This window comes from Eptatretus burgeri, chromosome 1 (genome assembly GCF_056783735.1).
Source record: "Eptatretus burgeri isolate ZD-2024b chromosome 1, Ebu_testis_v1, whole genome shotgun sequence".
Classification (NCBI taxonomy): domain Eukaryota; kingdom Metazoa; phylum Chordata; class Myxini; order Myxiniformes; family Myxinidae; genus Eptatretus; species Eptatretus burgeri.
Window position 1 is genome coordinate 136657902 of NC_140961.1, and position 71419 is coordinate 136729320.

Here is a 71419-nt window from a genome sequence, read left to right on the forward strand (position 1 = left end):
GAACTCCTTCAATGACAATGTGAAATTCATTCTATATTTCAATCCATTGACAGACACAAAACAAAATGATGTTATTGAAAAAAGTTTTGCATTGATTGGGAATTGAACCCAGGTCTCCCACATGGCAAGCGAGAATTCTCCCACTGAACTACCAATGCCATGAAACTCACACCAATGGAAACATGACCAGTCTGGGAATTGCACAACTTCACATCAAAGGGAAATTTCTTCATCCTGATGACTTTTCGAATTCCATTTGTTCATGGCATCTTGAAAAATATTGTTTGTAATGCTGTGCAGAGATTTCACTTCCTCTTTCACTCCATCATCTATTCCAGTGTCATGTGGAAGGAAATCACCCTCCCGTTGCCTTCTCACACTCCTGATGCAGGGACGTGGCAATTTGCTGTTCCTCTTCTCAATGTCACCAGTTTTCCCAATGACGAGAACACCTTCAAACAAGAAATCCTTGAAAGAACCTGAACAAGAACTCTTTCAAACAGGAAATCTTTCAAAGAGCATGGACAAGAACTCCTTAAAACAAGAAATTTGACAACGCGCCTGGACAAGAACTCCATCAACCAAGAAATCCTTGAAAGAGCCTGGACACGAACTCCATCAAACAAGAAATCCTTGAAAGAACTGGGACAAGAACTCCTTCAAACAAGAAATCCTTGAATGAGCCTGAACAGGAACTCCTTCAAACAAAAAATCTTTCAAAGAGCCTGGACAAGAACTCCATCAAACAAGAAATCTGACAAAGAGCCAGGACAGGAACTGCTTCCAGCAAGATATCCTTGAAAGAGCCGGGATAGGAACTCCTTCAAACAAGAAATCTGACAAAGAGCCTGGACAAGAACTCCTCCAGACAAGAAATCCTTGAAAAAGCACAGACATGATCTCCTTCAAACAACAAATCTGTCCAAGAGCCTGGACAGGAACTCCTTCAATGACAATGTGAATTTCAGTCTATATTTCAATCCATTGCCAGACACAAAACAAAATGATGTCATTCAAAAAAGTGTTGCATTGATTGGGAATTGAACCCAGCTCTCCCACATGGCAAGCGAGAATTCTACCACTGAACTACCAATGCCATGAAACTCACACCAATGGAAACATGACCAGTCTGGGAATTGCACAACTTCACATCAAAAGGAAATGTCTTCATCCTGATGACTTTTCGAATTCCATTTGTTCATGGCATCATGAAAAATATTGTTTGCAATGCTGTGCAGAGATTTCACTTCCTCTTTCACTCCATCATCTATTCCAGTGTCATGTGGAAGGAAATCACCCTCCCGTTGCCTTCTCACACTCCTGATGCATGGACGTGGCAATTGGCTCTTCCTCTTATCAACGTTTCCACTATTCCCAATGAAGACAACTCCTTCAAACAAGAAATCTTTGAAAGAAGCTCCAAAGTAACTACTTCAAATAAGAAAGCTATTTAAGATCCTGAAAACGAACTCCTTCAAACTTGAAATGTTTCACCGAGCCTGGACAAGAACTCCTTCAAACAAGAAATCCTTCAAAGAGCCTGGACAAGAACTCCTTCAAACAAGAAATCTTAAAACGAGCCTGGACAAGAACTCCTTCATGCAAGAAATCCTTGAAAGAACTGGGACAGGAACTCCTTCAAGCAAAAAATCCTTGAAAGAACTGGGACAAGAACTCCATCAAACAAGAAATCATTGAAAGAGCCAGGACAGGAACTCCTCCAAACGAGAAATCTGACAAAGAGCCGGGACAGGAACTGCTTCAATGACAATGTGAAATTCATTCTATATTTCAATCCATTGACAGACACAAAACAAAATGATGTTATTGAAAAAAGTTTTGCATTGACTGGGAATTGAACCCAGGTCTCCCACATTGCAAGCGAGAATTCTCCCACTGAACTTCCAATGCCATGAAACTCACACCAATGGAAACATGACCAGTCTGGGAATTGCACAACTTCACATCAAAGGGAAATTTCTTCATCCTGATGACTTTTCGAATTCCATTTGTTCATGGCATCTTGAAAAATATTGTTTGTAATGCTGTGCAGAGATTTCACTTCCTCTTTCACTCCATCATCTATTCCAGTGTCATGTGGAAGGAAATCACCCTCCCGTTGCCTTCTCACACTCCTGATGCAGGGACGTGACAATTTGCTGTTCCTCTTCTCAATGTCACCACTTTTCCCAATGACGAGAACACCTTCAAACAAGAAATCCTTGAAAGAGCCTGAACAAGGACTCTTTCAAACAGGAAATCATTCAAAGAGCATGGACAAGAACTCCTTAAAACAAGAAATCTGACAACGAGCCTGGACAGGAACTCATTCAAACAAGAAATCTGACAATGAGCCTGGACAAGAACTCCATCAAACAAGAAATCCTTGAAAGAACTGGGACAAGGACTCCTTCAAACAAGAAATCCTTGAATGAGCCTGAACAGGAACTCCTTCCAACAAAAAATCTTTCAAAGAGCCAGGACAGGAACTCCTTCAAACAAGAAATCCTTGAATGAGCCTGAACAGGAACTCCTTCAAACAAGAAATCTGACAACGAGCCTGGACAAGAACTGCATCAAACAAGAAATCCTTGAAAGAGCCAGGACAGGAACTGCTTCCAGCAAGATATCCTTGAAAGAGCCGGGATAGGAACTCCTTCAAACAAGAAATCTGACAAAGAGCCTGGATAAGAACTCCTCCAGACAAGAAATTCTTGAAAAAGCACAGACATGATCTCCTTCAAACAACAAATCCATCCAAGAGCCTGGACAAGAACTCCTTCAATGACAATGTGAAATTCATTCTATATTTCAATCCATTGCCAGACACAAAACAAAATGATGTTATTGAAAAAAGTGTTGCATTGACTGGGAATTGAACCCAGGTCTCCCACATGGCAAGCGAGAATTCTACCACTGAACTACCAATGCCATGAAACTCACACCAATGGAAGCATGACCAGTCTGGGAATTGCACAACTTCACATCAAAGGGAAATGTCTTCATCCTGATGACTTTTCGATTTCCATTTGTTCATGGCATCATGAAAAATATCTTTCGATCCTCTTGGAGGATCTCTCAGTCTTACTCACGTTGTTGTTCTTCATCTTCTTCTTGTGGACTTTTTTGTTTCACAGCCTCCAGTTTTCATCAAAACTTCCTGAAACTGGGCAAATATATGTCGAAATTCCCTGCGCAGACAGTCACCATCTCCGATTTTGAAAATTCCTCCGAGAAAAAAAGTTATGACGTCAAAATATCTCCGCAAATGGAAATCGCCTGAAACATTTTCTACGAAACGAGACAAGCTTTTTTAATTCTGTTTGCGGGAATCAAACAGGGCATAACAGAGATGAACTACCGCGTATATGATACATCACGATGACGTCATATCAATTTTTATGACCTCGTTCCTATTTTTTGACATTTTTAGTTTCACAACCCAGAGTTTTCATCGGATCTTCGTGAAACTTGCCATGTATATGCAGAAAGCCCACGCGCAGACAGTAACCATCTCCGATTTTGGAAATTCTTCCGAGAAAAAAAGTTGACGTCATAATATCACAGCTGATGGATTTCGCATGTACCATTATCTCCGAAATTGGGCAAGCTGTTTGAATTTTGTTTGCGGGAATCAAGCCGGGCATTAGCACAGATAATTTATCGCAAACCTGACACATTACAATAACGTCATATTCGTTTTTATGACGTCATCATTTAGAGGAGGAGGATCTTCGCTCATTTGAGCTTGTTTGCAATGCTGTGCAGAGATTTCACTTCCTCTTTCACTCCATCATCTGTTCCAAAGTCATGTGCAAGGCAATCACTCTCCCCTTGCTTTCTCACACTCCTTATGCAGGGACGTGGCAATTGGCTCTTCCTCTTCTCAACGTCACCACTTTTCCAAATGACAGCAACTCCTTCAAACAAGAAATCTTTGAAAGAACCTCCAAAGGAACCACTGAAAATGAAAAAATCTATTTAATAGCCTGGACAATAACTCCTTCAAACAAAGAAATCATTGAAAGAACCAGGACAGGAACTCCTTCAAACAAAAAATCCTTGAAAGGACCAGGACAGGAACTCTTTCAAACAAGAAATCCTTGAATGAGCCTGAACAGGGTCTCCATCAAACAGGAAATCTTTCATAGAGCATGGACAAGAACTCCTAAAAACAAGAAATCTGACAACGAGCCTGGACAAGAACTCCTTCAAAAAAGAAATCTGACAACGAGCCTGGACAAGAACTCCATCAAACAAGAAATCCTTGAAAGAGCCAGGACAGGAACTGCTTCCAGCAAGACATCCTTGAAAAAGCACAGACATGATCTCCTTCAAACAACAAATCTATCCAAGAGCCTGGACAGGAACTCCTTCTATGACAATGTGAAATTCATTCTATATTTCAATCCATTGCCAGACACAAAACAAAATGATGTTATTGAAAAAAAGTGTTGCATTGACTGGGAATTGAACCCAGTTCTCCCACATGGCAAGCGAGAATTCTACCACTGAACCTGCAATGCCATGAAACTCACACCAATGGAAACATGACCAGTCTGGGAATTGCACAACTTCACATCAAAGGGAAATATCTTCATCCTGATGACTTTTCGATTTCCATTTGTTCATGGCATCATGAAAAATATCTTTCGATCCTCTTGGAGGATCTCTCAGTCTTACTCACGTTGTTGTTCTTCATCTTCTTCTTGTGGACTTTTTTGTTTCACAGCCTCCAGTTTTCATCGAAACTTCCTGAAACTGGGCAAATATATGTCGAAATTCCCTGCGCAGACAGTCACCATCTCCGATTTTGAAAATTCCTCCGAGAAAAAAAGTTATGACGTCAAAATATCTCCGCAAATGGAAATCGCCTGAAACATTTTCTACGAAACGAGACAAGCTTTTTAAATTCTGTTTGCGGGAATCAAACAGGGCATAACAGAGATGAACTACCGCGTATATGATACATCACGATGACGTCATATCAATTTTTATGACCTCGTTCCTATTTTTTGACATTTTTAGTTTCACAACCCAGAGTTTTCATCGGATCTTCGTGAAACTTGCCATGTATATGCAGAAAGCCCACGCACTGGCAGTAACCATCTCCGATTTTGGAAATTCTTCCTAGAAAAAAAGTTGACGTCATAATATCACAGCTGATGGATTTCGCCTATACCATTATCTCCGAAACTTGGCAAGCTGTTTGAATTTTGTTTGCGGGAATCAAGCCGGGCATTAGCACAGATAATTTATCGCAAACCTGACACATTACAATAACGTCATATTCGTTTTTATGACGTCATCATTTAGAGGAGGAGGATCTTCGCTCATTTGAGCTTGTTTGCAATGCTGTGCAGAGATTTCACTTCCTCTTTCATTCCATCATCTGTTCCAAAGTCATGTGGAAGACCATCACTCTCCCCTTGCTTTCTCACACTCCTTATGCAGGGACGTGGCAATTGGCTCTTCCTCTTCTCAACGTCACCACTTTTCCAAATGACAGCAACTCCATCAAACAAGAAATCTTTGAAAGAACCTCCAAAGGAACCACTGAAAATGAAAAAATCTATTTAATAGCCTGGACAATAACTCCTTCAAACAAAGAAATCATTGAAAGAACCAGGACAGGAACTCCTTCAAACAAAAAATCCTTGAAAGGACCAGGACAGGAACTCTTTCAAACAAGAAATCCTTGAATGAGCCTGAACAGGGACTCCATCAAACAGGAAATCTTTCATAGAGCATGGACAAGAACTCCTAAAAACAAGAAATCTGACAATGAGCCTGGACAAGAACTCCTTCAAAAAAGAAATCTGACAACGAGCCTGGACAAGAACTCCATCAAACAAGAAATCCTTGAAAGAGCCAGGACAGGAACTGCTTCCAGCAAGACATCCTTGAAAAAGCACAGACATGATCTCCTTCAAACAACAAATCTATCCAAGAGCCTGGACAGGAACTCCTTCTATGACAATGTGAAATTCATTCTATATTTCAATCCATTGCCAGACACAAAACAAAATGATGTTATTGAAAAAAAGTGTTGCATTGACTGGGAATTGAACCCAGTTCTCCCACATGGCAAGCGAGAATTCTACCACTGAACCTGCAATGCCATGAAACTCACACCAATGGAAACATGACCAGTCTGGGAATTGCACAACTTCACATCAAAGGGAAATATCTTCATCCTGATGACTTTTCGATTTCCATTTGTTCATGGCATCATGAAAAATATCTTTCGATCCTCTTGGAGGATCTCTCAGTCTGACTCACGTTGTTGTTCTTCATCTTCTTCTTGTGGACTTTTTTGTTTCACAGCCTTCAGTTTTCATCGAAACTTCCTGAAACTGGGCAAATATATGTCGAAATTCCCTGCGCAGACAGTCACCATCTCCGATTTTGAAAATTCCTCCGAGAAAAAAAGTTATGACGTCAAAATATCTCCGCAAATGGAAATCGCCTAAAACATTTTCTACGAAACGAGACAAGCTTTTTAAATTCTGTTTGCGGGAATCAAACAGGGCATAACAGAGATGAACGACCGCGCATACGATACATCACGATGACGTCATATCAATTTTTATGACCTCGTTCCTATTTTTTGACATTTTTTGTTTCACAACCCAGAGTTTTTATCGGATCTTCGTGAAACTTGCCATGTATATGCAGAAAGCCCACCCGCTGGCAGTAACCATCTCCGATTTTGGAAATTCTTCCTCGAAAAAAAGTTGACGTCATAATATCACAGCTGATGGATTTCGCCTATGCCATTATCTCCGAAACTGGGCAAGCTGTTTGAATTTTGTTTGCGGGAATCAAGCCGGGCATCAGCACAGATAATTTATCGCAAACCTGACACATTACAATAACGTCGTATTCGTTTTTATGACGTCATCATTTAGAGGAGGAGGATCTTTGCTCATTTGAGCTTGTTTGCAATGCTGTGCAGAGATTTCACTTCCTCTTTCACTCCATCATCTGTTCCAAAGTCATGTGGAAGACCATCACTCTCCCCTTGCTTTCTCACACTCCTTATGCAGGGACGTAGCAATTGGCTCTTCCTCTTCTCAACGTCACCACTTTTCCAAATGACAGCAACTCCTTCAAACAAGAAATCTTTGAAAGAACCTCCAAAGGAACCACTGAAAATGAAAAAATCTATTTAATAGCCTGGACAATAACTCCTTCAAACAAAGAAATCATTGAAAGAACCAGGACAGGAACTCCTTCAAACAAAAAATCCTTGAAAGGACCAGGACAGGAACTCTTTCAAACAAGAAATCCTTGAATGAGCCTGAACAGGGACTCCATCAAACAGGAAATCTTTCAGAGAGCATGGACAAGAACTCCTAAAAACAAGAAATCTGACAACGAGCCTGGACAAGAACTCCTTCAAAAAAGAAATCTGACAACGAGCCTGGACAAGAACTCCATCAAACAAGAAATCCTTGAAAGAGCCAGGACAGGAACTGCTTCCAGCAAGACATCCTTGAAAAAGCACAGACATGATCTCCTTCAAACAACAAATCTATCCAAGAGCCTGGACAGGAACTCCTTCAATGACAATGTGAAATTCATTCTATATTTCAATCCATTGCCAGACACAAAACAAAATGATGTTATTGAAAAAAGTGTTGCATTGACTGGGAATTGAACCCAGGTCTCCCACATGGCAAGCGAGAATTCTACCACTGAACTACCAATGCCATGAAACTCACACCAATGGAAACATGACCAGTCTGGGAATTGCACAACTTCACATCAAAGGTAAATGTCTTCATCCTGATGACTTTTCGAATTCCATTTGTTCATGGCATCATAAAAAATATTGTTTGCAATGCTGTGCAGAGATTTCACTTCCTCTTTCACTCCATCATCTATTCCAGTGTTATGTGGAAGGAAATCACCCTCCCGTTGCCTTCTCACACTCCTGATGCAGGGACGTGGCAATTGGCTCTTCCTCTTATCAACGTTTCCACGATTCCCAATGAAGAGAACTCCTTCAAACAAGAAATCTTTGAAAGAAGCTCCCAAGTAACCACTTCAAATAAGAAAGCTATTTAAGATCCTGAAAACGAACTCCTTCAAACATGAAATGTTTCACCGAGCCTGGACAAGAACTCCTTCAAACAAGAAATCCTTCAAAGAGCCTGGACAAGAACTCCTTCAAACAAGAAATCTTAAAACGAGCCTGGACAAGAGCTCCTTCATGCAAGAAATCCTTGAAAGAACTGGGACAAGAACTCCTTCAAGCAAGAGATCCTTGAAAGAGCCGGGACAAGAACTCCATCAAACAAGAAATCCTTGAAAGAGCCAGGACAGGAACTCCTCCAAACGAGAAATCTGACAAAGAGCCGGGACAGGAACTGCTTCAATGACAATGTGAAATTCATTCGATATTTCAATCCATTGACAGTCACAAAACAAAATGATGTTATTGAAAAAGTTTTGCATTGACTGGGAATTGAACCCAGGTCTCCCACATGGCAAGCGAGAATTCTACCACTGAACTACCAATGCCATGAAACTCACACCAATGGAAACATGACCAGTCTGGGAATTGCACAACTTCACATCAAAGGGAAATATCTTCATCCTGATGACTTTTCGATTTCCATTTGTTCATGGCATCATGAAAAATATCTTTCGATCCTCTTGGAGGATCTCTCAGTCTTACTCACGTTGTTGTTCTTCATCTTCTTCTTGTGGACTTTTTTGTTTCACAGCCTCCAGTTTTCATCGAAACTTCCTGAAACTGGGCAAATATATGTCGAAATTCCCTGCGCAGACAGTCACCATCTTCGATTTTGAAAATTCCTCCGAGAAAAAAAGTTATGACGTCAAAATATCTCCGCAAATGGAAATCGCCTGAAACATTTTCTACGAAACGAGACAAGCTTTTTAAATTCTGTTTGCGGGAATCAAACAGGGCATAACAGAGATGAACTACCGCGCATATGATACATCACTATGACGTCACATCAATTTTTATGACCTCGTTCCTATTTTTTGACATTTTTAGTTTCACAACCCAGAGTTTTCATCGGATCTTCGTGAAACTTACCATGTATATGCAGAAAGCCCACGCACTGGCAGTAACCATCTCCGATTTTGGAAATTCTTCCTAGAAAAAAAGTTGACATCATAATATCACAGCTGATGGATTTCGCCGATACCATTATCTCTGAAACTGGGCAAGCTGTTTGAATTTTGTTTGCGGGAATCAAGCCGGGCATTAGCACAGATAATTTATCGCAAACCTGACACATTACAATAATGTCATATTCGTTTTTATGACGTCATCATTTAGAGGAGGAGGATCTTCGCTCATTTGAGCTTGTTTGCAATGCTGTGCAGAGATTTCACTTCCTCTTTCACTCCATCATCTATTCCAGTGTCATGTGGAAGGAAATCACCCTCCCGTTGCCTTCTCACACTCCTGATGCAGGGATGTGGCAATTGGCTCTTCCTCTTATCAACGTTTCCACTGTTCCCAATGAAGAGAACTCCTTCAAACAAGAAATCTTTGAAAGAAGCTCCAAAGTAACTACTTCAAATAAGAAAGCTATTTAAGATCCTGAAAACGAACTCCTTCAAACATGAAATGTTTCACCGAGCCTGGACAAGAACTCCTTCAAACAAGAAATCCTTCAAAGAGCCTGGACAAGAACTCCTTCAAACAAGAAATCTTAAAACGAGCCTGGACAAGAACTCCTTCATGCAAGAAATCCTTGAAAGAACTGAGACAAGAACTCCTTCAAGCAAGAGATCCTTGAAAGAGCCGGGACAAGAAGTCCATCAAACAAGAAGCGAGTTAGCAGAGGTTAGCGAGTTAGCGAGAGTTAGCGAAAGGTTAGCAAGTTAGTTAACATGAGTTCGCGAGAGGTCTCCTTCGGGGCTCCCTGCTGACGTTCTCAAAGCTAAGTTTCCGGTTGTTATTTGTCCCGTTTTAACTGTTTAATTTTCTCACCTACATGTTACTGTGTGTTGCTAGTTCGGTTTTGTTTCAAAAATCGTGCTATTTTGTGAGTATTTTTGTCGACGTTCTTACCTGGTGCTTGAGGCCTAGGCCTAGGCTTGAGGCCTACCGGTTCCACTCGGTGTTCGATCGTTTTTTGTTTCTTTGTTTTTTCTCCCCATGACCTTCAATTTCTATCCTCCCCATTACCTTCAATTTTGATCCTCCCCACTTTCCAAACATCCCCCATTCTCCCAACTAATCTCTTTCTTATCTCAAAAAAAAAAAATAAATAAATAAAAAAATAAAAAATACCCTACAACAACAACAACACGCTCACCTTCTCCCGATTCTTATTCTTCCTATTAACTTCCTCCTCGTCTTCTTCCTCGATTTTTTTTTTATGTTTTATTTTTTTACACTTCCATGACCTAATCTGTTGAACTCTCTCATACATTATTTTTAACAACAAAAACGATCTTATAATGCTTCATCTTCCTCTCTCACACATGTGGTACTCTTTACTGTTTCACAATGCACTACTCTTCTGCTATTTTAACAGACTGCTCTCATTTCGACCTCTCCTTCATTCCTTGCCTAAAAAATCCAACTATTACAGCACTTCTTCTCTCCATGCTCTGAATTCGCCTTCATTGCATCCATCAAGAATTGTGTTAAATCGCATCTCTGACCTAAAACTTTTAAAAACCACAGTTTGCCATGGATGTTCGCTTTCCATCAACCATTCTATTTTTCCAACTTCAGAGCCAACTCACCCCCTCACCCCTCACTCTCACTCTCAAAGCAACCATCCCACTCTTCTTCCTCCAAGCCTCCCTCTCACCTCTCTCAAAAATTCCCCCTCACCTTTCTCCCACCTTTCATCCCCCTCACTCTTCCTTCTCAAAGTTTCCCCCCTCTCATCCACCAACCTGCCTCCCTCCACTGCCCTCTCATCTCCATCTCTTCACTCCACCTCCTCAAATCCTCAACTGCCTTCTTCCTTGTCTCTTGTCCCCCCTCTCTCCCAGCACCACAGAGCCTTTTCTCCTCCTCATTCGGCCCCCTCCCCTCGCTATTCTGCAATACCCCACACTTCTTCAGCAACCCTCCTTACCTGCCCCCCTCGTCCCTTGTCCTACCCTCCCCCTCCCCCTCCACCTCCAGCACCCAAAGCCTCCTCCCCTTCCTCTTCATTAAAAGTGTGGACCTCAAATATCCGGGGCCTTCGCTCAAACCTTTCAGATCTTTCCATACAGGTTGCCACTGAAAAACCAGACATTATCTGCCTAACAGAAACTTTCCTCTCCCAAGACGTATTTGACTCCCAAGTATCTCTCCCTGGTTACTCCCTCTTACGGTATGACAGACCTGAGCCTCGTCCTGGTGGAGGTGTTGCTCTCTTCAAAGACTCTATTCCTCACTCTCCATGCACTGCTCTCACTCCCCCACACCCCCAGGAATACCTCTGGCTTCGGCTTCCCCTCCACTCCCACCTCATGTTTATATGTGTACTGTACCGTCCACCGAACAGTGATGACTCCATCTACACCTCACTATCCGAAAACATGGACCATCTTCTATCTTCTCATCCAAACTCTCTCTTCCTCTTATGTGGTGACTTCAATTGTCATCACGCCAGTTGGCTTGGTGTGGGTACCTCTCTCACCTGCCATGGCACCTCAGCAAAAGCTTTCTGCGACTCATTGGGACTGACTCAATCGGTCAACTTCCCGACCCGGATCTCAACCAATGGTACTCCATCTCTTCTGGATCTGATTTTGACAAATTTCCCTGACAATATCTGCTGCTCTTCCTTCGCTCCAATTGGTTCTTCTGACCACGTCCTTGTCAAAGTGGACATCTCTCTGGCTGTTATCAGAGAACCACCTCACCGCTGTCGAGTCTGGCATTTCACTCAAGCCGACTGGCAGGTTCTCCGAGCAGCCATCAAACTTACAGACTGGTCTCCTATCACTACTTTCTCAAACATCAACTAATCCTGGGAATTCTTTCAAAGAAACTTGCTCTCCCTCATGCACAGATTTATCCCCTCTCGTGTTCAGTTGTCCTACCCTTCCTCCCGCCCTTGGTTTACTGAAGCTTGTGGCGAGGCAGGTGTCCTGAAACAACTTGCCTTTGCCTCATGGAAAGCAAACCCAACTGAGGGCAATCTCAGTTCTTTCCACAAAGCTCGGAACAAGTGTGTATCTACACTCAGGAGAGCCAGAAAACAACATCTTTCTCATCTCAAGTCTGAACTCTCAAACCTCTCTCCCTCCTCAAAATCCTGGTGGCGTTTAATCAAATCTGTTTCTGGTGTATGTTCCCCCTCCATCCCCTCCCTTACCTCAAATGGCCGCACTACTGATTCCACACGTGATAAAGCTGAATGTCTAAACTCGGTGTTTGCAGCTAAATCTTGTGTCCTAAACCCATCACTATCTCTACCCACTTTACCCAGTCGCACCCAACTGTCCCTGGACTCTGTATCCTTTTCTCCTGACAAGGTGGAGAGCTTGCTTTCAAACCTCGAGTCAGATTCTGCAACCGGTCCAGACGGCATCAGCCCACGTGTCCTCAAAGCCTGCTCTTCTGCTCTTGCTCACCCTCTCTCTGTTCTATTCACCCTCTCATTTGCCCAAGGTCATCTGCCATCTGCTTGGAAATCTGCTAACATCACTGCCCTGCATAAAAAAGGTGCAAAAACAGATCCCTGTAACTACAGACCAATCAGCCTTCTCCAAATCATCAGCAAGGTTATGGAATCCATCATCGCTTCAGACATGAAATCCTTCCTCTTCTCCAATGGCTTGATTTCCAATCATCAATTTGGTTTCAGACAAGGTCACTCTACCCTGGATATGCTGCTTCTGCTCTCCCATCAATGGATGGAGGTCCTCAATGCCAGACAGGAAATCCGAGCCGTATCCCTGGACATATCACGTGCTTTTGACACAGTCTGGCACCCTACCCTACTCACCAAACTCTCTTCCCATGGTATTCAAGGCCATCTCCACTCATGGCTCGCAGACTTCCTCTCCTGTCGCAGTCAACGTGTGGCCCTAAATGGAGTTCTTTCATCCCCTCTTCCTGTGCAGGCTGGAGTTCCTCAAGGTAGCGTTCTGGGCCCTGTTCTTTTTCTGGTTTTCATCAATGATCTCTCGGACTCTCTGGAAAATCCTCTATTTCTCTTTGCCGACGACTCCACCCTCTGCCGTACCATCTGTCATCCCTCAGACCGGCAAGCAGCAGCTTCTTCGCTCACTGCAGATCTGGATAAAATCACAAACTGGTCCAACATGTGGAACATGTCTTTCAATCCAGACAAATCTCACACTCTCACTATGTCTCTTCGAAAGGACCGTTTACAAAACCCCCCCATCCACTTTCTCAACAATCCTCTGAAAGAAGTCTTTTCTTTCAAGCTTCTAGGTCTCACTATCTGCCATGACCTTTCCTGGGAAAGTCACATTTCCAACCTCGCCTCAAAAGCCAGTCGCCGACTGGGAATCCTTCGTCGTGCTAAGTCCTTCCTCGGCCCTCTTGAGCTCCTGACCACTTACAAAGCTTTTGTCCGTAGCCTGATGGAGTACTGCTCTCCCCTCTGGGCTGGTGCTCCTGCCTCCCACCTTTCTCGGCTTCATGCTGTCGAAACCAGGGCATTTAAGATCATCGGCATCTCCCGCAATGAAGCTGAGTCTTTGGGCCTCTCACTCAATCACCGCAGGTTGGTCGGTGGTCTTTCTGTCTTCTACCGACTCCTCTCCAGCCTTGCCCCCCTTGCTCTCTCTGCGATTTGTCCCCACCATATTTCCACAGGGCGCTCAAGGTCCGCCAACAACCCCCTTCTGGTAAAACTACCAAAATCACGAATCACTGCTCATCTTCACTCTTTCATTCCTCTTTTTTTTCCCGCCTTTGGAATAAACTTCCTCACTCTATTCTTTCCCATTCTTCCCTCCAGGCTTTCAAAACAGCTGTTCACCACCACCTCTTATCTTCCCCCATCCAAATCCTCGATCTTTTCTACCCCCGATAATCCACCCAAGCCCATTTCCTTCATTTCTCCTGCTTTCCTTCCTGAAAGTCCCCGAAATGTCCATCTTCTCTTCGCCATGTTCCCCGTCCCATCCCCATCCCTCTCCCTTCCACAGTTCACCTAATGTGTCTGTTCCCCACTGTTTTGTCCCTTCCACTCCCGCCCCTCTTGTCTCATGCCTCCTTGCTGTGAGTTGTGTGTTTGCTCTCATACAGCCTCGACCAAGGTAGACAAAAAAAAAATCCTTGAAAGAGCCAGGACAGGAACTCCTCCAAACGAGAAATCTGACAAAGAGCCGGGACAGGAACTGCTTCAATGACAATGTGAAATTCATTCTATATTTCAATCCATTGACAGACAGAAAACAAAATGATGTTATTGAAAAAAGTTTTGCATTGACTGGTAATTGAACCCAGGTCTCCCACATGGCAAGCGAGAATTCTACCATTAAACTACCAATGCCATGAAACTCACACCAATGGAAACATGACCAGTCTGGGAATTGCACAACTTCACATCAAAGGGAAATATCTTCATCCTGATGACTTTTCGATTTCCATTTGTTCATGGCATCATGAAAAATATCTTTCGATCCTCTTGGAGGATCTCTCAGTCTTTCTCACGTTGTTGTTCTTCATCTTCTTCTTGTGGACTTTTTGTTTCACAGCCTCCAGTTTTCATCGAAACTTCCTGAAACTGGGCAAATACATGTCGAAATTCCCTGCGCATCTCCTCCGATATCTCCGATATTGAAAATTCCTCCGAGAAAAAAAGTTATGACGTCAAAATATCTCCGCAAATGGAAATCGCCTTAAACATTTTCTCCGAAACTAGACAAGCTTTTTAAATTCTGTTTGCGGGAATCAAACAGGGCATAACAGAGATGAATTACCGTGCATATGATACATGACGATGACGTCATATCAATTTTTATGACCTCATTCCTATTTTTTGACATTTTTTGTTTCACAACCCAGAGTTTTCATCGGATCTTCGTGAAACTTGCCATGTATATGCAGAAAGCCCACGCGCAGACAGTAACCATCTCCGATTTTGGAAATTCTTCCGAGAAAAAAGTTGACGTCATAATATCACCGCTAATGGATTTCGCCTCTGCCATTATCTCCGAAACTTTGCAAGCTGTTTGAATTTTGTTTGCGGGAATCAAGCCGGGCATGAGCACAGCTAATTTATCGCAAACCTGAAACATCACAATGACATCTTATTCGTTTTTATGACGTCATTATTGAGAGGACGAGGATCTTCGCTCATTTGAGCTTGTGTGCAATGCTGTGCAGAGATTTCACTTCCTCTTTCACTCCATCATCTGTTCCAAAGTCATGTGCAAGGCAATCACTCTCCCCTTGCCTTCTCACACTCCTGATGCATGGACGTGACAATTGGCTCTTCCTCTTCTCAACGTCACCACTTTTCCCAATGAGAGCAACTCCTTCAAACAAGAAATCTTTGAAAGAACTTCCAAAGGAACGACTTCAAACAAGAAATTTCTCCAAGAGCCTGGACAGGAACTCCTTCAAACAAGAAATCTCTCCAAGAGCCTGGACAGGAACTCCTTCAATGACAATGCATAATTCATTCGATAATTTCATTCCAGTGCCAGACACAAAACAAAAGGATGTGATGAAAAACAGTATTGCATTTACTGGGAATTGAACGCAGGTCTCCCACAAGGCAAGTGAGAATTCAACCACTGAACTCCCAATGCCATGAGCATCGCACTGATGGAAACATGACCAGGCTGGGAATTGCACAACTTCACATCAAAGGGAAATATCATCATCCTGATGACTTTTCGAATTCCATATGTTCATGGCATCATAAAAAATATTGTTTGCAATGCTGTGCAGAGATTTCACTTCCTCTTTCACTCCATCATCTGTTCCAAAGTCATGTGCAAGGAAATTACTCTCCCCTTGCTTTCTCACACTCCTGATGCATGGACGTGGCAATTGGCTCTTCCTCTTCTCAACGTCACCACTTTTCCCAATGACAGCAACTCCTTCAAACAAGAAATCTTTCAAAGAGCCTGGACAAGAACTCCATCAAACAAGAAATCCTCGAAAGAGCCGGGAGAGGAACTGCTTCCAGCAAGACATCCTTGAAAAAGCACAGACATGATCTCCTTCAAACAACAAATCTGTCCAAGAGCCTGGACAAGAACTCCTTCAATGACAATGTGAAATTCATTCTATATTTCAATCCATTGCCAGACACAAAACAAAATGATGTTATTCAAAAAAGTGTTGCATTGACTGGGAATTGAACCCAGTTCTCCCACATGGCAAGCAAGAATTCTACAACTGAACTACCAATGCCATGAAACTCACACCAATGGAAACATGACCAGTCTGGGAATTGCACAACTTCACATCAAAGGGAAATATCTTCATCCTGATGACTTTTCGATTTCCATTTGTTCATGGTATCATAAAAAATATCTTTCGATCCTCTTGGAGGATCTCTCAGTCTTACTCACGTTGTTGTTCTTCATCTTCTTCTTGTGGACTTTTTTGTTTCACAGCCTCCAGTTTTCATCGAAACTTCCTGAAACTGGGCAAATATATGTCGAAATTCCCTGCGCAGACAGTCACCATCTCCGATTTTGAAAATTCCTCCGAGAAAAAAAGTTATGACGTCAAAATATCTCCGCAAATGGAAATCGCGTAAAACATTTTCTACGAAACGAGACAAGCTTTTTAAATTCTGTTTGCGGGAATCAAACAGGGCATAACAGAGATGAACTACCGCGCATATGATACATCACGATGACGTCATATCAATTTTTATGACCTCGTTCCTATTTTTTGACATTTTTAGTTTCACAACCCAGAGTTTTCATCGGATCTTCGTGAAACTTGCCATGTATATGCAGAAAGCCCACGCGCTGGCAGTAACCATCTCCGATTTTGGAAATTCTTCCGAGAAAAAAAGTTGACGTCATAATATCACAGCTGATGGATTTCGCCGATACCATTATCTCCGAAACTGGGCAAGCTGTTTGAATTTTGTTTGCGGGAATCAAGCCGGGCATTAGCACAGATAATTTATCACAAACCTGACACATTACAATAACGTCATATTCGTTTTTATGACGTCATCATTTAGAGGAGGAGGATCTTCGCTCATTGGAGCTTGTTGGCAATGCTGTGCAGAGATTTCACTTCCTCTTTCACTCCATCATCTGTTCCAAAGTCATGTGCAAGGCAATCACTCTCCCCTTGCTTTCTCACACTCCTTATGCAGGGACGTGGCAATTGGCTCTTCCTCTTCTCAACGTCACCACTTTTCCAAATGACAGCAACTCCTTCAAACAAGAAATCTTTGAAAGAACCTCTAAAGGAACCACTGAAAATGAAAAAATCTATTTAATATCCTGGACAATAACTCCTTCAAACAAAGAAATCATTGAAAGAACCAGGACAGGAACTCCTTAAAACAAAAAATCCTTGAAAGGACCAGGACAGGAACTCTTTCAAACAAGAAATCCTTGAATGAGCCTGAACAGGGTCTCCATCAAACAGGAAATCTTTCATAGAGCATGGACAAGAACTCCTAAAAACAAGAAATCTGACAACGAGCCTGGACAAGAACTCCTTCAAAAAAGAAATCTGACAACGAGCCTGGACAAGAACTCCATCAAACAAGAAATCCTTGAGAGAGCCAGGACAGGAACTGCTTCCAGCAAGACATCCTTGAAAAAGCACAGACATGATCTCCTTCAAACAACAAATCTATCCAAGAGCCTGGACAAGAACTCCTTCAATGACAATGTGAAATTCATTCTATATTTCAATCCATTGCCAGACACAAAACAAAATGATGTTATTGAAAAAAGTGTTGCATTGACTGGGAATTGAACCCAGGTATCCCACGTGGCAAGTGAGAATTCTACCACTGAACTACCAATGCCATGAAACTCACACCAATGGAAACATGACCAGTCTGGGAATTGCACAACTTCACATCAAAGGGAAATATCTTCATCCTGATGACTTTTCGAATTCCATTTGTTCATGGTATCATAAAAAATATTGGTTGCAATGCTGTGCAGAGATTTCACTTCCTCTTTCACTCCATCATCTATTCCAGTGTCATGTGGAAGGAAATCACCCTCCCGTTGCCTTCTCACACTCCTGATGCAGGGACGTGGCAATTGGCTCTTCCTCTTATCAACGTTTCCACTATTCCCAATGAAGAGAACTCCTTCAAACAAGAAATCTTTGAAAGAAGCTCCAAAGTAACTACTTCAAATAAGAAAGCTATTTAAGATCCTGAAAACGAACTCCTTCAAACATGAAATGTTTCACCGAGCCTGGACAAGAACTCCTTCAAACAAGAAATCCTTCAAAGAGCCTGGACAAGAACTCCTTCAAACAAGAAATCTTAAAACGAGCCTGGACAAGAACTCCTTCATGCAAGAAATCCTTGAAAGAACTGGGACAAGAACTCCATCAAACAAGAAATCATTGAAAGAGCCAGGACAGGAACTCCTCCAAACGAGAAATCTGACAAACAGCCGGGACAGGAACTGCTTCAATGACAATGTGAAATTCATTTTATATTTCAATCCATTGACAGACACAAAACAAAATGATGTTATTGAAAAAAGTTTTGCATTGACTGGGAATTGAACCCAGGTCTCCCACATGGCAAGCGAGAATTCTACCACTGAACTACCAATGCCATGAAACTCACACCAATGGAAACATGACCAGTCTGGGAATTGCACAACTTCACATCAAAGGGAAATATCTTCATCCTGATGACTTTTCGATTTCCATTTGTTCATGGCATCATGAAAAATATCTTTCGATCCTCTTGGAGGATCTCTCAGTCTGACTCACGTTGTTGTTCTTCATCTTCTTCTTGTGGACTTTTTTGTTTCACAGCCTTCAGTTTTCATCGAAACTTCCTGAAACTGGGCAAATATATGTCGAAATACTCTGCGCAGACAGTAACCATCTCCGATTTTGAAAATTCCTCCGACAAAAAAAAGTTATGACGTCAAAATATCTCCGCTAATGGAAATCGCCCAAAACATTTTCTACGAAACGAGGCAAGCTTTTTAAATTCTGTTTGCGGGAATCAAACAGGGCACAACAGAGATGAATTACCGCACATACACATCACTATGACGTCATTTCAATTTTTATGACATCATTCCTATTTTTTTGACATTTTTTGTTTCACAACCCAGAGTTTTCATCAGATCTTCGTGAAACTTGCCATGTATATGCCGAAAGCCCACGCTTAGGCAGTAACCATCTCCGATTTTGGAAATTTTTCTGAGAAAAAAAGTTGACGTCAAAAAAATCACCGCTGATGGAAATCGCCAATACCATTATGTCCGAAACTGGGCAAGCTGTTTGAATATTGTTTGCGGGAATCAAGCCGGGCATTAGCAGAGATAATTTATCGCAAACCTGAAACATCACAATGACGTCATATTCGTTTTTATGACGTCATCATTGAGAGAACGAGGATCTTCGCTCATTTGAACTTGTTTGCAATGCTGTGCAGAGATTTCACTTCCTCTTTCACTCCATCATCTGTTCCAATGTCATGTGCAAGGCCATCACCCTCCCCTTGCCTTCTCACACTCCTTATGCAGGGACGTGGCAATTGGCTCTTCCTCTTCTCAACGTCACCACTTTTCCCAATGACTGGAACTCCTTCAAACAAGAAATCCTTGAACGAACCTCGGAAGGAACCACTTAAAATGAAAAAATCTATGTAATAGCCTGGACAAGAACTCCTTCAAACAAAAAATCATTGAAAGAACCAGGACAGGAACTCCTTCAAACATGAAATCCTTGAAAGGACGAGGACAGGAACTCTTTCAAACAAGAAATCCTTGAACAAGCCTGGACAAGAACTCCTTTAAACAAGAAATCTTTCAAAGGGCATGGACAAGAACTCCATCACACAAGAAATCCTTGAAAGAGCCGGGACAGGAACTCCGCCAAAGAAGAAATCCTTGAAAGAGCGGGGACAGGAACTCCTTCAAACAGGAAATGCTTGAAAGAGCCAGGACAGGAACTGCTTAAAACAAGAAATCTGACAACGAGCCTGGACAAGAACTCCATCAAACAAGAAATCCTGGAAAGAGCCTGAACAGGAACTCCAAGAAACAATAAATGTTACAAAGAGCATTAACAAGAACTCATTCAAACAAGAAATCCTTCAAAGAACCAGGACAAGAACTCATTAAAACATGAAATCCTAGAAAGAGCCAGGACAGAAACTCCAACAAACAAGAAATCCTTGAAAGAGCCGGGACAGGAACTCCATCAAACAAGAGATCCTTCAAAGAACCAGGACAAGAACTCCGTAAAACATGAAATCCTTGAAAGAGCCTGAACAGGAACTCCTTCAAACAAGAAATCTTTGAAAGAGCCTGAACAAGAACTCCTTCAAACAAGAAATCCTTGAAAGAACCAGGACAGGAACTTCTTCCAACATGAAGTCTTTTGAAAGAGCCTGGACAAGAACTCCTTCAAACAGGAAATCCCACAAAGGCACTTGAAAAGAACTCCTTCAATGACAATGCAAAATTCATTCTGTCATTTCAATCCATTGCCAGACACAAAACAAAATGATGTCATTCAAAAAGTTTTGCATTGACTGGGAATTGAACCCAGGTCTGCCACATGGCAAGCGAGAATTCTACCACTGAACTACCAATGCCATGAAACTCACACAAATGGAAACCTGACCAGTCTGGGAATTGCACAACTTCACATCAAAGGGAAATATTTTCATCCTGATGACTTTTCGATTTCCATATATTCATGGCATCATGAAAAATATCGTTTGCAATCCTGTGCAGAGATTTCACTTCCTCTTTCACTCCATTCAAGAGCTTGAACAGGAACTCCTTCCGAAAGCAAATCCTGAAAGTGCCTGCACATTAATTCCTTCAAACAATAACGTTTTTTCCTGACCCGGGTTATGGTGGTCCAAAGTTGGGGGTATCCCCGGTTCTCCCCGGCTCACTGGGAATTGCGGCCGTCGCATTTGAATAAGTCCCTGTCGCGGCAGGTCGCTAGTCGACCATGAGCGCCAACAAAATTTCACCACGTGACCCCGTGTCTTCCATCTAACTCCTATTTACTTGGGAACACGCAGTCTTCTTATCGGGGGAATCGCACCCTCGGTGTTGCGCTACTTTTACCTTTATTGGATATCGATTAAGGTGGCCGAGCTTACCTCAAGCACAACGCCGGACTGATGTGAGAGCCAATTCGTTGGGGAATTATTATCTCCCGGGTAATCTTTGTGCAGACATTGATGGATTAATAACAGGAAAGGAGAGACACAGGCAGATTGAAAGGGAAATGTGAAAAAGGCAATTTATTTATAGCAGGCAATGTGGGGTACAGGTCAGGAGGGAAAGGAACTCAATGGCTTCAATGGAGTCACAGGACAACCAGAGCAGAAAAAGGGGAAATGCAATGAAAAGCAATATTTAGTGAAGCGATGGGAGGAATTCTGCTCGCGATGGGTGGTATTTTGAGAGAGATGTGTGGTGTGGCCCCTCAATGTTCAGACATGTCTTTATGACACAGCAGTGCCAAGTGAACGAAGTGATAATGTGAAGTGAATGACAAGGTATTACGTGCGCACTTCAGTCACGTGTGTTATGGTGCAGTGTTAATGCATTTGCAAAAAATAATAATATATATAAGCCGGTATGCGGCGATGGGTCGCCGAGCATGGAAACTATAAGATATTGTTGCGAATTTGCGCCCGCCGGCGTGCGAACGGCCACGTAACTCGAATCGCGGCACGTCGCCCACCGAACGGACAATTCAGTCGTGACCCTCTCGGAACAACGCCGGGAGCTAGTCACAGGTGGGGGTTTAACCTCACCACGATCGTGCTAATTGCCTACCCGCGCAGGATAGGGTTGCTCGCCAAATTCGATCTACCTAAGTACCCGCGCGAATGGTCAACCGGGTGATCATACCACGCCACAGGCCGACTCTGGACACGAACTGCTTAAGCGGTCCGTTCCGTGCTACAGTGATAAGCGAGCGGTGTTATCGTCGGCCTTGACGGTTCCGATTAATTACCGGGATGTTGCACCCACTACGAACCCCTTACGTGATGCAAGATGGAGATTCAAATGGAGAAAAGACGAAGCGAAACGGGCACAGTTCAACAAGCAAGCATTTTATTCCGCGGCACACGGAAAGCACGTATATACAGCCATACAGAATCAAAATGCACATAAAAAGCAAAGACGAGTTAAAACCGAATACGCGCACACACGGCAACACTTAAACATTTCTACTTCACAGACGGTGCCAACACACATTTACACAAAAGCAAAAGAAAGAAGCCACCCTCACAGACAAGGAGGCAGACAGGCCCATAGGCCAAATGTGCGCGGGACCTGGAGGAGCGGCCAGGTCCGCGAGACCGGGGTGGTCTTACCCGCATCCTCGTGACGCGTTGGCGGGCAAGCCACAAAGTGTCGGCGCCGCTGTGCCCCGACTCCGGGCCCCTGGCGTGCTTGTTGGCACCACATTTGGGGTGGGGGAGGAACGGGGCCCCCTTTTGCACTATCTCAGCGTGGGGGAAAGGGGAAATTGTTGATGCCCTGGGGGAGGGGAGTGGCTGGCTGGCTTGGGTCCCCCGACGAGACGAGCGATCCCCCACACCGCAACCTAGTCGCCCACCGCCGTCCTCCTTGCCTCGGACCCGAGCTTCCTTGCCTGCAGCTCCACCGCGCGCACTTGACTCAACTCCACCAACGCAACGCTCCTTGTCTCCCAAAAGCAACTCTTCTCGACCTGGTAATTCTCGCGCCTTTATAGCCGACAGGAGAAGCCAATATGCAAATATGCGGATCAAAACGCGATTGGAGGCGGGGCCACGCAACCCTCTGTTCAGCCATTGGTCAGGCAAAAAGGGGCGTCAACCTCCCTGGATCCGCATATTTGCATAAACGGACTTCACCTATGTGCGCTTGGAGGTGGGGCCAAGCCGCCTCGCGTTCGCCCATTGGACGGAGGGGAAGTGGGCGTGAAGCATTTCTGATTCGAATTTTCCCCTCGGAAAGGCCGCCATTCGCGCTCGCGGCTCGGTGCGTTCGGCATCAATCGCCGAACGGGCCTGAGACAGTCCAACGTTCAGTGTTCACAGGTGGTGCGGGAATGGCCGTAGAAGCGATGATGTGGGATGAAGTTGTGAAGGTAAAGGCAAAGGTGGTGGTGTGGCGTTGTTGTAGTGTGGTTGGCGCTGTGGTGGGGATGTTGGCGCATGGTTGTTGAGATGCTGTTTGTTTGAAATAAAAGATAGAGAAAGAAAAACGACTTTCTCAAAGCGTCGCAGCCTGGATGGATCACATAAATTCCCTCTATACAACGGGTTTGGGCTAACTACACATGTACCTATGGAGATATTTCACCTGAGGGCCCTTTATGGTGTAATGTGAATTTCCACAGCCATAACAATAAAGAGCAAAATGGATGTCATACAGCAGATAGGGAATCACCTTAAGATTATGCATATCAAATCTCATCCAGTTCCATCTACTGATAACTTCTCAGTATCCATTTGAATGAAAAGTACCGAAAATGCGGTTTGAAATCGGAAATCCCCAAAGTTCGAGGGGGTGCTGTGGGTGAACAAAGATCTAAATCGAAAATCCGGCTCGATCGTTTGTGCACAATGTATTCCAGACGATTAGTGTGAATTTTCATGACCATCCGACCATAACCCGAGGAGGAGTAGCATTTGGCACGAAGGCACCTCCAGCTCTCGCATATTATGGATTTTTGCACTAACTGACCTTTGACCCCTGACCTAAGCGAGATCGGTCAATATGTCCTCAGGCAAAGTTGTCGTACTCATTGAGTACCATGAACCTGCAACGTTTCATTTGTATCGATGCACTCACCTGGTCACTAGGGGGCCTTCAATTTTCGCCAATTTTCGCGCATACCCTAATTGTAGGGGGTGCCGCGGGTAAAGTATTCCATATATATCACAAAAACCGGAATATATTTGATAGAGCATCACCTGTAGATCATTCATGCCAAATTTCATAACCCTACGTGGGATAATGCCTTTCGGAATTGATATCGCGTGAACGGTACCGACTTTGAAGGTTTATCGGTTGTTGCTGGGGAAGAAAAGCGTCCCTAGTAACCATCACAATTTCCAAAGCACTAGGTTATAAGATGTACCTCTTCGAGTTTGGTCAAAATCCGCCCAAGTTTACTACCAATTATGCTGATGACAAACGAACAAATATCGAAACAAACATCCAAACAAACAGACAGAATTACTGACAATAAGGGTCACCTATTTTGGTGACCCAAAAATACCATAACTGGTATACATAATACTGAAGGCAAATACCACATACACATCACATAATAGCGAACGTAGTGAGCTTCATACTTAACGTGTGCACATGAGAGAATCGGAAACAACAACAACAACACAATACCCTGGCAATTTGGAATCTGTGTCGTTGGCTATGACCCTTTTGCTTCCGGTTTTTTTTTTTGTTTCCGGTTTTTGTCATGGGGAATGATGCATGCCGGGAGATAAAGGCATCGTCGGAGGCATGAAAGACCCAAATATCAGACATGGTGTATATTTCCTCCACTGATTTTAATAAAGATATCTCCTGCATCATCAAAAAATAATTTTTAATCGTGGTTTACATTATGTGATCGCTGATCCCGAATCCAGGCCGAAGTTACCGGAAATTGCATATACAGTTGTGAACAAGTTATAGGTAAAGTCAGAAGCGAATGTAAGAAGAATTCAACATTCGCTTCTAGTATTTATTTTTTTGGATGAGATCCTGTTCTCGGCGGTGTAGTTGTCGTTGTGAAGGTAATGTTGAGGTAATATTTATTTTTTTAGATGAGATCCTGTTCTAGGCGGTGTAGTTGTCGTTGTGAAGGTAATGTTGAGGAAAAAAATTTTTTTTCAGATGAGATCCTGTTCTCGGCGGTGTAGTTGTTGTGAAGGTAATGTTGAGGTAATTTTATTTTTTCAGATGAGATCCTGTTCTAGGCGGTGCAGTTGTCGTTGTAAAGGTAATGTTGAGGTCATATTTATTTTTTTAGATGAGATCCTGTTCTAGGCGGTGTAGTTGTCGTTGTGAAGGTAATGTTGAGGAAAAAAAAAAATTTCAGATGAGATCCTGTTCTCGGCGGTGTAGTTGTTGTGAAGGTAATGTTGAGGTAATATGCAGTAGTGTTATCACGGTTATAGAAATACACAAATAATTAATTTGATCTACAGTATACCCAATCGCACCTTTCTGCTAAAAAATTAACAACAAAACTAGAGAGTAAATACTCCAGCAGTTTTAAGTCTACCTAATTTTATAATAAAGATATCTCCCGCATCATCAAAAAATAATTTTTAATCGTGATTTACATGATTTGATCGCTGATCCCGAAGTCAGGCCGAAGTAACCGGAAATTGCAGCATCGAATATTGGAAGAATTCTACGTTCGCTTCTCGGCTTTGCTTATTCCATATTATACCAATTACATTCCTCAGAGTACATTATTCCTAATATAGTATATAACATACCTATATTGTTGCAGCATGACTTTCTTCAGAGTACGTGGTGTGCATGTCAACACCAGCCATTGACCTTCATATACAGTGCTGCCACATCCACCCAATCACCGTTGCCACTAATTACAGTACGGCACTTCATTATCACGAGAGGTGTTTTTTATCTTTGTTGGTGGTATTGGGAAGGGGTGGGAGGGGGAAATGCAAATTCTCTGTGTAAATGTGTAACGTGTATGTATATAAGGCCATCCCCAGGTGTGAGAGGGTATTTACAAGTCCCACCATTTACTGTGCAATACAGTATTCCTGTCAGCACATTTTCCAGGGCAGTGAGGTGTTTTTAATTATATATATATATATATATATATATATATATATATATATATATATATATATATATATATATATATATATATATATATATATATATATATATATATATAAAGCAGTCGGTATTTTTTTGCTTCAAGCACGTAAACCGGGATATCTTTTTTGCCGACATTGAGCTGTCAGTAGCCTATACACCGCCCAAATATTGTGTGATGATTTTGTAAAGCTGAACTGCTCACTGCTGAAACGCCACCATGGAGTGCGGCCTGCCACGACGATGAATAAGCATAATTACACCGTGATTATCTTCTTCATGGATATAAAATAAATAAAACTGCTTTTTAAGAAATATCTGAGTCGACATTTTGTGCTTTTGTCGCTCTTTCGTTCTTTTAGTTTTGTTTCATTTCGTTCGGTATATGCAAGCCATGACGACGTAATTGTAAACGGTTAAGCTGTTTCGTCAATCGCGTTTATTGATGCTATTCCTCCTCACAAATCGTGACGAGTGTAATTCGCATTTCATTTTCAGTGCATGTGTGTGTATGTATATATATATATGTATATTTATATATACATATGCATCGTCTCGGATGGAAATTTTATGGTGTGCGGCCGAACAGGAAGTGGGGCACAAATTCTCGCGATAACTCGGTGAGATTGGACGAAAGTTCTCGCGATAACTCGGTGAGATTGGACGAGAGTTCTCGCGATAACTCGGTGAGATTGGACGAGAGTTCTCGCGATAACTCGGTGAGATTGGACGAGAGTTCTCGCGATAACTCGGTGAGATTGGACGAGAGTTCTCGCGATAACTCGGTGAGATTGGACGAGAGTTCTCGCGATAACTCGGTGAGATTGGACGAGAGTTCTCGCGATAATTCGGTGAGATTGGACGAGAGTTCTCGCGATAACTCGGTGAGATTGGACGAGAGTTCTCTTTCTCTCAGGTCTCATCATGGTGAGTTGGTCGGAGGTGTCGGTGTTCCGGTCTTTTCTTGCAATCCGTCTGCATCCTCCATCATTTTGTGCTTATCGGACCAGGATATAGTCCGGATAGTCCTTACTTGCTTCAAAGTATAAGTGGGGGATAGTTATTTTGTCGGTGATCGTGTTAATTTTGAATTGCTCACTTGAACTCCATCAAACGTGTCGACGAACATGGCGTTTTGTACCTTCATGTCCGAAGCTTGTCCTTTATTTGTCGTGTTTCTTTTTGTTATTCGGGTTACTTTTGTCTTTAATCGTGTTGTTTTTGGGGCCTGCGGTGTCTTATTGGAGAAGAAAGTCGTTTGGTGTTGTGACGTTTACGTGCGGATTCCTTGTGCTGCGTTTCTCTTTAGGCGAAGGACAAAGATAAGGATAAGGACAAGAGCAAGGCGAAGGATAAAGTTCAAGGCAATGTAAAAGGAAAGGCCAAAGAAAAAGATGCCAAGACCAAGGCTCAGGGCCAGGCAAAGAGTGCACCTTCCCCCGCAGCTGCACGGGCCCCCCCTGTCCAGGCCAAAGCGAAGGCCCGAGTTAAACCCAAGATGAAGGGCACCGTTAAAGGCCAAGGCAAGAGGGTTGCGCCAGCTCCATTTGCAACCAAGAAGATCGAAGTCAAGAAGGTCGTCAATCCCCTCTTTGAGAAGAGGCCGAAGAACTTTGGCATCGGTGAGTTGTTGAGGTTCTGATGTCCTCTATCGGTTGTACCCCCTTTAGCCAGCTATTGCTACAAATGATGATTTATATTTGCTATCAGAGCTGCAAGGCGCTGACGACGACTTTTCCACCAAGATCGCTGATGTGGCACACAAGCTGGCTTAACATAACCTGGTTCCCCCCCCCCCCCAATCCTTGCATTGAGAGGGTCTTGTTCTGCAGTTTGTTTCCCCAATGGAGATGTCAAGATGTCCTTGATCTTGTTCTCGTGTAGGGCAAGACATCCAACCGAAGCGTGACCTCACACGGTTCGTGAAATGGCCTCGTTACGTACGTCTGCAACGCCAGCGTGCCATCCTCTACAAGAGGTTGAAGGTGCCACCTGCCATCAACCAGTTCACCCAGGCACTGGACAAGCAAACTGGTGAGTTGGAGACATGGGACGGATCTCTGTCCGTGTTTGGGAAGCTAACCTGGGCGCAGGTGATGCTGAACCGCTCCCAACGATTGGTGGCCCACGGTTCTGAGTACAAACTATGAATTGATGGAGTTTGAGGTTCATGACACTTACTGATATCATTGTGGAAGAAGTCGAACTGCTTTGGCATTCCTTTATTTATATTTATTTTTTGAATGGACTTTTCCTTGTCATACCGGTTGGAGTTACTAATGTGTGTCTGTATGAATCGTTTGGGGGATTAATTACAGTCATGCACCGCTTAACGACGTTCCGGGCAACGACGGATCGCATATACGACGGGTCTGCCAGCTCTGGGAAAAAATATATATATATATATATATATGTAGCTGAAAAATTATTATCGCAGAGTGATGTAGCCTTGTATAAAAATAGCACATACAATTATGTACACTCTTCAGAACATAATACCTCATAATGATAATAAACAGGGACAGTGTGGCCCTGTTATAATGCGATCGTTGAGGTCCATAAAATGTCATCGCGAAAAAAAGCAGGGTCGTGCTAAATCGGGATTCAAGGAAATCGGCTTTCAAACTGAAACAATGTTTCCACGTTTACCTTCAAGCAAGTAAATTACCTTTGAATTGAAGAATTCCACGAATAAATCATTGTTGTTCGTCAATTAAGACAAATTTATTTTTAGTGAAGCTTTTTATGTTAAAACAATCGCACTGCTCCGAAAATATATCACAATTGACAGGTGATCGTTTATTCATTTGTAAATTATAACATCGATGCAATGATTATGCATTTATAAAATCCAAACGCTACTTATTCACATTTCTATAATCGATGTGAGAGGAGGTTGTAAGCTGCTGCAAACAACACTGATGGCAGTCATGAACTGCACAAAGGTAAATCTAACGTGTCCTCTGTCTCTTGGATGTGTGTTACAATTGCCGACAGTATTCAGTACAGTAACATGCTGTACAGGTTTGTATCTGAGGAGCAATATGCTACACCATATAGCTTAGGTGTCTGTGTAAGTAGAATGTTCGAAAATGAAAAAAAAAAAAGATGTTCGCACAACGACGACGTCGCTTAACGACGTGTTTCTCAGAACGTAACCCCGTCGTTAAGTGGCGCATGACTGTATTCTTGTGGTGGCTGAATGGGATGGATTTCAGTGTTTGCTTTTGGAGGACTAGTACGTGCCCGTATGCGCAAATATATATATATATATATATATATATATATATATATATATATATATATATATATATATATATATATATATATATATATATATATATATTCAAACAACCACACAGGCCGTTCCTTCACTCTCGTAAACGACAACTGGATTGGGGCATTGTGTTTATCTATAAATGGAGAAATTATTAGAATACAGTAAATCATCACTTTCTGGAAGTGGTGCGTGCCCGTACGGAATGTTCACATGCATTCCACGAATTATCGCTTGCATTGAAGTAACAGCTGCTGTGATACTTACACACACAGAGTTAATTAAAATCAAGTTTACCTCCCTGTCTTTGCTTGCCATGACATTCGCTGCCATTGACCATTGCCACTCCTACGCCACGGTAACTAAATGGCTCCCTATCCCCATCGGCCACACCTACGCAGCAACGTGTCCTGTCATTGGTTTGGTAAATAAATGGCCATAACTTGTGAAGCACTTCTCCGATTAATATCAAACCTTGAAAAGGCACATACTCAGGTCCCCAGCAATATAGCTGGCAAGTTTCAATTGGATCGGACCAGTGGTTGTCGAGAAACAGCAGTCAGACACACACACACACACACATTGCTGGAATTATAGGCAGATAAACTGTCGACACCTTGATATTCTGTCTACAAAGATCGCCGAGACGTATGCACACACTCCTCGAAGCCGTCGAGCCTGGGCTCAAATAAACTGTCCTGATGTTTCACAGGCAGGGTGATTCATCATCATGGGTGTCCCGTCGGTGGACGTTGAAGATCCCACGAGGTCCTTCACAAAGAGTAGGCGAGTTATCGCTGGCACCATGGAACAAATTTGTAAGTTCCTGCTTTAACCTACAGGGGTCATCGGCGGCACAGCACAACAAATGATGCCACCCATAGCCACGTGTTGCATGTGGAAGAAAAACAAACGGAAGAGGATGATGATTATGAAATCTGTGTTGAGTGAAAATGGTGTATTTTTTGCTTGGCGACCCGTAACGTCATCGTCTCACTCCTTTTGTTGTAGCCACACAACTTTTTAAGCTCGCCCACAAGTACCGACCTGAGACGAAGTTTGAACGCCGGCGCAGGCTCATGGCTCGTGCTGCGGAACGTGCTGCAGGCAAGCCAGATATTCCCACTCGGCGTCCACCTGTGCTGCGCTCAGGTAATCTTTTGTGTGTAACTTGTGTTTTTGCATTTTTTTTACTTTTTTTAATGTCAGGTCAGTTCCTAAAGTTTGTTAACTTGATATGTTAGTCAGCTTGTATGTTTTTTTTTGTTTTTGTTTTTGTTTTTTTTTTGTTTGTTTGTTTGTTTGTTTGTCTGTAATCACGTATAAACAATTCTGCAGAGCACAGTTATCACTGGAAATTTTTGTAACTTCGCATATCAGAGGCCTATAGAGGTCCCTTTCAGCGCATAAAATTTTGAAGGTCAAAGGTCAAGATCACTTTGTCGCAAATCAGGGGAGTCGACGAAACCCTTATTTTTTGAGTAATTTTGATCGGATAGTCTTCAAACTTCATGGGAATATAGTTCATGGTCTGGCGCTCAGCTGATTAATTTTTGGTGGTGATTAGCCTTGACCTTCATATTTTTTATCTTGCCAAAACGAAGTTTTTGCAAGATATGTTAGTCAGCTTGTATGTTTTTTTTTGTTTGTTTGTCTGTAATCATGTATAAAAAATTCTGCAGAGCACAGTTATCATTGGAAATTTTTGTAACTTCGCATATCAGAGGCCTATAGAGGTCCCTTTCAGTGCACAAAATTTTGAAGGTCAAGGTCACTTTGTCACAAATCAGGGGAGTCAACGAAACCCTTATTTTTTGAGTAATTTTGATCTGATCGTCTTAAAACTTCATGGGAATATAGTTCATGGTCTGGCGCTCAGCTGATTAATTTTTGGTGGCGATTGGCCTTGACCTTCATGGTTAGCGCCGAAGGTCAAACATATTTGACCCCAAGGTCAAATTTTCAAGTTTTAGGAACCATATCGTGTAGTACCTCAAATTGAACACCTCGATGAGTGCTTTCTCGATATGTCAAGCTTGAGACATTATGACGTCATTTGGTGACGTTATGAGGCAAAAGCATATTTTTCATCGTTACTCTGTAGAACGATTCTCATCGGAATCTCTTGTAGGCAGATATTCCTCAAGGAGTCGCTCCTGGTGGATAGCAGCTCTGTTCACCTCAGTGTGACCTTCAAGAAGTCACACGTGGTCACCTTTTGGCAAGATACGGGTCACCCTGCAGGTGACATTGGTTTATTTTATTTTTTTTGTCTGTAATCACGTATAAATTATTCTGCAGAGCACAGTTATTATTGGAAATTTTTGTAACTTCGCTTATCAGAGGCCTATAGAGGTCGCTTTCAGCGCATAAAATTTTGAAGGTCAAAGGTCAAGGTCACTTTGTCACAAATCAGGGGAGTCGACGAAACCCTTATTTTTTGAGTAATTTTGATCGGATCGTCTTCAAAGTTCAGGGGAATATAGATCATGGTCTGGCGCTCAGCTGATTAATTTTTGGTGGTGATTGGCCTTGACCTTCATAGTTCGCGCCTGAGGTCAAACATATTTGACCCCAAGATCAAATTTTCAAGTTTTAGGAACCCATATCGTGTCGTACCTCAAATTGAACACCTCCGAGTGCTTTCTAGATATGTCAAGCTTGAGACATTATGACGTCATTTGGTGACGTTATGAGACAAACGCATATTTTTCATGGTTACTCTGTAGAACGATTCTCATCGGAATCTCTCGTCGGCAGATATTCCTCAAGTTGTCGCTCCTGGTGGATAGCAGCTCTGTTCACCTCAGTGTGACCTTAAATAAGTCACACATGGTCACCTTTTGGCAAGATACGGGTCACCCTGCGGGTGACATTGGTTTGTTATTATTTTTTCGTTTTTGTCCCAAGGTCAAGGTCACCAACTTAGAAAATGTCAAAAAAAATCAATAAAATGGGCATTGAGCTCCTTGGGTTTTCAACTGTTTCAAATGAAAGTTGGTATGCAAGTAGTGCTCTTCGAGTACTACAACTTTCATCATTTACGTTTTTCCCGATTCCCGCCAGTTTGCCCGTGGTGTCCCCTCGAAGGTCAAAAAAAAAATTGCGAACCGTGTATATTGCTCGTGAACCATCACCGTCTCCAGACTTGTTTTACTTTATTATTATTTTATTTTGATCATCATTTGATTACAAAAATTTGTTGCCACTTGACAACCCGACATCCCCAAAGTGATTTTGCTCCAAACGGTTGGCCTGACACTTGGATAAAGAATATTCTGCATGATCATTTTCACAATGGAAGGTTACTGATTTGTTGATCTGAGATTTTCACCTCGCCCCTTCCACTGTGCAGTAACGGTTTCCACATGCAGTTTGAAGATTGATACGATCCGGAAAGTGAGATAAAGTTTTGATGAGCTTTCCAGACAGTCAAGACTGATGGTACATTCTGCAGAGATGCTTTGCATCTGAAATACAGACTGAAATCCCCACCAACTTGGCCGAGCTTCACTTCAAAGGAAGCTCTTCAAATCCTCTTGATTTGGGGATAGAATAAGGGTCTTGCTGATCCTCTCCAGCAAGATTCCTGTCACCTGTCTTGCATAAACCCAAAGAGCATTATTCATTCAAAGCTTTCCTGTTTGTTGGGAGAAAAAATTAGAAAGTGGCGTCTTCCCTACATGCAAGCGTATGGCCTTGTGCATGTATTTCGCTGGTAGTTTTGGAGATCGTCATGATCTATAAATTTACGTGTTCAGGTTTGCCTTGCTCCCTCATGATCAAATGCTTCTCTTCACTCAAGGGACCAACACTGTGACAACGCTAGTCGAAAGCAAGCGTGCTCAGCTGGTGATGATCGCCCACGATGTGGATCCCATAGAGGTGATGTCCCAGAGTTCTCTGCATGTTTGCTCGCTCTCTTAGTTTACAGGGCATCTGCAGCTTACCACAGTTGGGCCTGAAAGCCGGTGTGGCAGGAGGTTGGTGGGTTATGATGTTGGTTTTATTTTATTTATTTTTTTGTGCTATGATGTCAATCAATTGTTTCTGAAACCTTGTGTGGAATAATTTGAGCTTTTTAACCCTGAGCACAAAGACCTGAAGAGAAAATGGTAACCACCTCTCTGAAGCTTTAAGCAGATGGTGTAACTCATGTTTTGCTCTAATTATGCACGAGATGACTTGAGTTATCTGGGAGCTGGTGGGGGCATAACAGCACAGTTTAATGTTGGTACCTCCCTTTATTTCTCTTCTCCTTCCCATGGACTTTATGCTTGTTCTGTTTGGAATAAACGAAGTGACCACGTTTGCAGTCTTTGGAAGGAGATAGCTTGTGCGGCCATCTTCGATCAAGAGAAACAGTCTATGCTTCTGCTTGCGAGTTCTTTTGGTGCACTTTGTCTCACTTTGTTCTTTTAATTACCCCCCCCCCCATCCCATTCTCATGCGAAACTCAAAACTACCGGAATGAAAAGCTCGTGGTATTCCTCCCAGCACTGTGTCGCAAAATGGGTGTACCGTACTGTGTGGTGAAGGGCAAGGCCCGCCTTGGTCGTCTTGTGCATCACAAAACCTGCACCTCCCTCGCCTTCACCAACGTGAACATGTAATTATCGTCCTCATCCTTTTCTCCACACCGAATGTTCCTGTATATTCTGTTCTTTCTGCGATTGTGATTGTTTTGTTTTTCTCCTTGTGTTTGGGTAGCTGGATGCTTTATTAGTTTTTGGGTGTTATATTGTGATCTTGTGACTGTTCAGGTACCTTCCTTCCTATGTGCAACTAATAGGTTTACTTTTTGTTTTGCAATTGCTCAGTGAAGACAAACCTGCACTGGCAAAGCTGGTTGATGCCATCCGTACAAACTACAACGAGCGATTTGAGGAGGTATGCTGGGGAGGTTCGATGTATACATGCACTCTTCTCTCCTTCATTTGTTCTCCTTTCTTCTGATGTCAGTTTATGACAAATGCGCACACAGTAGACACAAATTGTACTTTCTGTATTGCCAGTTGATCTATTTACTTTATCATATCGGGCCTTCCCTCAGTCACGACGCTCGCCTGTCGCGTGCCCAAATTGATGTAATCTCATGACCCTCCTGATTCTGATCCTGAAGTACCATATGATCTGTGACAGAGCATAAGTTCTCGGCAAGGGTTATACTGGGTGGTTTGCCATTGCCTTCCCAGCAGGAATTTGTAATTTGGCCAGGGTGCCAATGATAGTTCACCTACTCTTCAAGGGCGATACTGGGATTTTTTTTTTTTTTTTTACATCCACCAACGGCCAGTTTCACGTCCATCTGAGGATCAGCGTGCGCATTGATCAATCACCCTGCTTGTGGAACACCGAGATGACAGTTTTTATAGCTGGGTTGGAATTCGAACCCAGGTTTGTCGGCTTCCTGCCAGCCTAGTGTCGATCTTTGCTCAAAACTGATGGAAAAAAAAAAAAAAGACGAGAGGGGCACTCTGAAGAGCACCTACCTTTGCCACGTAATTAATGCCTGACCCATGAGGACATATCGAGCCCAATACATTCTTTGCTCGCCTGTTCGAAGAACAGAGAGCTGTAGCGATACCCCCGGCGTCAGGGTCAGCGTAAAAATGTTAAAGTTTTTGATGCGAGTTATTTCCTTTCTAGTGTTTTTATCTGCCACACTTTTTTTTTTTTACTGATTACAATATACAAATACATATATTGCTTTAAAATTATTTGGATCAGACTTCACTGCAATGTTTTATAAAAAAAATATTATTAGACTAGTCTTTTAAAAACGATAAATGTATAAACAGGTGAGCATTTGGATGGCTTTGATACCACTCTGGTTGAAAAATGTGCTGTACAGTACTATATCATTTTTGGCCCTAACAGTGGTGAAGAATCACTTGAAAAATTAAATAATTATCATCTCCGGATCTTCACCAAAATTGATACAATTTGTCCTTGTCTCACACTCCACCCTGCCCGCCAAATTTCATCCAGATCCTTCCACAACCTTTTGAGATATCCTACACACGCACACACAGACAGAAAGGGGTGAAAACGTAGCCTCTTCCACCTTCGGTGGTGGAGGCAAGTAAACTCAATCTATACATTTGCTATCGCCAGGACTTGAAATGGAAGATTTTAAAATGATACTGCCCTATCTAATTTAGATTTGGTGTGGTTTTAACCTAACTGCTTTTTGTCATCGAGCACTTTCAACCCACAGCAAAATAGTCTTGAAGCTGCCAATTTGTACTACTCAATAAAGCAAAAAGTCCATTTGCAGAAGCTGCTAACAAGTGCAAGTGGCGTAACCGATTGATTGGATCAGACAGTTGGAGGGGTTGATTTATTTACTTATTTTTAACTGCAGATGTGCCAAAGTTTAATTTCCTTCCTCATTGCAGATTCGTCGTCACTGGGGTGGAGGTATCAACAGTGCCAGGTCTCTGGCCAGGATTGCCAAGGTGGAAAGGGTCAAGGCTAAAGAGCTTGCCAGCAAGTATGGCTAAGCAGAGCCTGCATGTGTTCATTGTCTACTTTATTTCTGGACTCCAATAAACATGCACATCCTTTGCAATGTTGTTTTTGGTTTGTTTTTGTTTTTTGAGCTTTGCTTCACAAGTTGTGATGGAAGGTCAAAAATCATGCTTTGGCTCTGTTTTTGTTTTCCCATTTTTAAATCCAGGCTTTATGATGTTGGGATAGCTCGGTTCAAATCTTTGTATCTGCTTTTGGAATAGCGAGATGATTTATTGTAGAGGCAGTTATCTTGGTAGTGGAGCACAGATGAACTTAGGCAAGGGTGTGAACAAGCAGGAAAAGAGAAGGATGATATGCAGTGGGGGTAGTGGGTGGTTAATTTATATTTGATTGGGATAATCTTGGAATACTGCCAATTTTTGAAGCCTTGGAGGAAAATAAAATGAGTGGAATTGAGCAAGGAGTTGTGGGGGAGGTTGTTGAGTTCTTAATGGCCCAGGAAAGTCATGGAATTTTAGCGTGCATCATGGGAAAGTTATACAGGTGGTTTTGTTTTTTTTGTTGTTTTTGCAATGAAAGGGAATCCACCTTCATTTTAACCTGGATGGCAATCAGTCATATGTAAGTGACGTGAGCTGCTCGAGGCTCCATATACCTTCGTGCATAGCAATCGTAAGCAGCCTTCACTTCAGCCAGTTCTTGGAAATTACATTTTTGTGTCTTGTAGGTCGTGAAGTTTTAATTTGTCACATCAATTTTGTTCCCATCGTGGAGTCTAATTGCTCGTTTTATTAAAACTTGACATTTGTGCTGGGGAAACTGATTCAGACCAATGTAATTCCTGCTATCATGAAGGCTATGATCCTGGAAGAAGTTTAATGCTTGAGGAGGCCACTTGACCCATTCAGCCTGTACCGCAACACCACTAATTTGATCTAACATTTTATGAACTTATGGTGGGTTGGAGTGTGGGGGCAGGCCTGTAAGAATTTTTTGTGGGGTGGGGTGCACAGGCTTGGGTAAGGAATGAACAAACGCAGACCACATTCACCTTTTGTTGAGACCCTTGCAGATATCACAATCATTATACAGGTATCCAATCCCTCGTCCACACCTCAGCTACCTACCATTCTTGCCAGTTTCCATACATCCCTCTGTCCCTCATATTTCTCGGCACATCTATTTTATTTCTAATTTAACGTCATGAAATCAGGAGATTACCAAGGCATCTTGGAGCGCAATGTTCAACCCAGTCTCGGAAAGCTGGGTCTCCAACGAAGGTCATGGGTCGTACAGCAGTACAATGACCCCAAACACACTTCCAAAAGGACCCAGGAATGGTTCAAGACAAAACACTGGACTGTTCTGAAGTGGGCAACAATGAGTCCAGATCTCAATCTCGAACACCTGTGGGGAGATCTGAAAACAGCAGTTGGGAGAAGGCACCCTTCAAATCCAGAAGAACTGGAGCAGTTTGCATAAGAAGAGTGGGACAAACTTCCAGTGAAGGTGTCAGAACCTCATTCATGGCTATAGGAAGTGCTTGACTGCAGGTATTTTATCCACAGGCTGTGCTACCAAATATTAAGTCTGGTATCAATAATTTTGTCAATGCCGTCTCTTTTTATGTTCTGATTTAAAAGGATATATTAAGATCTGAATCAATTTCAACTTATTTTTTGAGAAAATTGTGAGTTATTTGAAAAAAGTGCAAGGATGCCAATATTTTTGGCCACAACTAAAAATAGAGCCTTGGGGCTCTGAAAATGCCATGAAAACACAAAAGAACACCTGGTCTCATATCAATAGAAGAATTATTCACAATATCTGGTGTAATAAGTTAAACGGTTTTGGGTTTTCACCATGTATGAGCTCTTGAGCTATTTACATTCTTTACACTTCAAAAAGAAAACAACTCCAAAGTACAAAGAAAGCTGGCCTCAACATTTCAGGCAGCATGTTCTTGTTCTGCCCATGGACATGAGGAAGTAACTGGAATGAATTCAGCTTTAACAACTTCAACCCCCCCCCCCAACATTGGCTGATTATTGTGAGGTGCTGATTGGCTGTTGAATGCATGTTACCGATTGTTCGGTACATTTTGCTCATCATCGTCCAATACCCTCAGTATATTGCAAACTGTAGTTATAGGTGTCGATTTGTTGATAAGGTAGAGCCAGATATCGCTAATGGGTATCTCCTTTTCTTGAGGGACCGTGTGATGTAAATACATCAACATAGCTTATCTGATTCTCCTTGTGTGCCGGTGGCTGATGGATGTGATACCTTTGCTATCTGATCATAATATGCAATGATTATTGGTCTGTGCATGATTGACAATTGCTAATTTTTTTCCTCTTCCCCTCTTATTATACGTCTGATGTTCTTTCAATCTTGTGGTGAACGTCCTGCCAGTTTCACCAATGTAAACTTTGCCGCATTCACATGGGACGCGGTAAACACCTGGATGGTGCTTGGGAGGCCTTCTGTGCTTATGGGTGTGAATAATAGATTCAAGCTTATGTGTAGAGCGATGGCGTAATGTTATATTTGCAGTCTTGCGAATCCGTCGTACATGGTGTGATGCAGTTGTACTTCCTGGTGTATCTGTTGCATCCGTTTTCTACACAATAAAAGAGGAAGGTGCAAATTTTGTCCACAAATATTGTGACTTTGGTAATCCCGTCGGAGATGAGTCATCTTGTAAACGGAGTAACTTCGACACCAAAATAAATTCCCCTTTTGAATCTTTGTAATAACATCACAACAAACCACCCCAAAGCACTGTACTTTAACCGTGCCAAGGGATGGAAAGCCTGGTGTTGGCTCAGTCGTTAGGGTGGTGGATTGGGATCCGATGGTCCTGAGTTCAAGCCCCGTCGGCCGCTGAATTAATACTCCAGGGGGTTGACTCAGCCCGTCATCCTTCCAAGGTTGGCAAAATGAGTACCAGTTCCAGTGTGTACTGGTTGAGGGGCACTGCATCAGCGACGGTCGTGCTTCAAGAAATGATAGCTACCCCGGCAGCTGTGAGCTAAGCTGCCATACGACCACCAAGGGATGGAAGTGGCAGACCGGGAGAGAGAGAGAGGAGGGAGGAGATGGACAAAACATGACGTAACGTGGCTTATCTCCATTGATGTAATTTGAAGAGTGGGTGAGTGTTCGTACGTGTGATGTTGAATGTGTGTGTGTGTGTGTGTACGTGTGTGTGTGTGTGTGTGTACGTGTGTGTGTGTGTGTACAATGTGCAATCCCACGAATATAGTTTTAGTTTTGCTACCTCCTACATAAAACGTCACCTTTGTTGAATTCTCCGAGAAACCCGTCCAAAGGATTTTCTCGTACGTTACATGTCCACAGCACAGTAGTGCCTGACTACATCACTCCATCCCATGAACAAGGTATACACCATACATATGGTTATTTGTTTTTTTCTTTCAGACAGCCGCAGTATTTATCCAGCCTTTTACAGCCAGTTCACCGATTGAAACTGAAGTTGAACATGAACCGCTGTTTAGTTTTGCTTGTGAAGTCTACCCTCATAAATGAATGGAGAGTGTGTAATGGAACGCTATATAAATTGTTGTAACTAAACGGCATACAATACTAAACGTACGCCAAAACTGAAGGTTTTTGGAAGTCAGGTCAGGTATGGGAGCATGTGCCAGAACAGTGCGTCGCTGCGTCCACTTTCTGCCGGTACTCCAGGGGCCTCCGTCTGGTCTTCCCCCAGACAGATGCCAGGCCCATCCCCATCTCCTTGAGATGATAGTCAACCTGCTGCAACCACGAGGCACGTGGTCGGCCCATTGGCCTCCTCCACTCACGAGACTCCCTCGCTGAGAGAATCTGGTGAGCAGGATCAGCGTCAGGAAAACGAGCCACATGTCCATACAGCCGCAACTGACGCTCACGGACTATGCAGGTAACAAATCTCATTTGAGTCTGTCAGCAACCGCTCGTTGGACACAAAGTCCGATCAGTGATAGCCAAGGATTCTCCGAAGAGACATGGTACCAAAGGAATTAAGTCTCCATCTTAGATCCTTGGTCAGAGTCCAAGTCTCGCATCCATAGGGCAAGACGAAGCACCAAAGACCTGAAGACTCGGACTTTCGTCCTCCCGCACAGGTACTGGCAGCGCCACACCCCATGATCCAGTGAATCCATGTCTCCCCAGGCCCGACCCAGACGTCTATTGACCCCTGACTCACAGCCAGCAGAGACATGAATATCACTGCCAAAATAAGTGAATCTCTCCACGACCTCAACATCCTCACCACAAACAGGCACAGACAGGACAGCAGCATCCAAGATGTCATTGAAAGCCTGGATCTTAGTTTTGACCCAAGAAACCTGTAATCCCAGCAGCTCCGACTCTTCATTCAGCACCTCGAGGGCCCCCAAGAGGATGTCTAAAGTCTCCGCAAAGATGACTGCATCATCTGCGAAATCAAGGTCCGAGATCTTGACATTCCCAAACGATGCACCGCAGCTTAATCTTTCCGACATCCTCCCTAAAATTCAGTCCATACAAGTGCTGAAAAGTGTGGGGCCCAGTACACACCACTGACGAACTCCAGTAACAACTGGAAATAAGTCGGAGATGGTACGACCACACTTCACAGCCCTCTCAGTACCAGAGTTGAGTTCAGACATCAGATCGATCAGTTTTGGTGTCACCCCACGAAGACCAATAATCCTCCAGAGGGCATCCCGATTCACTGAATTGAACGCTTTACAGAGATCAACATAGGCTGCAAGCAACCCCTGCCGAAACTCTCGTCTGCGTTCGGTGAGGACACGAAGAGCAAGGATACGGTCAATCGTTGACCTCTTTGGTGTAAAGCCTGACTGCTCTGGACGCTGGTGCTCAAGCAGATGGTGGCGAACCCGATCAAGAATTATCCGAGCAAAGACCTTGCCTGGTACTGAGAGCAGCGTCACCCCTCGGTAGTTGTTGCAATCTTGGCGATCACCCTTCCCTTTCCAGAGAGGGACAACAAGGCCCCTCTTCCAATCAGTTGGGATGATGCTTGTTCCAGGCAGAGCACAAAACTGCATGCAACGACACGAGTGCAGCATTTCCACCAGCCTTGAGAAGTTCAGCATGGATGCCACAGATCCCTGGAGCTTTACCCTGTTTCAACCGGTTCACCGCAGCCCGTGTTTTGGAAGTACAGTACTACAAACAAGGTTGGTTTATGTTTTGGTGTTCAAAATATATGATTCAATTGAAATCAAATTATAAAAAATAAAAACAAATCGTAGGTTTATGGCCATTGATGCATTTGGGAAACACTTTTTCCACCACCTTATTTAATATTGCGGGTCGGTGGCGAGAACCACCACTCGGTGGGGGAGGTTACGCCGTCTCCCACCAGACTCCCCGGAATTGTTATCCGTCGCTCCGGATAATTCCGTGAGCTGGCGGGTCGCTGAACCAACCGTGGACGCCAATATCTCAACCACGTCACGTAGGGTCTATCTAAAACCAATTTACCTAATTAACTACGTGATTTCGACTACCGGGGAAACCACGCCCTCAGCACATCTTGCTCGAACCAGGTCACTTCCGACTGCGGTGGAGTTACAACTACCGACTACCAACTCCGGTTCGGGTGCAGCCGAGCGGAAACTACCAAAGCCGTGCCAGCTATGATAGACCGATTACCGGGGATGAAACCCCGTTTATACTCAGACCTGGACCATGCAAGACCAATGTAAGAAGGGACAGAAACAGACTGGGAACATTTCTAATAAATGTATTAACAGTAAAATAAAGATAAAGGCTTGACTTGGCACGAATATGCAAGCAGGGAAATATTTACAACAAGCAAAAACACTTACTCAGTTCTACTGAAAGACGGGCCCACACGCAGACACGCACAAAAAGAAAAGAAACCCCAGAGTCTTTATTTGACCCTCACAGCCGTGAAGAGAGACAAGCTGGGGGTCAGAGTTCGGTGGGTGCCTGGTCATCGGAGGAAAAGCATGCTCTGTAGTGCGGCACCTGCCAAAGGTCGTCGGTTTGGTCCCAGTCGCACGTGTGGGACTCGTGGCTCGTGGCAGAGCTCGCGTGGCGAATAGGCAGGGTCCACAGAACTCGTCTACCCGTAACAGCTACCGTGAAGAACGAACCAGTCTGCTCACAGCCACCGTGAACGAAAACTGCCTGACCCAACCACTGTGAAAAACTCTTCCTTACTCAGAGAGGTCTTGGAGATATTGTTGTGAATCTGAAAGCCATGAGCACACAACATACAGGTCCGACAGATCAGTTGTGTCGGTAAGTACGTGTTGCCAGTTAGGGTGCCGTCCCTGGTCTAATGGGTAATTAAATGTTCATGCGCTGTGGAGTTATTTTGATAGCTAGGGTTTTTCTTTTATTTTTACACCAACATCAACGCCAACCACACCGCATCACCCTCACCTTCACTTCGCTTCCTTCACCTCCATCTGGCCAACATCATGATGGGCGGAGTTCAAGGAGGAGCCACTCGGCGGTCCTCGACCAATCGGCATGCAACAAGTGGGGTGACCGTCGCCCGGCCAATCAGATCCCGCGACAGGAGGAAAGAGCTCTGTATGACGTCACCACGCTCCCGGGCCAATCAAGGAGCTTGCCGCCCGTTTTGGCCAGTGAGAGAGACGAAGAGCGATCTTGCACACCAAAACCAGCCAGTGAGAGAGGGAGGATCGCGAGGAGGCGCCCCTCCCCCGTCTCTGAAGAGGGGGGTATAATTATAGGCGCGGTCTGCGCGTTCGGTTCTGGGTCTGGCGCAGTCTGTGCGTTCGTCGTCGTTCGGGTTCTTGGCGAAAAACACCTCACTGTCCGCCCCTCATTGGACAGGGTCCTATGGCCCACCTTTCCGGGGCGGGGTTTTGACCCCTGCCGGGAAACCCCAACCGCTCTTTCCACGCGGGGGTCAAACTTGATGAGCAACAGTACAACGATGCAAAGGTACGTTGGTTGTGCAGCCGGTTGGTGGTGGATCGTGACGGGCCGAAGGGTCATGCAGATGGCTTGTTGGTTGTTAGATGTAAAGATTTAATAACCGAACCAAAAGAAGTCGCAACGCACATTTTTGATTCTCCCACTAGACAAAAGGAAAGGCATCTGACTACACATGCACTTAACTGGATCACTGACTTTTGGGACCTGTATGTTGAATGCAAATGGTTTCCAGATCCGTAACAATATTGTTGCGAATTCGCGCCCGCCGGCGTGCGAGCGGCCACGTAACTCAAATCGCGGCACGTCGCCCACCGGACGGACAATTCCGTCGTGACCCTCTCAGACTAACGCCAGGAACTAGTCACGGGTGGGCCTTTCGGCCTCACCACGATCGTGCCAATTGGCCCCCCGCGTGGGATAGGGTTGCTCGCCAAATTCGACCTACCTAAGTACTCACACGGAGGGTAGACCGGGCGATCGCACCTCGCCGCAGGTCGACTTCGGACACGGGCCACTTTAAGCGACCCGTTCCGTACTATCGGGATAACCGAGCGGTGTTATCATCAACCTCGACGGTTCCGATTAATTATTGGGCGTATTTAGCCCACGACCAACCCTTTACGTGAAGTAAGATGGAGATTCAATTAAAGAAAAGACGAAGCGAAACGGGAAAAACAGTTCAACATAATTCACATTTATTCCGCGGCAAACGGAAAGCACACATATACAATTACAATTACAACAATTATGCACCAAAAGCAAATGAAAAAAAAAAAACAATAATTATGCACCAAAAGCAATTACAACAAAAGAAACACAATGCAGATCTACTACCGACTACGCGAGCACACGGCAACACTTACACAGTTTTACTTTACAGACGGCGCCGACAACACATATACTCAAAATCAAAAGAAAAAGGGGCCACCCTCAACTACAAGGGGGCAGATGGGCCTGGGGCCGAGACCGCGTCGAGCCTACCCGTTTGGTGATGAGCCGCAAAATGGCGGTGGCGCCCCGACTCCGCGCTCCTCCGCGGGCCTCGCTGGCACTGCCTGGAATGGGGTGGGAACGGGGCCCCCCTTTTCGCACTATCTCAGCGCGGGGGGGAAACAGGGGGGGTTGTTGATGCTCTGGGGAAAGAGGATAGCTGGCTTGCTTGGGTCCCACGACGAGCGACTCCACTGCACCCTCGACCGCGTTCCCGGCTTCTCCTCTCTGCAGCTCCCCGACAGACTCCGAACCCGAACAGACCGACTCTCCTCCAGACCCGTCTTGACTGCTGCTGCCACACTTCGCCGCCGCCACAACGCGCCTGAACCCGAAACAGAAACTCTCTACTCCAACTCGAGCCCGAAACAGAAACTCTTCTCCAACTCGAGCCCGAAACAGAAACTCTTCTCTCTCTCGAGCCCGAAGCAGAAACTCTTCTCCAACTCGAGCCCGAAACAGAAACTCTTCTCTCACTCGAGCCCGAAACAGAAACTCTTCTCCAACTCGAGCCCGAAACAGAAACTCTTCTCTCCTCGAGCCCGAAACAGAAACTCTTCTCTCCTCGAGCCCGAAACAGAAACTCTTCTCTCCTCGAGCCCGAAACAGAAACTCTTCTCTCCTCGAGCCCGAAACAGAAACTCTTCTCTCCTCGAGCCCGAAACAGAAACTCTTCTCTCCTCGAGCCCGAAACAAACTCTTCTCTACCTCGATTCGCCCCGCGCTCGGCGCTTTATAGTCAGCAGGAGAAACCATATGCAGATTTTCGGATCAGGATCGGCTCGGGGGCGGAGCCACGCTCGCCCATTGGACGGAGGAAAAGTGGGCGTGAATCATTCCTGATCCTCGAATTTGCATATATCGATTCTACTCCGACGCGCCTGGAGGCGGGGCCAAATCGCCCCGCGCTCGCTGATAGGAAGGAACAGAAGTGGGCGTGAATCATTCCTGATCCGACTTCCCCAGAAAGGCCGCTTTTCGCACCCGCTGCTCGGCGCGCGCCCTGTATGAGTCCAGGATCGGTGCCCACAAGCGGTGCGGGAATGGCGGCAGAAGGAGGTGAGGTGAAGGTGGTGGAGGGTATATTGTGGTGGTCCCTGGCCACGGTGACGCTTGGAATGGCGGTGATGCGATGGTTGCGAGAGCGAGTTGTGACGGTAAAGGTCGTGGCTGTTGGCGTTGTTGTTGTTGTGAAGCGGCGTTGCGGTTGGTGGTTGTTGTGTGATGGCGGTTGAGACGTGGTTGGCTCAAAATAAAGATAGAACAGAAAAACGGCTACCTTTAAGGGTCGCAGCCCGAATGAATGATATTTATTCCCTCTAAACAACGGGTTTGGGGCTAACTACACATATACTTACAGAGATATCTCACCTACGGGACCTGAATGGTGGTTTGCGAATTTCCTCAACCACAACAATATGTTACATTTGTTATTCATGCCTGTTTGTGTCCTTTATAATGTCCCTAAAAACAAAAAGTTTCCTGTTTGTAATGATTTTCTTTTTTTTGACTGCCAGACGGACTGAAGCAATCACTTTACCCCACTGCACATGTGCACGCGGGACAATACCTTGTCCAATATTTCCAAATTCAGAACCAAAGCATTACTAAACTCCAGCTTTTTGGAAATGCAAACAAGCTTTTTCGTGATCTCCAGTGTTCAAAATATTACATTCAATTGCAAAGATTAACTTCTTCCTCGATAATAGACCGACAGACAGAATGAAAGACTGCCATTGGGACTCCATTGTATGCCTTCTCAGCATCTACAAACATGTGGTATAACTTGTTTTTTGTTGCTCAGTACTTGTTGAATCTTCCTCACGATAAAGATTGCATCCGTCATCGACCTTTCACTCATAAAAGGTACAAAATGAGATCAACGTTTATATGCCATTCAATAAATAATTAACACTTGTTCCAATAGCACACAAATCACCATCTTTATCTGAGTGTCGTTATGCTATTTGAATTGGTCAAGAGGTCATTCTCACCAGAAATCCCTTGGTTCCAAAACAAGCTTTACTTTATCTCTCCGATGCTCAAGCGAAGTTTCCACTGCGAGTTACCAAAAGTTTCATGAAAACATCTTGCGTAAAGCCTGGCCCATCTTCCTGGCCTCAGCTTTCTCCCGCTCTCGCAGGAGAGCAAGCATCCGTTTTGTTGCGGAACAACACGGCTCGAGCACGAGCACCCTCTCCAGGTCTTCTCGAGCAGCTTGCAAGTCTCCTCTCTCAAGGCGTGCTCGTCCTCTCCGATAAAGTGCTTTCAGGAGTTCGGGACGCAGCGAAAGCGCCAGGTTGCAGCTTCTTTCGGCCAATCGGAAACACCCAAGTGACAAATGGCAGGCTGCAAGGTTGGCATACAACGATGCAAGCTCTTCATCAACTTCACCTTCCAACTGATCTTGTTCACTTTCTTCTGCTGATCTGATTTTTATTTCCTTAAGATCCTGCTCTTCGCTTTCTCCTTCATTCTGATCTTCCTGCTCCTTGCCATCCACACTATTTTCCTTCTGAACAACCTTCTTTTTCATTTCTTCACTCAGCTCCTGCTGCAACTCTGCCAACGTCTCGTTCTTGGTGCCTATCCCTTTCCTTTCAATGTCAATTCCCATTCCCATTTCATTCCTTTCTATATTCTCACTCAAAATATCGACCTTTCCACTTGAATCTTTCTTCCTATACTCTGTTTTTGTTCCTTCACCCTTCTCCACCACACTCCCTTCCTCCATTTCACACTTGCTGCTCTTTGCTTTCTGCTGCTCCTTTTTGGACTTTTTAACTCGTGTACAAACTAGCAGTCGAATGGCACGTCCAAACCGACGTGCTGCATCACGTGGTGCACCAGCCCCAAACAGCTTCACACCTTGACTCCTGTGCTTCCGTGCTCTTTCTAGACACTCTTTCGTACTGGCTGCCCAAGGTTCAGCTGCTGGGAGGAACGTACGGAGCTCAAGAACGAAGAAAAGTTCTGCTTTTGGAATCTTTGACTGGATAATCTTCATCTCCTCCACTCCTATTATCTGTTGCACTGCTTCCTCATAATCATCAACCTCATCATCATGCATTCGCTGTTTTGTTTCTCTCTCCTCTCTAACCACTTGTGAAGCTGCACCACCACTGCTACCTCTGCTTTTTTCACACTTCAATTCATCTTCTCCCTGGATATTCACCTGCCAACCGTGCCAGCCACCAGCATTCTTCATCAGGCCAATCACACAGCGCTCTCCCTTCCGCATACTTTCTAAACAGCTCTCAAACACCACTGCTACGTCTGAATCCGCCTCACCGATGGTTGCCCAACGCCAACCGCCCAACTGATAAGGTGGGCCAGGTACTGGACCGACCTCATCTCCATTCATGAACCACACCCTCAAATGGCACATTGATCCCTCCCTTGGGCGTTCCAGCCCCCATCCTGGCAGCACAATCATTTTTGTAAATCGGGCAGCCGGGCAATGCCATAAAGAACCTTGTGCACCAAATGCATCGCCATTACATCCATCATTCCTGATACTTCTTTCCATAGCCTTCCCGTCTGATGGATTATGGGTTTCCTCTTCTGGAGCCTTGGTATTAAATACATTTTGTGGCTCAAAATCTGCTCTTTCCTGCTTCATTTCACCCACGTTCTTCCACATTTTCCACTCTGTCTCCTCTTCCACTGCATATTCATCACTTTCATTATCCACCTTCTCCATTAGATTTTCCAACCACCTCACGCATTCAACTTTCTATGGCACCAACCACCACGCAGCTGTTGCAATTATATCTCAAAAGCCCAAAATTTGATCTGTAAGAGGGAAATAAAAAGAAACAGAAGCAATCATTCCTGTTTTAAAAGAAAATTCATGGAAGGAAGAGATATTTACTCAACAATTAGTTCAAACGACTAAAATGAAATGCATGGCGCACCATCACAAATCCCCACGCTTCCCACCTAATGCAAAGTTGATAAAGAAAAACGCTCCACCAGGAACGACCCAACATCAAATTTTGAATTAAAAAAAAAATTTTCCCCCGTTTTGACCCCTAAAACCCAAAATCTATACCGCCATGGGGCTTGAACCGGGGGTCAAATCAAAAAAAAATCGTTACATAATACGCCCCCCACTATTGATTGCATATACAAAGTTTCACCAAAAAAGTTTTCAAAATGTGCCCGTTAAATGCATTTTTTTTTGGTGTTTGACCTTTTGACCCCAATCCCAGGGGATGGACCCAAAAATGATACTGCTCTCACACCTTTTTGCCATGTGATCATAACTACCAAGTTTGGTGAATTTCTGCACAACCGTTTAGGAAGAGATCACGTGATTGATGGACGGATAGAGAGATGGATTGAACCGGTTACAATACATCCCCCCCCCAGTTTTTTGCTCACCTGGAACAAAGTTCAGGTGACGTATTAGCATCACGCTGTGTCTGTCAGTCACTCAGTCAGTCAGTAACCAATCGGATCTTCTCCGAAACTACACACACAATTTTGATGAAACTTGACCACAACCTTCACCAACAGTGATGGATTAAAGTTTGTTCACGGAATTCAAAAAAATATCCGAGTGTAACGAAATAAGGGGGTCAGAGTGGGTCCAGGTATTACCCCCACCCCCCAAAAAAGGTATGAAGCTACACACAATTTCGATGAAACTTGATCACAACCTTCCCCCACCCGTGATAAAACTAATCGTGCTATTTTCACCAAATTTTGTGGAACTAAAGAGGACCAAGGCCTCCTGATGTCTTGCAAATCCCATGAAAAAAAATGTGCATTTTTTATTTTTTTGGTATACCTTGTCGAGGCTCGTATGAGCGAAAAAAAATAAATTAAGTATGTAGGTCAATTTAAAGGTCAAGGATCATTACAATTCCAGGATCACTACTTTTGACTTCTCAAAAGGAATTCACCCAATTTAGATGCAACTTGTTTACATTCTGTGGGTCATCTATGCCAACCGGTGGTTCCCCGGTTCTCCCAGGGGTATTGCCCCTATTTTTTTTTTTAAAGCATGGGGATAAAGATGAAAAAAAAATTTCAGAAACAATTTGCATCAGACTGTACCTGCTTTGCAGGGTGATATCAAAAAAAAACAGCATTCTTCACCCCTCCGACGGGGAAGTTGCTGGCTCGAAACCAATCCTGGACGGGTTGCCAATCCACCCACTGGGTGTTGCTCTTGACAGTAATTGTTTCGGCTCATCAGAGTGCAGGCACACAATGGCCTACTCTTGCGAAAGATCGCACGGCATCTTCAATGTCCACGAGGTTTTGCTCAGTAAACAGTTCACCCAGATTAAAATCCATGCAGAAGGAAGAAGTCAGTGATGCAACGCCCTGTCTGCAATACACCAGCAGTGACAATGAGACAACAAATCGGTGAGTCTGCCACCCCTGAGCCATCTTGCTAACTCTACCACGGCATACAACATGTGTGCGCGATGCTTGGGTAAAACATTGGGTGCACCCCCAAAAAATACTTACAAAACTACTGATATAGTACATGTATGTATGTGAGTACCGGTACGTACGTGTGCACACCTGTAAACACCATCAGGATGAGGCTGGTTCGACGAGGCCTCAAAACCGCAATCAAATGGACAGACGTCACCTGCAGCCAATCAGACAACACCACAACACAAACAGCCAATCAGACATCCACGCAGCAAGAGCAGCCAATCAGTTGAGTCGCCCAAGCAGCCCTTTCCCCCTGCTCGGCTGCATTTGTCCAATGCGAGGAGGACGTAGGCCACGAACTCCTCTCATGAACGGGTTTCTTGTACCTCGTTCTTTCACGGGAACTTTAAATACACGGAATGAGCGGACTTCGTGGTGAGGTTAGTGCTATGTGGAAGATGGTCGCGAAAGAACTGGCACCTCCTCAGCTGTTCCCGTTTTGGGAGATTCCACACCGAGTCAAGTCTCACGTCGTGTTGTTAATTAACCTTCCACCGACACGTACACACGTACACACGACCATCGACACACACGGACACTTGGATACCTGGTAGGCCTCCGTTCCATCTCCTGAAACCCACCCACGTGTGGAGATTGCCAGCAACTTTGCACGTACACACTTATACAGTGTATACAGACCTTCACACACATACACACACACAAACATGTACACGTACACATATACACACACACACACACACACACATATACACGTACACACACATATACACGTACACACACAAACATATACACGTACACACACAAACATATACACGTACACACACAAACATATACACGTACACACACAAACATATACACGTACACACACAAACATATACACGTACACACACAAACATATACACGTACACACACAAACATATACACGTACACACATAAACATATACACGTACACACACAAACATATACAGTAATACATGTACACATATACACACACACACAAACATATACACGTACACACACATACATACATACACACACACACATGAAGGTGCATACTTTGAGACCTGGGAGGGCTCTGTTCCACCTTCTGAAACCTGCAGAGGGAGATAACAACCAAACACACACACATACACACATATATACATACATACACACACACACACACACATATATACATACATACACACATACACACACACACACACACACACACATATATACATACATACACACATACACACACACACACACACACACACACACACATATACATACATACAAACACATACATACACACACACACACATACATACATATACACACACATACATACACACACAGACATATATACATACATACACACACATACATACACACACATACATGTGCACACACACATACATGCACACACACATACACATACATATACATACACACACACACATACATGCACACACACATACACATACATATACATACACACACACATACATGTGCACACACACGCACATACATACACACACATGAAGGTGCATACTTTGAGACCTGGGAGGGCTGTTCCACCTCCTGAAACCTGCAGAGGGAGATAACAACCACACACACACACACACACACACACACACACACACACACACACACACACACACACACACACACACACACACACACACACACACACACACACACACACACACACACACACACACAGCTTCACACCTGTTTATTGTTACCTGACTGCATCTGCTTTTTTTTAACAAGAAAAATAAAACCTCAAAATGGCCAAAGTTACCATGAAAATCATGTAAATGTAACAGAAACAGCTTAATTGGGAAAAAGAACAAAACAAACAAACCCAGTTATTCTGGAAGGCTACGATGTGCGAGGATGAGAAGCGGTGGTTTGATGAGCGGAAACAAAGGTAGGAGGAGGTAAAGCAGAGGTGTAAGGAGAGGCAGAAGTGTGAAGTGCATGGAGAAGCAGAGGTGTGATGAGTAGCAATGACAAGCAGAGGAGTGAGGGTGACAATGTGAGAAGTAGAGATGAAAGGAAGAAAATTCGTTTCCCCCCCCCCTCCCCCCACTCGTGGAACCAGCTTCCACATCCTCTTCAATCTCATTCTTCCCTCCAGGTCTTCAAGACAGCTGTTCACCACCATCTCAGATCATCCCCAAACCAAAGCCATGATCATCTCTTCTTCCAACTTTCCAGTTTTTCCTTCCTGACAGTTTGCGGCTGTATCCGTCTTGTCCACCCCGTGCGTCCTCTCCACCTCTCATTCTTCACCACATCCCTTATTTGTCCAAGTCTCCCTATATTTTGTCCCTCAACCCTGCTGTTGGTGGTTTCCCCCTCTCTTTCTGCTGTTCCTTTTGTTGAGTCCTGATCCCTTCTGTGTTCTAACTCCTCCACAAGCCTCAACCTTGTATAAAGAAGCAGAAGTGTGATGAGCAGGACAAAATCCATAAAATAAGCAACTTGTAGCTACAATTGAAATATTCATTCAGCACATTAAAAATAATAAAACAAAACGATGATTGATGACAGACGATACATGGTGAGTGGTTTTGGTTTATAAAACCAAAATAAATAAAGCCTGAGAGCTTTCAAATGCTTTTATTGCAAATATCATTGTTTTCTGAGAATACAAGATCAGGACAAAGCAGCTAATGCTTCATGGGCTGGCAGGATGTACCTAGAGGTACGCATATTCGCCTCAAAGCTGTTGAGCCTGGGTTCAAATCCTGACCCGGCTATAAACTGTAATCCTAGTATTTCACAGGCAGGGCGATTCATCGATGTGTGTGCCACCCCTTGGAAGGATGTTAAACTGGGCGTCCTATCTGCCGATATTAGTTGGCGGACGTTAAAGATCCCACGCAGTCCTTCGCCAAGAGGAGGCGAGCTATCGCTGGCACCATGAGCAAATTACAAATTCCTGCCATAACCAGTAGAGGGCATTGCTTGAGCGGCACAGCCGTGCCCTCAGCCAATGATGCTACCCTGCAGCCTTGCGCTGCATATGACGAAGACGAAGAAGCCAATGGCTTCGAGATATTATTGGTGGAAAAGTCATACATTTAAATATTCAACAAGTGCATGCCGAATGTTATCACCTTCCTTTGAGCCTCTCCGTCGCAATACTTGCATCGGCTGGGGAAACTGTGGCACCAAGCATTGTTCGTCGAAATGATCGCGATGCTCTTCACAAAGATTGTGCAAAACGCACGCATTGCGATCATCCGTATCACCAAATCCAAATTACAATCATTCCTCTTGTTCAGGCATCTCCATCTGCCTTTAAGCCTCACAAATGCTTCCTCCACCGGGGATCTTGCACGATTTACTGTATAGTTGTATTGCCGCCGGTTGTCATCGAGTGAACCCGATTCGGGGAAAGGCTTCATGAGCCATCGCTGAAGTGGATAGGCCGAATCCCCAACGATATAGTAGCTGACCTCCTGGCCGGCGATAGTTTTTGAGTGCTTTGGAAACAAATGACCGGTGGATGCCAATGCCCATAACTTAGAGTGCCATAATGCCCATTTAATCCCCATTTAGCCCATAATGCCCATCGTGCACACTCCCCGGAAATCCAGCATACAGCTCCCAAAAAAGGCATTTGCCATTGACCACAGCTTGAAGTAAAACGGAATGCCAGCCTTTCCTGTTCAAGTAATCTTGATGGTATTCCTGGGGTGCGATTATCGGGATGTGTGTGCTGTCAATTGCGCCGATGCACTTTGGCAACGACCAACGTCGTTCGAAATACGCCGCCATTTGAGCGCATTCATCAGGGTCAGGGATTGCGATGTGCTGGGGCAACAGGATCGCAATGGCAGCTGAGCAAAACTGTTTTGTGATTTCACATGCGGTCGAACGCCCGACCCAAAAGAGGTGCCCGATTCTTCGGTAATCTGCGTTGGTCGCCAGCTTCCAAATGGCGACCGCGACCCTCTTCCTGACGGGCACGCATGATCGATAATTCGTGTCGGTCCTTTGGAGTGTCGGCGTGAGTTGGTGGCAAATGTAGTCGAATGTCTCTCGGGACATCCTGAAGTTCTGGATCCACTGGGCGGTTGTGAAGGTGCAGGCCGCTTGATCCCACCAATCACTCGATGCGATGCGTTTCCATAGGAATGCGTTTGATGCTTGCATGAGAATCTTCATGCACTGTAAAACACATCATGGGTAAAGAATGGAAACATCGATGCTTTGTTGCATTTTGTAACAAGTTAAAATAAATAAATAAAGATGTAGATTCATACCAACCATCAAGGTTTCCAAACAGTAACACCCAGGAGTTGAATTAAACACAAATTTCATTTATTTCACCAATTCACACATTTAGAATCGATGGTCCACACGACTGGAGGGGGAAACGCATATTTTACAAAGAATACAAAAAAGTAATCGGTGCATTGTGACGAGAGAAATATGGAAACCAAAGACATAGAGCAGAAGAACAAGGCAAAGGATTTTTTGATAGGACGTGTAATGTAAAAATCAGTGATTCTCGATGGATGAGACCTCAAAAGTCACGAAAGGGATCATACAAAGTGGAGTCTCATCTACAGCTGTCGCAAGAAAATCCTACGACTCTTCTGGCCAGACAAGACCAGCAAGAAAGGGGAAGCGAGATTAACAGGAATGAGAAATATAATGGAGGATATCAAAGTGAGAAGATGGAAATGGAAGGACAATGATAACACATCGTTAAAATAGGACCACTGGACCTGTGGCTAATGTAGGCCCTGGCCTAATGTTGGAACCCAAATTTAGTAGCATTGTGACGAGTCGGTCTGAAAAGGAAGGCTTTTGGAGGAATTTACACGATTTTCCCACAAGTTGACCAAGTCTGCCATTTTGACACACTTCTGGTCATGTGATTGGCATGACTTCTGCAATTTAATTAAGATCCCTTCCCTGGCCTAATGTTGCAACCCAAATTTGGTGGCATTCTAACTGGTGGCTCTGGACTCGAGAGAAAAAGATTTTGCAAGGAATTGGCACGATTTTCCAAAAACTTGACCAAGTCGGCCATTTTGAAACACTTCCAGTCACGTGATCGGCCTGACTTCCGCAATTTGACATCCCTACCCTGGCCTAATGTTGCCATGCAAATTTGGTAGCATTCTGATTGGTGGGTCTGAAAAAGGTTAGGGAAGGAATTTACGCGACTGCCATTTTGACGCACTTCCGGTCACGTGATCAGCACAGCCTCCGCAATTCCACGCGAGGACCCTGTCTTCGTGTTGTAACCAAAATTTGGTAGCATTCGGACAGGTGTTTCTGGAGAAGAAAATTTTTTAAAGGAATTTAAGTGATTTTCCCAAAAATTGACTAAGTCGGCCATTTTGACACACTTCTGGTCAAGTGATCGGCATGAACTCCGCAATTTAACATCCCTACCTTGGCCCAATGTTGCAACTCAAATTTGGCAGCCTTCTGACTGTTGGGTCCGGAGACGAAGATTTTTGAATAAATTTACGAAGCCGGCCATTTTGTCCTACTTTAAAGTCAAGGAGCTCCGTACGTCGTCGGGCGTGAATGGATCACAAGAAGAAGAACTAGAACGGGCACTCGGTAGAGCGCATACCTTCGCCGCCGCTACTTTTTTCCGGGCACATTTGAAAAACGTCATTTAAAAACGTCCATGACGTCACAACCATCAGTCCGATGGACGTCAAATTTGGTGTTAGACGTCATTGAGTGCAGTCCAACAAAATGGAATGATAAACACTGAAAAAAATCGAAAGTTTTAAAATGACGTCATCTTGTGACGTCATTTTGACGCACTTCCAATGACGTCACTACCAATCGCAGACTACCATCCTGAAAGCTCTTATTTCACGGAACATTTTAATAACGTTGGTTTCATGTCAATAGCTCTATTAGATCTGAAGTTATGCCTACAAGTATATTTTGACCTTGAGTGTGACCTTGACCATCGAGTTAATTTGCAAAACCTGTTCATAAATAAACAGATATTTTGGTACTGATCATAATGCCTGGATTTGGGACAATTTCCTTTACAAATTACATGGATATTTGAATATAAAATATCAGGACATTTTAGCCACAATTGAAAAACGTTATGTTCAAACGTCAATGACGTCATAACGGTCAGTCCGAACGACGTCAAATTTGGTGTGTGACGTCCTTTAGGTAAGTCCTACAAAACGGTATAATCAAAACTGATGAGGTCGAAAATTGAATATTTACGTCATCTTGTGACGTCATTTTGACGCACTTCTGATGATGATGTCACGTCAAATCTGACTACGTACCCGAAAGGTATTTCGTCATGGAACAATATGGCGGTGGTTGTATGTCGATAACTGTCTTATGAAGGAAGTTATGCTCGAAAATTTGTTTTTGACCTTTTCATGACCTTGACCTTGACCTTTGACCCGATCGCTCCCAAAATCTAATCAAATCGTCCTTGGATAATCACGAATCATCCCACCAATTTTCATGCAATTCGGTTTAATACTTTCTGAGTTATGCGAATAACAAAAAAACACACGTATTCACAAATAAATAAATACACAGCGACCAAAACATCACCTTTCGCAGAATACGAAGGTAATAAAGATGCCTGTTTTGAAAGCCTGTCATTCTGGGATTTAAGAAGAAGATGCAGGAATGGGAGCTTAATCCATCCATCTATTGGGACCATACTCTGTGCAGCAAGTCGGTGCTGCCTAAGCAGTCAGTCTCCTTGTCTGTCTCTGTCTCTGTCTCTGTCTCTGTCTCTGTCTCTGTCTCTGTCTCTGTCTCTGTCTCTGTCTCTGTCTCTGTCTCTGTCTCTGTCTCTGTCTCTGTCTCTGTCTCTGTCTCTGTCTCTGTCTCTGTCTCTGTCTCTGTCTCTGTCTCTCTCTCTCTCTCTCTCTCTCTCTCTCTCTCTCTCTCTCTCTCTCTATCGAGTGCAGCCTGTGGCTGCGGGTTGCATCATCGATTGGGACGTGGCTATGCCGCTGATGCAGTGTCCCCCTTACCAGTACACTGGTGCTCATTTTGCCGACCTCGGAACTATGAAAGGCTGAGTCAACCTCCTGGTGTATTTTTAATTCAGCGGCCAACTCGGATCCCAACCAAGCCCACCACCTTAACCATGAAGCCAACATCACTGCAAGTTATAAAAGTCATGACAGTTTAAAGCTGGGTCAGGATTCAAACCTCGGCTTGGCAGTTTAGAGGCAAGTGTGTATACCTCTCGGTCATCCTGTGAGCTCTACACAACACTGCATTATTGGTTTGCGGGCACCAGCAGTGACCACTATTTCTGTTGCATCTGTCTGTCTGTTGGGTAGTCGATCGAGTCGAGAAAAAAAAATCTGAAAAAAAAAATTTTTTGAGATTTTTTTTTTCTACCGTTATTGTCGGGTTTTCCGTGTCTGTGTGTGTCTGTGTCTGTGTCTGTGTCTGTGTCTGTGTGTGTGTGTGTGTCTGTGTCTGCAACACGAGGCTCCACAGCACAAAGCAGCAAACCAATTTCGATGAAACTTGGCGAACAGGTGCCATATGGGCTGGGAGTGTGCGCGTTTGAGTTTCGTTGCTAAGCAACCACCCGTTGCCTAGCAACGGGACTTTCAATTTTTTGAAAAATCATTAAAAAATTATTTTTTCGAAAATCAAAAATCGGCTTCCAGGCTTTTATGCGCACTATAATCAACCTCTTTGTCAAAAATTTCCAGCCGGATCTTCTGAAAACTGTCGGAGAAGATAGACTTTGAATGAACCCTGGTCGAAAACAATAAAAAAAAACGACGTTCGTTATATCTCAGAGACTATGAGTCAGATATACATGAAACTGGTATGGTAGGTTCATGGTATGTCCTAGTTATGTGTGAGAAAGAACCGTTACTATGGACCCCTCCGTTGCCTAGCAACGGCCGAAAAACCTCTAAATGTGGGGGTATTTTAACGAAAAAACAATCTGCAGCATTAACCCTTGAAGCTAGAATCATGAATTTTCTTGCGCTTAATCCTCAGGTCATTCCCCATCGAACGGGCCCATCGCGTCAGGTTCTATTGGGTAGGCGACTACCCATGTCCGCCTACCGGCTTGTCTGTCTGTCTGTGACTCTCTCCAGAGCATAGCTCCGTGACGTTTGATGCGATCTTGATGAAACTTGGACACAAGCTAGATATCATGGCCTAGTTGTGTCTTTTTGTATGAGGGGCGTCCCACGCCCACTTTAACTTTTTATTTATTTATTTTTCTCTCGATTTTTTTTCTCGCAATTTCATTTCCTAGAAGCTGTGCGTAATGTCATACGTACAACATATAAAAACAAATCCGATTTTATTCGGTCAATTTTGACGGAAGAGATAGGTTCTTACGGTCGGGCTTCCTCAATAATGCGCACGAACCATCGTCGCCTCCTGGCTAGTCAAAAACATTCTTTTTTTTTTGATGCGTTTCACTTCATCTTACATCCTCATTGAGATTCCCACATCTGAACCTGAACCAAAATGGAACCCGCTTGTTCTTGTCACCGAGCCAACTCATCCGACCAGTTTTGTCATCACTCGTCCACAACTTTTTGAGATCTCCTGTTCGCAGACAAACAGCTTGGTGAAAACATAACCTCGGTGCAGCCTTGGCTGGTGAAGGGAATGACGTCATGATCCAAGTATGACGGACATTATTCACAAGAGATTTCAAAAAAACAAAAAACAACTGCAACAAAATATCTGTTCCAGTGGTTAATGTCTTCAGTTTTCTCTCCATTTATTTATTACGTCCGTTAAAATGGGTCAGGACACGTACAAAGGTTAAAAAATGGGTCAGGACACGTACAAAGGTTAAAAATCGATGAATTTTATCCTGAGAACACGAAGCGGACGGGGAGGTAAATGAATGGGGGAAGAGAATGTGTTGTGGACCTGATGGCGTCTTCTTTTGCCTCCTCGCACCTGAAGCCGTCGCTGCTTCAACCGGAGACGTTGCTCTTTTCGACGCATTTCCTGCAACTTCAGCCTCTTATCTTTGTCCTCGAGTTTCCCCATTAAAGTCATTCTCCACACGTTGAGCAGCACGAAAACTGACGTCATGGGGAGAATATCGTCCGCCATTTTGTGGGCGTGGCAAAGCACGTTTGCGTTGCGTCTGCGTGTTGGTTACGGAGTGACGTCATTACGTACTTCCATTTTGTCCGTGGAACGTGGAAGTTCCCATCATGTGTCGCCGTTTTTTGGCTGCTGGTTGCGTCATTGTTTGAGGTGCGGCTCTGCTGCTGATGCAGTGCCCCTATTACCAGGATACTGGTGCTCATTTCGCCGACCTCGGAAGGATGACAGGCTGAGTCAACCCCACCTGGTGTTAATTCAGTGGCCGACGGAGCTCGAACTCGGGACCCGAGGATCCCAAGCCGCCGCCCGAACCACAAAGCCGACAACAGGCTGCGGACGATGATCTCTATTTTCGGCTCCAAACGCCCAGATCGGTTTTTTCTGCCCTTCAGAACAGCGCGCTTTGTGCTGCAGACGAGAGATTAAATAATTACACGCGAGGATCCTTCACGCGGGAGAAGGACATTTGGCCCATCTAAACTGTGCTACATAAACCACGTTAATTCAATCCAACGGTTCGACCATCTTAAATTTATTTAGGAGGTGGGGGGGTGGAAACAGTGCGACAGACGACTGACATCACCAGGGTGTTGTACTGTACATCATTGAGGGTTTTTAGAGGTATCCCACAAAGACCACCCGGACGTGTCGAGATCCAAACACCACCCGGACGTGTCCAGAGACAAACTCCACCCGGACGTGTCCGGATCCAAACACCACCCGGACGTGTCCAGAGACAAACTCCACCCGGACGTGTCCGGATCCAAACACCACCCGGACGTGTCCAGAGACAAACTCCACCCGGACGTGTCCGGATCCAAACACCACCCGGACGTGTCCGGATCCAAACACCACCCGGACGTGTCCGGATCCAAACACCACCCGGACGTGTCCAGATCCAAACACCACCCGGACGTGTCCAGAGACAAACTCCACCCGGACGTGTCCGGATCCAAACACCACCCGGACGTGTCCAGATCCAAACACCACCCGGACGTGTCCAGAGACAAACTCCTGTCTCGACATAAACACCGCCCAGACACGTCTGGAGATAAATTATACCCGGACACAGAGAGAGAGAGAGAGAGAGAGAGAGAGAGAGAGAGAGAGAGAGAGAGAGAGAGAGAGAGAGAGAGAGAGAGAGAGAGAGACAAAGAGAGACAAAGAGAGACAAAGAGAGACAGAGAGAGACAGACAGAGACAGAGACAGAGACAGAGACAGAGACAGAGAGAGAGAGAGAGAGAGAGAGAGAGAGAGAGAGAGAGAGAGAGAGAGAGAGAGAGAGAGAGAGAGAGAGAGAGAGAGAGAGAGAGAAAAAGAGAGATGGAGAGGTGGGGGGAGGGGAGTTAGCAGAGAGAAAATGCTTTTTTTTTTTTTTTTTGTATACCTTGGTCGAGGCTCGTATGAGAGCAAACACACAACTCACAGCAAGGAGGCATGAGACAAGAGGGGCGGGAGTGGAAGGGACAAAACAGTGGGGAACAGACACATTAGGTGAACTGTGGAAGGGAGAGGGATGGGGATGGGACAGGGAACATGGCGAAGAGAAGATGGACATTACAGGGACTTTCAGGAAGGAAAGCAGGAGAAATGAAGGAAGTGGGCTTGGGTGGATTATCGGGGGTAGAAAAGATCGAGGATTTGGATGGGGGAAGATAAGAGGTGGTGGTGAACAGCTGTTTTGAAAGCCTGGAGGGAAGAATGGGAAAGAATAGAGTGAGGAAGTTTATTCCAAAGGAGGGAAAAAAAGAGGAATGAAAGAGTGAAGATGAGCAGTGATTCGTGATTTTGGTAGTTTTACCAGAAGGGGGTTGTTGGCGGACCTTGAGCGCCCTGTGGAAATGTGGTGGGGACAAATCGCAGAGATAGCAGGGGGGGCAAGGCTGGAGAGGAGTCGGTAGAAGACAGAAAGACCACCGACCAACCTGCGGTGATTGAGTGAGAGGCCCAAAGACTCAGCTTCATTGCGGGAGATGCCGATGATCTTAAATGCCCTGGCTTCGACAGCGTGAAACCGAGAAAGGTGGGAGGCAGGAGCACCAGCCCAGAGGGGAGAGCAGTACTCCATCAGGGTACGGACAAAAGCTTTGTAAGTGGTCAGGAGCTCAAGAGGGCCGAGGAAGGACTTAGCACGACGGAGGATTCCCAGTCGGCGACTGGCTTTTGAGGCGAGGTTGGAAATGTGACTTTCCCAGGAAAGGTCATGGCAGATAGTGAGACCTAGAAGCTTGAAAGAAAAGACTTCTTCCAGAGGATTGTTGAGAAAGTGGATGGGGGGTTTTGTAAACGGTCCTTTCGAAGAGACATAGTGAGAGTGTGAGATTTGTCTGGATTGAAAGACATGTTCCACTTGTTGGACCAGTTTGTGATTTTATCCAGATCTGCAGTGAGCGAAGAAGCTGCTGCTTGCCGGTCTGAGGGATGACAGATGGTACGGCAGAGGGTGGAGTCGTCGGCAAAGAGAAATAGAGGATTTTCCAGAGAGTCCGAGAGATCATTGATGAAAACCAGAAAAAGAACAGGGCCCAGAACGCTACCTTGAGGAACTCCAGCCTGCACAGGAAGAGGGGATGAAAGAACTCCATTTTAGGGCCACACGTTGACTGCGACAGGAGAGGAAGTCTGCGAGCCATGAGTGGAGATGGCCTTGAATACCATGGGAAGAGAGTTTGGTGAGCAGGGCAGGGTGCCAGACTGTGTCAAAAGCACGTGATATGTCCAGGGATACGGCTCGGATTTCCTGTCTGGCATTGAGGACCTCCATCCATTGATGGGAGAGCAGAAGCAGCATATCCAGGGTAGAGTGACCTTGTCTGAAACCAAATTGATGATTGGAAATCAAGCCATTGGAGAAGAGGAAGGATTTCATGTCTGAAGCGATGATGGATTCCATCACCTTGCTGATGATTGGGAGAAGGCTGATTGGTCTGTAGTTACAGGGATCTGTTTTTGCACCTTCTTTATGCAGGGCAGTGATGTTAGCAGATTTCCAAGCAGATGGCAGATGACCTTGGGCAAATGAGAGGGTGAATAGAACAGAGAGAGGGTGAGCAAGAGCAGAAGAGCAGGCTTTGAGGACACGTGGGCTGATGCCGTCTGGACCGGTTGCAGAATCTGACTCGAGGTTTGAAAGCAAGCTCTCCACCTTGTCAGGAGAAAAGGATACAGAGTCCAGGGACAGTTGGGTGCGACTGGGTAAAGTGGGTAGAGATAGTGATGGGTTTAGGACACAAGATTTAGCTGCAAGGACACAAGATTTAGCTGTCAATCTTTGCTTTATGAACAACACACACACACACACACACACACACACACACACACACACACACACACACACACACACACACACACACACACACACGCACACACACACACACACACACACACACACACACACACACACACACACACACACACACACACACACACACACACACACACTGTATTAGTGCTTGGCCGACATCAGCAATTCGTCAGGAATCGACAGATTGGAGCCGGTGTAATTACCGACAGCAATACATACTGTATACAACCCAAAAACCTCGAGTAGGTTTCACCCTTGTTTTGGGGGAATTTCATTAAACAAATTATAAAAACAACATTGCTTTATAGACGTTTCATGGAGATGTGCATAAACATTAATCTTTATAAACAGCTGTCAATCTGCATATGACGGGTGGAAAAAAAATTTGGCTCTGTAATTTAGAAAACACGTTAATTCAACAAACGGCTCGGAAATCGGGTGTTATCAAATATTTTTTGCTTTGAAACTCACAAAGAAAAACCATATAACTTTTGTAAATTATGTACCTCCACCTTGCAGCAGTTGCCAACTGTACATGCCGATCGGGACAGGAACTGAACCGCTCTTGACTGTAGGACGCTTGGCAAGTTGCTTTAGCCCTTAAGCAAGCACTCCAATTAAATGGTTGATAAGGAGTGGTTGGCCAGGCTGTGGTTGCATACCACATAGGGTCCCTTTAACTTTAAAGCCGGTCTTCACCGTGCCTGCAGCAATTAAAGAAATTAAATGAATTCGTTCAAACAATGACTTTGTACAGAAAAGAGTCTGTTTAACGTAGAACAACCCTGGAGACATCGCAAAGTTTAATTTCCCATTAAATAAACATGACAGATAATCCACCATGTTGCCTGCTCGTCTGTCCATGCGTCATGTGGTACATCGGTTCGCGGTCCACGCAAACGTTATATCTTTATTTTAAAATGTCCATTTTTCACCAGATTTGCTTGATTCCCTGTAGAGCACCCATCAAACCCTCCGAAAATAAACACAGATCTGGCAGACGCTATGGATAAGCAGTCCCTCTGTGCAACAGGGCGCGAGGTCAAGCAATGAATGCAATAAAACATATAGTGTCCCTTTAAGGTCCATCTCGGTTGTTTGAAATTTAATGCATTTACGTTGTGAAAAAACGTTTTTGGTTGGATTTTCACACAATTTGTTGCAGTCGAGTCTAAATCTGTGTCAGCAACTATAAAAGAGTGGAAATAGAAATCAAACCGGAGTTAAGCAAGGCCATGAGCAGCCCTGGATTAACCATTAAGCAAAATAAGCACGTGCTTCGGGCCTCAAGGAAAGAGGGGCCCCACAGAGTTTTTTTCCCAGTGCCGGATTTACAATGGACCATGGTGCAAATGTTGCAGGTGAACCAGGGCCCACAAAAAGGGGGACCCACAAAAAGGGGGACCCACGATAAATGAAAAAAAAAGCAACATATACAAGAATATAATTTTTTTTACACATTTTTTATGCAATGTAATACTGATGCCGTAGCGTTTACTGTAAATAAACCTTCCTGTAAGTTTTGTTTCATTTCGAAAAATAAAATTCCATTTTACGGTTTAGTATTGTTTTTATTTTGGATTACATATATATGGGGGTACCATAATCTTTTCAGTGCTTAGGGCCTCTAAAGGTCTTAACCCGGCCCTGGCCATGAGGCTGCCGAGAACATTCGAGAAGTTTCACATTCCCCATACAAAATCTCTATACGACTTAAATTCATCGAATTTCAATGGATTTTCAGGGAAATTGTTTCAGTCGAGTCTGAACCTACATCAGCAAATACCAAAAGTGAAAACGGAAATTGAATAAAACTTAAGGCAAAGTCATGAAGCCGCCAAGAAGCATATGGAAGCTCGTCAACTCACGTGGCTTTATATATATAAATCCACAATACGATGTAAAAACGTTAAAAAAGGACACCCGATTTTCATAAACCTTCCGGCAATCGAGGTCTGACCTATGACGCCATCAGCGAGGCCCGAACTTAAACATTAATAACTCGACCATGATAAGTACAGATATTTGTAGGTGTGAAGATCAGGCATTTGATGATATAAGAAAGGACACTGAAAAAAAAAAAATTTGAGTGCTTTATCGTTAAGAAATCATTCGGGCCTGTTTCAAGTCAGGGCAAGGTTGAGCAGGCTACAAAACATTGTGGTTTCAGACCCCAGCAAGGTAACACAGGATGCGCCTTAATATACCAAAGACCGAGGTGGCCGAAGATCGCCTGATGAAGGATATAATTAAATAAGACCGTTAATTATCTTCAAAAGGGGTGTTTTTATTAACCCAAAGACCCAATTTTCACTCTTGTACTTCCGTGCAGTTCCCTTAGTATGCATGCAAAGTTTCAGGCTGCTAGGTTTCACGGTTTTGGAGTTTTTTTGTAATGGTACTGTGGAGAATCCGGGGTTCGAAGCCTACCACGAGGGGGAGCACTTGGGTCCCTCCCGAATGCCCGGTCCTGAGGCTGCCGGGCACAAATAACTTTGATGCGGCCAATCTGTGCAGCGTTACACTACTTCGCATGATACCTTACCTGTGGGCGGCCAGCTAATTAGGGTCACGTGCTCTCAGCACACACTCGGATTACTGCCGAGCATTACAGTCAATGTGCTGGCTAAAAAAGCAAATAATTGGGGTACAACTTCCCGTCTAACTATACTTGTGCACTGTGTTAGACCAATAAAGGAAAAGACAACTGAGACAAATTGGAAATAACAATAAACAATTATCTATCTATAATTCTAGCAGTGTGTGTGTGTGTGTGTGTGTGTGTGTGTGTGTGTGTGTGTGTGTGTGTGTGTGACCGCTGTTTCTCGACAACCACTGGTCCGATCTAATTGAAACTTGCCAGGTATATTGCTGGGGACGTGAGGATGTGCCTTTTCAAGGTTTGATATTAATCGGACAAGTGCTTCCCAAGTTATGGTCATTTATTTACCAAACCAATGACAAGACACGTTGCTGCGTAGGTGTGGCCATTGGGGAAGAGATCCTCAGCTGCGTTCCCCATTACGGGTTACAACGTACGGACTGGACTGGACTGTATTCTAATAATTTCTCGATTTCTTATGCGCATTTATAGATAAACACAATGCCCCAATCCAGTCGTCGTTTACGAGAGCGAAGGAACGGCCTGTGTGTTTGTTTGAAAGTTTTTGAGTTTTTTTGCACCTACGGCCACGCACGTACGGGCACGCGAGAGCGAAGGAACGGCCTGTGTGGTTGTTGTTTCTGGGCCGCGGTTTGAAAGTTTTTTTATTATTCATTTATTTTTGCACGTACGGCCACGCATGTACGGCCACACACGTATGAGCACGCACTAGTGTATTAAAAACACACAAGCAAGCAATCATTTAAAAGCAATTATCTATAAGCAAGAAAGCAAAACAGCACATAAGAGCAGATTTAACCACAACACAAATTCTTCTGCAATCTTACTTACAGAAAAGACTTGGCCATCATTCACTCAGGGGAAAATTTTAAAACAAGAACTTGAAATTAAAATAAAAGTAAAGTATGGAGTAAAGAAAATCAGTGTTTTCTTTTCCCCCTCACTTCACACAAATAAATATACAAGAGAATGCAGAGGGAAATTGATGGGGAATATGGGCAGTGGTGATGGGGACCTGCCGATTAAACAATGCGCGAATGGAGAGAACACGGAGAGGAATTCAGACCGAGGGACGACCGAACGGCCGCAGGGCCAAAGGCAAGACCGATGGGATGAAGGAGGGATTGTCGAAAGGATGTTTGATGAAGGGGAGGTAATTGATGGATTGAGAAATCAGATTAGGGAAATGGACTGATGGTGTGAAGGAGGAATGATTGAAAGTAACGAAGGGGGGGGGGGGAGGGAGACATTACACTGGAAAAATACAGCCTAGCCAACGTATACCCCCTGAACAGTCCTTTGACAGGGGACCAAGGACTATCTATTCAAAGACTAATTAAATAACTGATCCTCGGGTCATCGACGTGTCTATGTATCCTCTCACTCTGGGGTAAGTTTTCCAAAACCATAACAGTACAACCAACAACTACCCTTTTTATTGTCACGGCACAATCCATACTTTGAACCGGGAAAAGGGGAACAGCCCCTAACTTAACAGACGTCACATTTTGAATCAACCCAACAAGTCTCGAATTGAAAGGTTTGCGAAAAAAAAACTTCAGACAACTTCAGACAGCTTCCTTAAACTTCTGCTTATCAAAACAATGAAGACGAGTATTTTTTTGTTTAGATCCTCGTGGAGGATCTCAAAGTCTTACTCACGTTGTTGTTCTTGTGGACTTTTTTGTTTCACAGCCCACAGTTTTCATCGAAACTTCCTGAAACTTGGCTTAGAAAAGTAGAAATACCCTGCGCAGACAGTAACCATCTCCAATTTTGAAAATTCCTCCGAGAAAAAAAATTTATGACGTCAAAATATCTCCGTTAATGGAAATCGCCTAAAAAATTATCTCCGAAACTAGGCAAGCTTTTTGAATTCTGTTTGTGGGAATCGAACAGGGCATAACAGAGATGAATTACCGCACATATGATACATCACTATGACGTCATATCAATTCTTATGACGTCATTCCTATTTTTTGACATTTTTTGTTTCACAACCCAGAGTTTTCGTCGGATCTTCGTGAAGCTTTCCTTGTATATGCAGAAAGCCCACGCGCAGGCAGTAACCATCTCCGATTTTGGAAATTCTTCCTCGAAAAAAAGTTGACGTCATAATATTATCGCCTAAAAAATTATCTCCGAAACTAGGCAAGCTTTTTGAATTCTGTTTGTGGGAATCGAACAGGGCATAACAGAGATGAATTACCGCACATATGATACATCACTATGACGTCATATCAATTCTTATGACGTCATTCCTATTTTTTGACATTTTTTGTTTCACAACCCAGAGTTTTCGTCGGATCTTCGTGAAGCTTTCCTTGTATATGCAGAAAGCCCACGCGCAGGCAGTAACCATCTCCGATTTTGGAAATTCTTCCTCGAAAAAAAGTTGACGTCATAATATTATCGCCTAAAAAATTATCTCCGAAACTGGGCAAGCTGTTTGAATTTTGTTTGCGGGAATCAAGCCGGGCATTAGCACAGATAATTTATCGCAAACCTGATACATCACAATGACGTCATATTCGTTTTTCTGACGTCATCATTAAGAGGACGAGGATCTTAGCTCATTTGAGCTTGTTACATGAAGTTATTAAATTTGTCTCACAAGTAAACGTCGACGTCGTCAGTAATTTCATTGTAAAATTGCCAAATTTATTTGTCGACGACTGAAATTTTCAGTGATACCTTGACCGTGAGTGAGCGACATGATGTGAAAATTTTGTTAAGTTTGATTTGTTAACATTGAAGTTATTCAACTTTTCCCGGGTCCTCGTCAACTGGTCCCCCATGTCTCGACTCGTAGTGGAAAAAGGCGGGATTTTGGGTGCCCCGTCCAGAGGACATTGCATAAAGAGGCGTTCCAGATCTTTGGGAACCTTAGACCGCTCGCAGTGCCCGTTAGACTATAACTCCATCGGTTAGAGCGTCACCCTAACCGTTTGGGCCTAACGTTTCTGCTCCCCTTTCATGTTTCATTGCGAGGACATTCTGGAAACGCTCCCTTTGCCTCCTCATTCCCTTTTGCGAAATATCCTTTCGTTTAAATTAATTTATTTGTGATGGTGACGTAATTCCAACGCTTTTATTTTCACTTCTCGTCTGTTATATCTTTTTGTACAATGTATCCGGCCATGTCGGAGTAGTTAGCGCTAGTATTTTAATTTTTTTTATTTTTTTGATCCCTGCCGTGGTGCTTTCAAAATAAATGTTACTTTTGTTTATTTAACCGAAAGTCGTTCGATTTTATTAATTTATAAGGAAACAGCTGAATTTATTTGTTCTAATTAAAGGGAAGAAAACATTATTATGAGAAGACGGAAGTGGTGAAACCGACAGGGTGTGGTGGGTGTTCACTGCCGTTACATTTACATGAATTGAGTAAATTCGAAGCATTTTGTCCGTTTTACTTTCCTGGCTCTTCAGCTGCAGCTGTATCTGTGCCGTGTGCTCTTCCCTTCTTCTTCTTCTTCTTCACGATAACGGTGTTTGCATTTTCTGGTGCTGCGCCAGAGAGAGAGAGAGAGAGAGAGAGAGACCATGGCCAAAAACACCTCAGGAAGCCGCTTCCGTAAAGTGGACGTGGATGAGTTGGACGAGAACCGGTTCCAAGACGAGGTCGACGAGAGCCCGGAGCAGCACGGTCCGGATGCGGCGGAGGTGGACGGTCTCATTCGACAGTATCCTGGGTCCGGTTCAATTCGGCTCGGAACCCTTTTTATTTTTTTTCCTTCTCCGTAAGATGATTTGATGACGTCAGGGTTAATGTGTGACGTCACACTTTACTCGTAAGCTTAAAGAGCAGGTTTTGGGTCGCTGATGACTTCGCCTCATTCGAAGGTTGTAATCGCATTAATAATCGTTGGGCAATTATTTTCTTACATTTGAAACTCAAAATATGCTAAAATTAACTTTTAAGTTAAAAACTTTTGTCAGTGATCGAAAAACAGACCGGAATTTACCGAAGATGCTATGACGTCACGTTCTCCGAAAACTTCGTGAACATTCGGAACCAGCGTGTGAACGATGGCGAGATGCGAATCATGAGAGTGATTTCAGCGGCGATTAAATTGAGTTTTTTTCTGAAATTGAGTCTGATATTGCCGAGGACGAGTTCGGAGGATGATGGGTATTTATACTATGGAGTTTCTGTCCCTGAGCCATATAAATTTGAGCCACTTACAAGTGCCAGAAAATGGCCTATTTCATGTACAAGTGGCAGGACTGACTGTCCGACAGTTCACACTGACAGACTCCACCAGACAGATTGGTTTGTAGATTTTCATTTTCTTGTTCGATGCATAAAATAATGTAAAGTTTGATTCGTCTGTGACTTGATATAATAATTTTTAACCCTCCTAGTCACTCAAGAGTCAGAAATAGAATGAATCAATAATGGACCCAAATATATTATATACCGTAGCCTTGGTGTTGAAGTCTTTCTGACAGCTGAGTTTGACCCCAGCGAAAGTGAACAGTAAGAACAAACCCCAACTTTCAAGAGGCTGTTGTGGCATATAAATACTAAAACATGTTTCGCCTCATTGGGAAATATTCTACCAAATTTAGGAAAAAAAAAGTGGAAAATTGATCAATATTTTTTTACAATTGAAATGAAATAGCCCAATTTGCTGATGCCATTAAAAAAGTAATTTAATCAACAATAAGTTGATTTGTTGAGAAATTTTTTCATGCTTGTGTTTTTCAGAAAGTTTATTTATGTGTTTTTCCATGTACTCTTTAAGAATACATTTCAAGGTTTTTCTCATTTCAACTCAACAATTGATTCTGTGACAGAGCAGTATCTGGAGAACTTATCAACCAACAACTCATATTCACAGAGTGGTGATCGGATGCGTTTATGCCTTCAGAATCCTCGGCTGTGAAATGGTCACCACAAATGACAAGTTATCCAAAGGGTCCTCTTTACCCGTTTTCTTTGGGGGAAAATTCGTCCGTTTTGTTTGTACAAATCTTATCCACTGCCGGCGAAGGTTTGATTCCTTCGGGAATCGGTGGGAGCGATTACCCATTTTCCAGCCATTTTCGCATGACCAGCCATGACGACACACGTACGAGGCATGATGTACAAATATCCAAATAACTTTGTTCTACAATAATTCAAAATAAAAAAGGATAATATAGACAGTTGCAAGCTCAAAAAAAGCGAAAGAACGGCCCGCTGAACTGGACACTTCTTCAATGAGCGAGTGAGCGTCCGCTTTGTTTTGGAGAACGTGACGTTACCATCCATATATGGCACGCGGATGTTTTTCTCAACAGCCTCGAGAAATAACAACTTCGGAGTTAAATTTCATTAAGATTCCCAATAGTTAGGCAACCACAATAGTTTGCATCGAACTATTTAATGCACATATAATCATATCGATAACTTTTCAGAACATGTTTGGTGACCCGCAACCTGCTCTTTAACTTGCAGTGATGTTTTCACTTTGTAATTGTTTTTTTGGCTGGTTCTACCTTTTTTTTTTTTTTCTTTTTTCGTCTTCTTCTTCTCCTCTTATTTCCATTAAAACAAATCTCGGAATGAATTTAATAATCTTATAAATCAGATAATTTGTCCTCAAAATGTAACTGAATATATATTTGTTAATATGTAAAGTCGACACAATGCCACGTGTCCAGTGAACGAGCATTGTGTGTTAACTCTGCATGACCAGTTGCCAGTGTTCACGGGTAGTTGTGGCAGCAAGAAAATGAGATTGGTTACCAGGATTGGTTTATTTGTTAAGATCCAAATTTACTGCATGGGTCTGTGCACACGCACACACTGGTCAGCACAAAAGTATTGCCTAAAGATTCCTCAGATTTAGAACAAGCACCGTCAGTCTTTGCAATGCCCTTGCTTTTTCTTTTTGGTTGGATCTTGATGTCATCTGCAGGGGTGATGTCCAAGGTGCTCTGAAGGCAGTGCTGAAGAATCCTCCACTAAATACAAAAAGCCAAGCGGAGAAGGTGAGCCTGGTTATTTGAAAGATTTGGGACAAGGTTGATGCAATTTGTAACGTCATAAGACGAGGCCGTTCAGAAAAATTGGTGATGTTGCTTAATCGTCGTGGCCGTAAACAGTTCATTAAGACTTTCGTGCTTATTTCCTGAAAAGTAATTGTGGATCAGGAAACTCGTTAAGTACGGCACTGAGATATTGTTGTGGGTTGGGGTTCGGTGGCGATAAACGACCACGAGGGGGAGCAGTAGGGTCGTCTCCACCGAACACCCCGGAACTTAGGTCGTGACTCGGATAAGTCTGAAAGGTCACGGGTCCCTTAGCAGACCGTGGACGCCAATATTTTGACGGTGTGAGGTAGCGTTAATTGCCTAATTTCAATATACCTAAGTACCCACGTTGTCTAACTACCGGGGAAAACCACACCCTTGACGGACCTTGGGCAAAATGGGCTGTTTACTGAACCCGATCCGGGTGTAAACTGAGCGGGGATTACCAAGATCCGTTGGTCCAAATGAACAATTACAGCAACAAGGCCTCCCTAATTCTCAACACCACCGTCCTAAACCAATGAAAAACGACAGCAACGAGCTGGTACATTGAACAATCGGGGTATATTTATAATGGGGCAGGGAGCACAAAAATAGCAGAGTTAAACCGACTATCAAGAAGGAATGTCAGTAATGTACAAGGCACTTAAACAATTGCAACTTATAGACTGGGCCCACATACACACACCCAAAAGAAATGGTGGCCACGGCCTTTATTTGGCCCTTCAGCTCGGGAGGGAAGGCGAGCTGAGGGCAAGAGTCTGCAATGCACCTGTCCGCCTCGTGCGGTCTGGTCGAGCTGGCTCGGCGGGACTCGAACCCACTGCCTCAACGCAGCACCAAGCACTAGGGACTAGGGATAGAGTGACGGACGGCAGCCAGCACGGATGAGGCGAGAGACGACGAGGCGATCAAGGCCGAAAGCTTCCACGGATAGACGACACCAGGCGAGGCAGACCCAGACAGAATCATCACCCCAACTGTTTTTCGTTCCTCTTGTGAGGTGGGAGGGATTTCTTCCCTGGCCACTCGCCTCCTGATTGGACGGTTGCGTCGTGCAATTTGCTGGCCGTCCCTCATTGGACAGGCCCACGGTAGGCGGGGCAACTCCCACCCTTCAGGGTGGAGTCCCGATCTGAGGCGATTGTAGCTCCACCTACCTTCTCACCTAAGACCACGTGCTTAATGGCGACCGGGTTGAGTGAGGGACGGGGCGGGTGAGACGCCTGCTCCTTACCGCTGTTGTTGAAAAAAAAAAAAACCCTGACTAAAAATAACTCGCAGCACACATACACTTAATCACCTATTAGACAGAAG

At 44.1% G+C, this 71419-nt stretch overlaps 4 protein-coding genes and 7 non-coding genes across 18 annotated transcripts in view; 4 read left to right on the top strand and 7 right to left on the bottom strand.

Moving 5' to 3' along the window:
• Positions 1–2860: 2860 nt before the first annotated feature.
• Positions 2861–2931, bottom strand: TRNAG-GCC (transfer RNA glycine (anticodon GCC)). The gene has a single exon. It is a non-coding gene; the product is annotated as a tRNA-Gly (tRNA).
• Positions 2932–7644: 4713 nt separating this feature from the next.
• TRNAG-GCC (transfer RNA glycine (anticodon GCC)) lies at positions 7645–7715 on the bottom strand. Its single transcript has one exon. It is a non-coding gene; the product is annotated as a tRNA-Gly (tRNA).
• Positions 7716–8458: 743 nt separating this feature from the next.
• Positions 8459–8529, bottom strand: TRNAG-GCC (transfer RNA glycine (anticodon GCC)). Its single transcript has one exon. It is a non-coding gene; the product is annotated as a tRNA-Gly (tRNA).
• Positions 8530–17868: 9339 nt separating this feature from the next.
• TRNAG-GCC (transfer RNA glycine (anticodon GCC)) lies at positions 17869–17939 on the bottom strand. Its single transcript has one exon. It is a non-coding gene; the product is annotated as a tRNA-Gly (tRNA).
• Positions 17940–18642: 703 nt separating this feature from the next.
• TRNAG-GCC (transfer RNA glycine (anticodon GCC)) lies at positions 18643–18713 on the bottom strand. Its single transcript has one exon. It is a non-coding gene; the product is annotated as a tRNA-Gly (tRNA).
• An 8002-nt stretch (positions 18714–26715) lies between these two features.
• On the top strand, positions 26716–35801 carry RPL7A (ribosomal protein L7a). Its single transcript, XM_085899621.1, has 8 exons — positions 26716–26877; positions 27260–27572; positions 27835–27984; positions 30239–30379; positions 33033–33112; positions 33706–33836; positions 34048–34117; positions 35629–35801. Exons 1-8 carry the CDS (start codon positions 26875–26877, stop codon positions 35731–35733), a joined length of 993 nt encoding a protein of 330 aa, XP_085755747.1. The 5' UTR covers positions 26716–26874; the 3' UTR covers positions 35734–35801.
• LOC147035551 (small nucleolar RNA SNORD24) lies at positions 27632–27707 on the top strand. The gene has a single exon (XR_015050038.1). It is a non-coding gene; the product is annotated as a small nucleolar RNA SNORD24 (small nucleolar RNA).
• On the top strand, positions 33253–33323 carry LOC147035552 (small nucleolar RNA SNORD36). The gene has a single exon (XR_015049937.1). It is a non-coding gene; the product is annotated as a small nucleolar RNA SNORD36 (small nucleolar RNA).
• A 7536-nt stretch (positions 35802–43337) lies between the features above and the next one.
• Positions 43338–49351, bottom strand: LOC147035553 (uncharacterized). 5 transcript variants are annotated; one of them, XR_015062720.1, is made up of 4 exons: positions 49186–49318; positions 48719–48995; positions 44363–47449; positions 43338–44070 (listed from the first exon to the last, which is right to left on the bottom strand). XR_015062720.1 is itself a non-coding variant. In XM_085899593.1 (3 exons), exon 3 carries the CDS (start codon positions 47355–47357, stop codon positions 45732–45734), a length of 1626 nt encoding a protein of 541 aa, XP_085755719.1. In that variant the 5' UTR covers positions 47358–47449; positions 48719–48995; positions 49196–49351; the 3' UTR covers positions 43338–45731. The 5 variants fall into 5 exon arrangements, 3 of the variants coding, with proteins under 3 accessions (XP_085755719.1, XP_085755715.1, XP_085755730.1); XR_015062718.1 differs by having other exon boundaries at positions 44162–47449; XM_085899593.1 differs by having other exon boundaries at positions 43338–47449; positions 49196–49351.
• A 2315-nt stretch (positions 49352–51666) lies between these two features.
• On the bottom strand, positions 51667–58183 carry LOC147035554 (uncharacterized). 2 transcript variants are annotated; one of them, XM_085899644.1, is made up of 2 exons: positions 57995–58183; positions 51667–53242 (listed from the first exon to the last, which is right to left on the bottom strand). In XM_085899644.1, exons 1-2 carry the CDS (start codon positions 58151–58153, stop codon positions 52616–52618), a joined length of 786 nt encoding a protein of 261 aa, XP_085755770.1. In that variant the 5' UTR covers positions 58154–58183; the 3' UTR covers positions 51667–52615. The 2 variants fall into 2 exon arrangements, with proteins under 2 accessions (XP_085755770.1, XP_085755762.1); XM_085899636.1 differs by having other exon boundaries at positions 57965–58181.
• Positions 58184–67342: 9159 nt separating this feature from the next.
• Positions 67343–71419, top strand: part of LOC147035555 (actin-related protein 2/3 complex subunit 5-like) — an 8980-nt gene continuing 4903 nt past the window's right edge. Inside the window, exons 1-3 of one of the 3 annotated variants that reach the window (XM_085899674.1) lie at positions 67343–67429; positions 67614–67764; positions 69988–70060. In XM_085899674.1, coding sequence (XP_085755800.1) covers positions 67625–67764; positions 69988–70060 — 213 coding nt within the window. In that variant the 5' untranslated portion in view covers positions 67343–67429; positions 67614–67624. Of the gene's footprint in view, positions 67430–67597; positions 67765–69987; positions 70061–71419 lie in introns of all 3 variants that reach the window. The other 2 variants (XM_085899665.1, XM_085899656.1) reach the window with 2 other exon arrangements.

Bases quoted from the DNA above. Each gene is read 5' to 3' on its own strand.
- RPL7A (XM_085899621.1), top strand. The intron at 30,380-33,032 runs GTAATCTTTTGT...TCTTCACTCAAG, and splicing joins TCCACCTGTGCTGCGCTCAG to GGACCAACACTGTGACAACG. The intron at 33,837-34,047 runs GTAATTATCGTC...GCAATTGCTCAG, and splicing joins GCCTTCACCAACGTGAACAT to TGAAGACAAACCTGCACTGG.
- LOC147035553 (XM_085899593.1), bottom strand. From the start codon at position 47,357: ATGGAGAAGGTGGATAATGAAAGTGATGAATATGCAGTGGAAGAGGAG.
- LOC147035554 (XM_085899636.1), bottom strand. From the start codon at position 58,153: ATGGCGGACGATATTCTCCCCATGACGTCAGTTTTCGTGCTGCTCAAC. The intron at 53,243-57,964 runs GTCCACAACACA...TGTGTTTTACAG, and splicing joins GCAAAAGAAGACGCCATCAG to TGCATGAAGATTCTCATGCA.